The sequence below is a fragment of the Rutidosis leptorrhynchoides genome, chromosome 3 (assembly GCF_046630445.1).
Source record: "Rutidosis leptorrhynchoides isolate AG116_Rl617_1_P2 chromosome 3, CSIRO_AGI_Rlap_v1, whole genome shotgun sequence".
NCBI lineage: Eukaryota > Viridiplantae > Streptophyta > Magnoliopsida > Asterales > Asteraceae > Rutidosis > Rutidosis leptorrhynchoides.
This window is the reverse complement of record NC_092335.1, coordinates 189,398,334-189,470,422: the sequence shown is the minus strand read 5'-3', so window position 1 is coordinate 189,470,422 and position 72,089 is coordinate 189,398,334.

Below are 72,089 nucleotides of genomic sequence, written 5' to 3'. Positions count from 1 at the left end.
TTAACATGGTGGAATACCTATCTAGAGCAAGTGGGACAAGACGACGCGTACGCACTACCATGGTCAGTATTCAAGCACTTGATGAACGAGAAGTACCATCCCAGAACCGAGGTCAATAAGCTCAAGACAGAACTTAGAGGGTTACGAAACCAAGGATTTGATATTACCACGTACGAAAGACGATTCACAGAATTGTGCCTATTGTGTCCGGGAGCATTCGAAGATGAGGAAGAGAAGATCGACGCGTTTGTGAAAGGATTATCGGAAAGAATCCAAGAAGATATAAGTTCACACGAGCCCGCCTCCATACAACAGGCATGTAGAATGGCTCACAAACTAGTGAACCAGATTGAAGAAAGAATTAAAGAACAGACTGCTGAAGAGGCCAATGTGAAGCAAGTCAAAAGAAAGTGGGAGAAAAACGGTGGTAAGAATCACCAATACAACAACAACAGCAATTACAACAATAATCGCAACAATTATCCCAACAATCGCAACATCAATCGCAACTACAACAAACGGCCCAACAACAACAACAACAACAACAACAACAACAACAACAACAACAACAACAACAACAACAACAGCAGCAACTACAACAATCATCCCAACAACAATAATAACCGCAACAAAAACAACAATCAGAAGCAGCTATGCCAAAGGTGTGAAAAGTATCACTCGGGGTTCTGCACCAAATTTTGCAACAAGTGTAAAAGAAATGGTCATAGCGCGGCGAAATATGAGGTCTACGGACCAGGGGTTAATAGAACGAAAGGAACAAATGGTGTCGGAACGAGTAATGGCGGAGGAAGTAGTGTCGGAGCAAGTTATGCCAATGTAGTTTGTTATAAATGTGGAAAACTGGGCCACATTATTAGAAATTGCCCGAACCAGGAGAACACGAATGGACAATGTCACACCCCCAGTTAGGGCCTGGGTGAAATGTGACTTAATATCAAATCAACCAACATATTATAATATACGAGAACAATACTAAATGATAAAACAAACTTTATTGAGCACGCAGCGGAAAATGAAACGTAGTTACAATGATAGGAGTAACAATAATGGAAATGTTCACATGCAGAAGTAATAAATGCGATATCTCTTGATCCTATGTCCAAGTAGCATCACATAAACAGTAAGTATAAGAGCTTGAATCAAACAGCACCTGAGACAAAACATGCTAAAGTGTCAACCAAAAGGTTGAGTGAAGTTCATAGGTTTAACAAATAACTTTGACCGTTTGTTTTAGACCACAAGATTTAATTTGTAAGGTTGATCTCCCGCAGGATCAAAAAGTTATGCCAGTGCGTGATATTTAGACTAAACGTTCAAGTTTGCCCCATGACAAGTTGTGTCTGTCCTTGTCGGTTTAAATTTCATTATCAAGCAATACAAAGATAACATCAAATGTATCGGGGACGTTACTCCCGATAGGCCTACCCCCAATAAATAAGCATGCCGCAGCACTTAAAAATATCACTGTAGGGACTTAGTTGGACATAGCCGGGTATAGCATAGTTTTAGCAGTTGGTACTTGTGTCTAAATTGTAAATAGTAAAAGCAGCATGTGTCTCACCCCAAAAAGTTAAATAAGTTTGCTAGCAATAAAGAGTGGGGCTATGAATTCACCTTAGTAAGTAGAGAGAGTTATTCCTCAGAATAGAGAGTTGAACGAGTGAGCAGGAAAGTCAACCTATTGACATTTAAGAGTAGTTAAGTGTTTTGCCCATGTTTAAGTTTAAGTATGTGTTTAAGTATAGTTTGTTTTACTAAGTTTCTATTCCTAGTAAGTTACTATTTTTATAAAGTTTCTATTTTTAGAAAGTTTCTTATTTTACTAAGTTTCTATGACTAGAGAGTTTCTACTTTTATGAGTGTTTCCATTTTAGGATACTTGCCGTATTAGATAAGCTTCCAATCACCCCTTTCCCTTCGAATGGCTAATTTAGATCTAGGGGCTTGAGCCATAGGACCCTTTAAATCGGAAGTCCAAACCCTCTGCCTAGAATCTCGTAGAAACCATTCGTCAAGAAAGTTCGAAGATCTATACATCTCTAATACATATCCCAAAATGTTTGTGTGCTACAATATAAGTAGTAGGTTATAGGTGCTAGTAATAGTAATAGTATATACATGTTAAGTACTAGTATAAGTAGTATTAGGGTTTAAGGTTTTAATATGTATATGTATATATAAAAATATATATATATATATTTTTTTTTACATGTATATATGTATATATAAATCTAGGTGTGTTTATGGATAACAAGTTTATAATATGAATATGAATTAACAAAGATTAAAGTTTATGTAAATAGTTTAGGGTTTATGTTATACCTTTGAAGATTCAAGATAATTAACAAAGAAAAGATGAACACGATGAAGATGGAAGATCAAAGCCTTAAAAATCTTGAAGAACTCCTTGAAGATTCTTGAAGAACACGAAGAACAAGCTTGAAGATCCGAATACCACAAGAGAGGGAGAGGGAGAGATTGTTTTTGAGAGAGGATTTTGGTGTGATTTGTGAATGAGAAACTAGGAGTTTATATAGTGCAAGTATTAGAGTGTTAGTCAACATAAGGATGTTCTAATTAATGATTTTATTTTATTTTATAATTTTTAGTCAACAATAGGTGGTACTAGTTTATATATATATTATTTTAATTTTTAGTCAACATAAGGATGTAATTGTTTAAGATTCTTTAGTCTCATTATTATTACTATTATTACTATTATTATTTTTACATTTACTACATGATAAGTATTATTTCTTTTTACTAATTCATGACTTGTATATATTTAGTTCTCAATTGTTTTATTATTTATATAAATGTCAATTTTTATTTATTACTTATAGGTTATCAGTTATAATATTACATAAATGCATAAATTTTAATTAGCAGTGAGTGTCGACTAATAGTTTATTATTTTCATCTTTTATTAACTTGTCAATTATTGCACAAAGTTAATTAATATGTTTTCTAACTCTTAATACTTAACAATTGTTGATTAAAGTTTAATCATTAAGTTTTGATTATATTGTTTGGGCATTTAATATTGGAAAAATATAGAATGGAAAAATGAGGGTCGTTATAGTACCTCCCCGTTATTGAAAACTTCGTCCCGAAGTTTTTAGGTAGTTTTCTCGTTTGCATCAGCAGTTGAGAAGAGATGGGGATATTTCCGTTTCATATGGTCTTTGCGTTCCCAGGTATATTCGGGGCCTCTACGCGAATTCCACCGGACTTTAACGATAGGTATATTGCTTTTACGCGTTTGTTTGACCTCTCCTTCCATGATTTCTATAGGTTCTTCAACGAAGTGCATTTGCTCATCAATGCGGACATCATCCAGAGGAATAACGAGTGTGTCATCGGCAAGACACCGTTTAAGATTTGAGACATGAAACACATCATGTACTTGACTAAGTTCGGTTGGCAGTTCTAATCGGTATGCCACGGGACCGACTCTTTCAGTGATTGTGAATGGTCCAACATATCGTGGACTGAGTTTACTTCGCTTACCGAAGCGGACAACACCTTTCCAAGGGGATACTTTCAACATGACTTTATCTCCAACTTGGTATTCGATGTCTTTTCGTTTCTTATTGGCATAGCTTTTCTGTCGGCTACGGGCAGTTTCTAAACGTTGCTTGATTTGAACGATCTTTTCGGTAGTTTCGTGAATAATTTCAGGACCAGTTAAATGTCTGTCCTCAAGTTCATCCCAACACAAAGGAGATCTACACTTCCGTCCATATAAAGCTTCAAAAGGTGCAGCCTTAATGCTGGAGTGATAACTGTTATTATAAGAAAATTCAACCAAAGGTAGATGTCTATCCCATCCTTTGCCGAAATCGATTGCACAAGCACGTAGCATATCCTCCATAGTTTGAATGGTTCGTTCACTTTGACCATCGGTTTGCGGATGATAAGCTGTACTCATGTCGAGTTGAGTTCCAAGAGCAGATTGTAAAGTTTTCCAAAATCTAGAAACAAATCGACTATCGCGATCAGAAATGATCGAGATAGGAACACCATGACGTGAGACGATTTCTTTAATATAAAGCTGTGCTAATCTCTCCATCTTGTCGGTTTCCTTGATTGGTATGAAATGTGCAGATTTAGTAAGACGATCAACTACGACCCAAATAGTATCGTTACCGTTCGAAGTCTTAGGTAACTTAGTAACGAAGTCCATAGTGATACCTTCCCACTTCCACTGCGGAATGTCGGGTTGTGTCAACAGACCAGAAGGCTTTTGATGTTCGGCCTTGACTTTCAAACAAGTGAGACACTTACTAACATAAGTAGCAATATCGGCTTTCATGTTAGGCCACCAGTAGAATTCCTTCACATCGTGATACATCTTACTGGAACCGGGATGGATAGAATATCTAGTCTTATGTGCTTCATCCAAGACTAGTTCGCGAAGATTACCAAAACGAGGAACCCAGATTCTATTGCCAAAGTACCGTGTACCATTAGCTTTCACTTGAAGTTGGTTCTCAAAACCAATAGGTCCTTCACCTTCGATAAGTGTCGGTCTAATAGCTTCCAATTGAGCTTCACAGATTCGTGAAATAAGATTCGATTTGATTTTTAGGTTTAAAGCACGAACACGTTTAATATCATCTTTTCGACTAAGGGCATCGGCAACTACATTCGCCTTGCCAGGATGATATTTCAGCTCACAATAATAATCGTTCAATGTCTCGAGCCATCGACTTTGCCTCATATTCAGCTGTTTTTGATCAAAGATGTGTCGAAGACTTTTATGGTCAGTGTACACCGTAAAGTGATTACCATAGAGATAATGTCTCCATATCTTTAATGCAAATACCACGGCACCTAACTCTAGGTCATGTGTGGTATAGTTTACTTCATGTTTCTTCAACTGTCTAGATGCATAGGCGATAACCTTCTCTCGTTGCATTAAAACACAACCAAAGCCATGCTTTGAGGCATCGCAGTAAACAACAAAGTCGTCGGTACCTTCAGGTAAAGAAAGAATCGGGGCTGTGGTCAACTTCTCCTTCAGAATCTTGAAAGCAGATTCCTGTTCTTCGGACCACTCAAATTTCTTCCCTTTTTGAGTCAGCTTTGTAAGAGGTTTGGCAATGAGAGAAAAATCTTTTATAAACCTTCGATAGTAACCGGCAAGTCCCAAAAATTGACGAATATGCTTTGCAGTCTTTGGTATCTCCCAGTTCTGAATAGCAGTAATCTTAGCTGGATCGACATGTATTCCGTTTCTATCAACAACATGTCCGAGAAATTGTACGGTTTTGAGCCAAAACTCGCACTTAGAAAATTTAGCATAAAGTTGTTCCTTTCGTAAGAGTTCAAGAATCATGCGCAAATGTTGCTCATGCTCTTTCTCATTCTTCGAATAGATCAAGATGTCGTCAATGAATACGATGACAAATTTGTCAAGATACGGTTTACAAACACGATTCATGAGGTCCATGAACACGGCAGGAGCATTAGTTAAACCAAAAGGCATGACACAGAATTCATAGTGCCCATAACGAGTGCGAAAAGCAGTCTTAGGAATATCGGATTCCTTGACCTTGAGTTGGTGATAACCGGATCTTAAATCAATCTTTGAATAAACACTTGACCCTTGAAGTTAGTCAAATAGATCATCAATACGTGGCAACGGATAACGGTTCTTGATAGTAAGTTTGTTAAGTTCGCGGTAATCAATGCACATCCTTAATGTACCATCCTTCTTTTTAACAAACAGAATAGGAGCTCCCCAAGGGGACGAGCTTGGACGAATGAAACCTTTATCCAATAGTTCTTGGAGTTGGTTAGATAATTCCTTCATTTCGGAAGGTGCTAAACGGTATGGTGCTTTAGCAACAGGAGCAGCACCAGGAGTTAAATCAATTTGGAATTCAACTTGTCGAGGAGGTGGAATACCCGGAAGATCTTCGGGAAACACATCGGGAAAGTCTTTAACTACTGGTACATCTTCAATTCGCTTCTCTTTCGATTCAATCAGATTAACGTGGGCTAGAATAGCTGGATAACCTTTCATAAGGTATTTGCGGGTTTTAATACAGGAGATAATATTGAGATTGGAACCACTCTTTTCACCTTGGATAATAAGAGTCTCTCCATTTCCTAATGGAACATGAACGGTTTTATCGTAACACATGATCGCAGCTCTTAATGGACGTAACCAATCCATTCCAACTACGACATCGAAACTTCCTAGCTCGACCGGCAAAAGGTCTATCTTAAATTCTTTGCTGGCTAAGATTAGGTTGCAGTTTTTATAAATTTTATCAACTTTCATGATCTTTCCATTGGCTACTTCTACTAATCGTTTAGTTTCTAAGGGTTGAGGCTTTTCAGTAAATAGGGTACAAAATTCATTAGATACGTAACTTCGGTCGGCACCAGTATCGAATAAAATAGTTGCGTAGCAATTATTGACGAGATACGTACCCGTGATGACCTCATCTTCATCTCGGGCTTCAGCAGCAGTAATAACAAATGCACGACCCTTTGCAGCAGTAGTATTGGCTCCAGTAGCAGGATTATCTCTCTTCTTAGGGCAATTTGGACTAATGTGTCCCTTTTCCCCACAAGTATAACAAGTAGGAGGAGCTTTGGCAGGAACAATAGATTTATTCTTTGGAGGAGTCCTACACGTCTTAGCTACATGTCCCACTTTCTTACACAACGAACAAGTGGCAGTGCACTGCCCCGGGTGATGCCTTTCACAACGAACACAAAAAGGATAAGTGCCCTTATAATTCGTACTTGTACTATCCATAAGCTTTTTACTAACATTCTGATTAGAACCTTGAGACGGCTCAAACTTCCTCTTACCATCATTACCCTTGGTTTCAACTTGCTTATTGGCCGACGCCCTTCTTCTCTTGGCCAACATGAGATTTTGTGCCATGAGAATCACAGCATCCAAAGTAACCTTCTCAGCAGCAATAACATTCCCTTGAACATCCTCGGGAAGACCTTCAATATACCGCTCAATTCTTCTAGCTTCAGTAGGAAACATTTCAGGACATAGAGTAGAAAGCTCCAGATAACGATTGGTATAATTCTCAATGTCAGTACCCTTGACCCTGAGTTCCCAGAACTCAGCTTCAAGCTTCTGAACTTGACTCCTTGGGCAGAATTTGTTGACCATCATACTTTTGAGTTCGTCCCATGGAATTGCATTAGCATTATTAATTCCTACGGACTTGGCATAAGCAGTCCACCAAGTTAAAGCATTACCACCCAACGAGCTAGTGGCATACTTTACTCGATCATCATCACCACAGTTGCAAATACGGAAAATAGATTCCATCTTTTCGAACCAACGAACTAGTTCGACAGCTTCTTCGTTTCCCTTAAAAGCGGGAGGGTGACAGTTTGTAAAGTCCTTGTAGGAACAAGGTTTTGGTTGAGTATTAGCATGATTAGCTTGGGCGTTGCCTTGGGCAGCAGCGAGTAACTGTTGGAATTGCTCAGTAGTTAACACAACGTTGTTAACGGTAGGTGCAGCTGGACGAACCATGATGTCACTACATAAAAGTGAACATATGTTTGATAAGTTTAACAAGTTATAAGTTTGAGTAATCACAAGTATGAATAAACTAAAGTATTGATATCGCATGATATTAATAAAACACTTTATATTATTAGAACGAGGCATTAAATAAGCCTTTATTACACGATTCGGAAATAGAAATTGTTTAAGGCACAGCCTTTACATAGATGGAAAATAGGAAAAATAACTAGGAAATATTAAGATTGAAGTAGTCTTCATATTTCGTCTCCAACCTTCTTCATAAACTCCTCAACTTTCTCATTTTTCGTCTTTTGTTTCTCATAGAGATACTCGAAGTTGTCATAAAGGTTGGTAACACGACTGTTTACGGCATTAGTGTTGTACTCTCTTATGGCAAGTTGTTCGTCGACTCGACCTTTCTCCATTTTCATTCGGACATCAACATCCTCCTTGAGGTAAGCAAGTGATTGCTTTCCCCAGCGAGTGTTGCGTTCTTCCTCGCACTTTAGCATCAGCAACTCCTTTCTTAGCTCGACGTTTTCTTTCATAAGTTTCTTCATTCGACGATCCACTCTTTCCATGTGGCGAAGTAGACCTCCAATGTTTCTCTCGGTATCATTTCGTAATCTCATGATTTCATACTTAGGACCATCATAAAAAGGAGATCGGGCTCTCTTCCTTGATGGACCAACTTCTTCATGCCGTTTTCCCTTATCTTGGGTTCTCGGAGTTGGGTAGTATTGAGGAGACCCATGTGAATCTAAAATAGTATTCGGGCTATAATTCAGCGGTGGTGAAGCAGGACTATAAAGAGGACTTCGAACTGGTCTCGAAGTTGAAGAGTGTCCAACACCTACTTCGGTGGTAGGGTTGTGAGTTGCTTTGTTGGGCTTGTTAACGTTTGAGCTTGACATCCTATCATTAGGAAAGAGACCTTGATTAGAATCTTTGAGTCAAGTTTATTAAAGCATAATTGTTAAGATTATACGACAATCCTAAGTGCTTTAAGTCTAAGGCAGGAAAGGTTATAGTTTCCTAGATTGCTAAGGCACCCTAGCTAACAAGTAAGGCACACATAAAAATGCAATCCTGGTTCTCTATAACAGCCTGGTTTGCTCTGATACCAATCTGTCACACCCCCAGTTAGGGCCTGGGTGAAATGTGACTTAATATCAAATCAACCAACATATTATAATATACGAGAACAATACTAAATGATAAAACAAACTTTATTGAGCACGCAGCGGAAAATGAAACGTAGTTACAATGATAGGAGTAACAATAATGGAAATGTTCACATGCAGAAGTAATAAATGCGATATCTCTTGATCCTATGTCCAAGTAGCATCACATAAACAGTAAGTATAAGAGCTTGAATCAAACAGCACCTGAGACAAAACATGCTAAAGTGTCAACCAAAAGGTTGAGTGAAGTTCATAGGTTTAACAAATAACTTTGACCGTTTGTTTTAGACCACAAGATTTAATTTGTAAGGTTGATCTCCCGCAGGATCAAAAAGTTATGCCAGTGCGTGATATTTAGACTAAACGTTCAAGTTTGCCCCATGACAAGTTGTGTCTGTCCTTGTCGGTTTAAATTTCATTATCAAGCAATACAAAGATAACATCAAATGTATCGGGGACGTTACTCCCGATAGGCCTACCCCCAATAAATAAGCATGCCGCAGCACTTAAAAATATCACTGTAGGGACTTAGTCGGACATAGCCGGGTATAGCATAGTTTTAGCAGTTGGTACTTGTGTCTAAATTGTAAATAGTAAAAGCAGCATGTGTCTCACCCCAAAAAGTTAAATAAGTTTGCTAGCAATAAAGAGTGGGGCTATGAATTCACCTTAGTAAGTAGAGAGAGTTATTCCTCAGAATAGAGAGTTGAACGAGTGAGCAGGAAAGTCAACCTATTGACATTTAAGAGTAGTTAAGTGTTTTGCCCATGTTTAAGTTTAAGTATGTGTTTAAGTATAGTTTGTTTTACTAAGTTTCTATTCCTAGTAAGTTACTATTTTTATAAAGTTTCTATTTTTAGAAAGTTTCTTATTTTACTAAGTTTCTATGACTAGAGAGTTTCTACTTTTATGAGTGTTTCCATTTTAGGATACTTGCCGTATTAGATAAGCTTCCAATCACCCCTTTCCCTTCGAATGGCTAATTTAGATCTAGGGGCTTGAGCCATAGGACCCTTTAAATCGGAAGTCCAAACCCTCTGCCTAGAATCTCGTAGAAACCATTCGTCAAGAAAGTTCGAAGATCTATACATCTCTAATACATATCCCAAAATGTTTGTGTGCTACAATATAAGTAGTAGGTTATAGGTGCTAGTAATAGTAATAGTATATACATGTTAAGTACTAGTATAAGTAGTATTAGGGTTTAAGGTTTTAATATGTATATGTATATATAAAAATATATATATATATATTTTTTTTTACATGTATATATGTATATATAAATCTAGGTGTGTTTATGGATAACAAGTTTATAATATGAATATGAATTAACAAAGATTAAAGTTTATGTAAATAGTTTAGGGTTTATGTTATACCTTTGAAGATTCAAGATAATTAACAAAGAAAAGATGAACACGATGAAGATGGAAGATCAAAGCCTTAAAAATCTTGAAGAACTCCTTGAAGATTCTTGAAGAACACGAAGAACAAGCTTGAAGATCCGAATACCACAAGAGAGGGAGAGGGAGAGATTGTTTTTGAGAGAGGATTTTGGTGTGATTTGTGAATGAGAAACTAGGAGTTTATATAGTGCAAGTATTAGAGTGTTAGTCAACATAAGGATGTTCTAATTAATGATTTTATTTTATTTTATAATTTTTAGTCAACAATAGGTGGTACTAGTTTATATATATATTATTTTAATTTTTAGTCAACATAAGGATGTAATTGTTTAAGATTCTTTAGTCTCATTATTATTACTATTATTACTATTATTATTTTTACATTTACTACATGATAAGTATTATTTCTTTTTACTAATTCATGACTTGTATATATTTAGTTCTCAATTGTTTTATTATTTATATAAATGTCAATTTTTATTTATTACTTATAGGTTATCAGTTATAATATTACATAAATGCATAAATTTTAATTAGCAGTGAGTGTCGACTAACAGTTTATTATTTTCATCTTTTATTAACTTGTCAATTATTGCACAAAGTTAATTAATATGTTTTCTAACTCTTAATACTTAACAATTGTTGATTAAAGTTTAATCATTAAGTTTTGATTATATTGTTTGGGCATTTAATATTGGAAAAATATAGAATGGAAAAATGAGGGTCGTTATAGACAAGGCCGCGGAAGAGTTTTCAATATTAATGCGGCAGAGGCACAGGAAGACCCGGAGCTTGTTACGGGTACGTTTCTTATTGACAATAAATCTGCTTACGTTTTATTTGATTCGGGTGCGGATAGAAGTTATATGAGTAGAGATTTTTGTGCTAAATTAAGTTGTCCATTGACGCCTTTGGATAGTAAATTTTTACTCGAATTAGCAAATGGTAAATTAATTTCAGCAGATAATATATGTCGGAATCGAGAAATTAAACTGGTTAGCGAAACATTTAAGATTGATTTGATACCTGTAGAGTTAGGGAGTTTTGATGTGATAATCGGTATGGACTGGTTGAAAGAAGTGAAAGCAGAGATCGTTTGTTACAAAAATGCAATTCGCATTATACGAGAAAAAGGAAAACCCTTAATGGTGTACGGAGAAAAGGGCAACACGAAGCTACATCTTATTAGTAATTTGAAGGCACAAAAACTAATAAGAAAAGGTTGCTATGCTGTTCTAGCACACGTCGAAAAAGTACAAACTGAAGAAAAGAGCATCAATGATGTTCCCATTGCAAAAGAATTTCCCGATGTATTTTCGAAAGAATTACCGGGATTACCCCCACATCGATCCGTTGAATTTCAAATAGATCTTGTACCAGGAGCTGCACCAATAGCTCGTGCTCCTTACAGACTCGCACCCAACGAGATGAAAGAACTGCAAAGCCAATTACAAGAACTTTTAGAGCGTGGTTTCATTCGACCAAGCATATCACAGTGGGGAGCTCCTGTTTTGTTTGTCAAGAAGAAAGATGGTACATTCAGGTTGTGTATCGACTACCGAGAGTTGAACAAACTTACCATCAAGAACCGCTACCCACTACCGAGAATCGACAACTTATTTGATCAACTACAAGGCTCGTCTGTTTATTCAAAGATTGACTTACGTTCCAGGTATCATCAAATGCGGGTGAAAGAAGATGATATTCCAAAGACTGCTTTCAGAACACGTTACGGTCATTACGAGTTTATGGTCATGCCGTTGGGTTTAACTAATGCACCAGCTGTGTTCATGGACCTTATGAACCGAGTGTGTGGACCATACCTTGACAAGTTTGTTATTGTTTTCATTGATGACATACTTATTTACTCAAAGAATGACCAAGAACACGGTGAACATTTGAGAAAGGTGTTAGAAGTATTGAGGAAGGAAGAATTGTACGCTAAATTTTCAAAGTGTGCATTTTGGTTGGAAGAAGTTCAATTCCTCGGTCACATAGTGAACAAAGAAGGTATTAAGGTGGATCCGGCAAAGATAGAAACTGTTGAAAAGTGGGAAACCCCGAAAACTCCGAAACACATACGCCAGTTTTTAGGACTAGCTAGTTACTACAGAAGGTTCATCCAAGACTTTTCCAGAATAGCAAAACCCTTGACTGCATTAACGCATAAAGGGAAGAAAATTTGAATGGAATGATGAACAAGAGAAAGCGTTTCAGTTATTGAATAAAAAGCTAACTACGGCACCTATATTGTCATTGCCTGAAGGGAATGATGATTTTGTGATTTATTGTGATGCATCAAAGTAAGGTCTCGGTTGTGTATTAATGCAACGAACGAAGGTGATTGCTTATGCGTCTAGACAATTGAAGATTCACGAACAAAATTATACGACGCATGATTTGGAATTAGGCGCGGTTGTTTTTGCATTAAAGACTTGGAGGCACTACTTATATGGGGTCAAAAGTATTATATATACCGACCACAAAAGTCTTCAACACATATTTAATCAGAAACAACTGAATATGAGGCAGCGTAGGTGGATTGAATTATTGAATGATTATGACTTTGAGATTCGTTACCACTCGGGGAAGGCAAATGTGGTAGCCGATGCCTTGAGCAGGAAGGACAGAGAACCCATTCGAGTAAAATCTATGAATATAATGATTCATAATAACATTACTACTCAAATAAAGGAGGCACAACAAGGAGTTTTAAAAGAGGGAAATTTAAAGGATGAAATACCCAAAGGATCGGAGAAGCATCTTAATATTCGAGAAGACGGAACCCGGTATAGGGCTGAAAGGATTTGGGTACCAAAATTTGGAGATATGAGAGAAATGGTACTTAGAGAAGCTCATAAAACCAGATACTCAATACATCCTGGAACGGGGAAGATGTACAAGGATCTCAAGAAACATTTTTGGTGGCCGAGTATGAAAGCCGATGTTGCTAAATACGTAGGAGAATGTTTGACGTGTTCTAAGGTCAAAGCTGAGCATCAGAAACCATCAGGTCTACTTCAACAACCCGAAATCCCGGAATGGAAATGGGGAAACATTACCATGGATTTCATCACTAAATTGCCAAGGACTGAAGTGGTTTTGATACTATTTGGGTAATAGTTGATCGTCTCACCAAATCAGCACACTTCCTACCAATAAGAGAAGATGACAAGATGGAGAAGTTAGCACGACTGTATTTGAAGGAAGTCGTCTCCAGACATGGAATACCAATCTCTATTATCTCTGATAGGGATGGCAGATTTATTTCAAGATTCTGGCAGACATTACAGCAAGCATTAGGAACTCGTCTAGACATGAGTACTGCCTATCATCCACAAACTGATGGGCAGAGCGAAAGGACGATACAAACGCTTGAAGACATGCTACGAGCATGTGTTATTGATTTCGGAAACAGTTGGGATCGACATCTACCGTTAGCAGAATTTTCCTACAACAACAGCTACCATTCAAGCATTGAGATGGCGCCGTTTGAAGCACTTTATGGTAGAAAGTGCAGGTCTCTGATTTGTTGGAGTGAAGTAGGGGATAGACAGATTACGGGTCCGGAGATTATACAAGAAACTACCGAGAAGATCATCCAAATTCAACAACGGTTGAAAACCGCCCAAAGTCGACAAAAGAGCTACGCTGACATTAAAAAAAAAGATATAGAATTTGAAATTGGAGAGATGGTCATGCTTAAAGTTGCACCTTGGAAAGGCGTTGTTCGATTTGGTAAACGAGGGAAATTAAATCCAAGGTATATTGGACCATTCAAGATTATTGATCGTGTCGGACCAGTAGCTTACCGACTTGAGTTACCTCAATAACTCGCGGCTGTACATAACACTTTCCACGTCTCGAATTTGAAGAAATGTTTTGCTAAAGAAGATCTCACTATTCCGTTAGATGAAATCCAAATCAATGAAAAACTTCAATTCATCGAAGAATCCGTCGAAATAATGGATCGTGAGGTTAAAAGACTTAAGCAAAACATGATACCAATTGTTAAGGTTCGATGGAATGCTCGTAGAGGACTCGAGTTCACCTGGGAGCATGAAGATCAGATGAAGAAGAAATACCCGCATCTATTTCCAGAAGATTCGTCAACACCTTCAACAGCTTAAAATTTCGGGACGAAATTTATTTAACGGGTAGGTACTGTAGTGACCCGAACTTTTCCATGTTTATATATATTAATTGAGATTGATATTTACATGATTAAATGTTTCCAACATGTTAAGCAATCAAACTTGTTAAGACTTGATTAATTGAAATATGTTTCATATAGACAATTGACCACCCAAGTTGACCAGCGATTCACGAACGTTAAAACTTGTAAAAACGACATGACGATATATATATGGATATACATATGGTTAACATGAGATTATGATAAGTAAGTATCTCCATAAGTATATTAACAATGAGTTATATACATATAAACAAGACTACTAACTTAAGGATTTCGAAACGAGACATATATGTAACGATTATCGTTGTAACGACATTTAAATGTATATATATCATATTAAGATATATTAATATATCATAATATCATGATAATATAATAATTTAACATCTCATTAGATATAATAAACAATGGGTTAACAACATTAATTGAGATCGTTAACTTAAAGGTTTCAAAACAACACTTACATGTAACGACTAACGATGACTTAACGACTCAGTTAAAATGTATATACATGTAGTGTATTTAGATGTATTAAAATACTTTTGGAAGACTTCAAGACATATATCAAAACACTCATACTTAACGAAAATGGTTACAGTTACTTTCCCATTCTTTTCTTTCATCAAGAATTCTAGTCGTATTCTTACCCGTATTATACACAGCTTCAAAATGTACTTACTATGGGTATATACCAATAGGAACTAGCATGGGATTCTACTCTTGATTATGTCATGTATGACTAATCAATTTTAACTTCTACCATGAGCTAGTCAACTAACTAGAACTCCTTTTAACCCCACTCACCACTCACGAATTACCACTCATCATTCACTCCATTTCACTTTCAATTCTCTTTCTAATTCTCTCTCAACACATACACACTATTATGAACGTATTTTTCCAGTAGTTAATCATCATCTTCATCAAAAATCACTTCAAGAATCAAGCTATAATCATCATAGGAAGAACACTTCAAGAACACTTCAAAAATCCCTTCAAGTTTACTAATTTACTTCCAAGCTTTCTAATCCATTCCAAGTAATCATCTAAGATCAAGAAACCTTTGTTATATACAGTAGGTTATCTTTCTTATTCAAGGTAATATTCATATTCAAACTTCGATTCAATTTCTATAACTATAAACTATCTTAATTCGAGTAAAAATCTTACTTGAACTTGTTTTTGTGTCATGATCCTACTTCAAGAACTTTCAAGCCATCCAAGATCCTTTGAAGCTAGATCATTTCTTGTCACTTCCAGTAGGTTTACCTACTAAACTTGAGGTAGTAATGATGTTAATAACATCATTCGATTCATATATATAAAACTATCTTATTCGAAGGTTTAAACTCGTAATCACTAGAACATAGTTTAGTTAATTCTAAACTAGTTGGCAAACAAAAGTTAATCCTTCTAACTTGACTTTTAAAATTAACTAAACACATGTTCTATATCTATATGATATGCTAACTTAATGATTTAAAACATGGAAACACGAAAAACACCGTAAAACCGGATTTACGCCGTCGTAGTAACACCGCGGGCTGTTTTGGGTTAGTTAATTAAAAACTATGATAAAATTTGATTTAAAAGTTGTTATTCTGAGAAAATGATTTTTATTCTGAAAAATTGTGGTTAAACTCAAAGTGGAAGTATGTTTTCTAAAATGGTCATCTAGACGTCGTTCTTTCAACTGAAATGACTACCTTTACAAAAACAACTTGTAACTTATTTTTCCGACTATAAACCTATACTTTTCCTGTTTAGATTCATAAAATAGAGTTCAATATGAAACAATAGCAATTTGATTCACTCAAAACGAATTTAAAATGAAGAAGTTATGGGTAAAACAAGATTGGATAATTTTTCTCATTTTAGCTACGTGAAAATTGGTAACAAATCTATTCCAACCATAACTTAATCAACTTGTATTGTATATTATGTAATCTTGAGATACCATAGACATGTATACAATGTTTCGACCTATCATGTCGACACATCTATATATATTTCGGAACAACCATAGACACTCTATATGTGAATGTTAGAGTTAGCTATACAGGGTTGAGGTTGATTCCAAAATATGTATAGCTTGAGTTGTGATCAATACTGAGATACGTATACACTGGATCGTGGATTGATTCAAGATAATATTTATCGATTTATTTCTGTATATCTAACTGTGGACAACTAGTTGTAGGTTACTAACGAGGACAGCTGACTTAATAAACTTAAAACATCAAAATATATTAAAAGTGTTGTAAATATATTTTGAACATACTTTGATATATATGTATATATTGTTATAGGTTCGTGAATCAACCAGTGGCCAAGTCTTACTTCCCGACGAAGTAAAAATCTGTGAAAGTGAGTTTCATTTGCCCTTTTTCTCTCTTTACATTTTTGGGCTGAGAATACATGCAAATGCTTTATTAACTGTTTTACCATATTTACATGCGTGAGTTTCATTATTCCCTTTTTAAATACTTTTGCAATATATATTTTTGGGACTGAGAATACATGCGCTGCTTTTATAAATGCTTTACGAAATAGACACAAGTGATCGAAACTACATTCTATGGTTGGATTATCAAATCGAATATCACCCTATATAGTCTGGTAATCTAAGAATTAGGGAACAGAAACCCTAATTGACGCGAACTCTAAAGATAGATCTATTGGGCCTAACAAACCCCATTCAAAGTACCTGATGCTTTAGTACTTCAAAATTTATATCATATCCGAAGGGTGTCCCGGAATGATGGGGATATTCTTATATATGCATCTTGTTAATGTCGGTTATCAGGTGTTCACCATATGAATGATTTTTATCTCTATGTATGGGATGTGTATTGAAATATGAAATCTTGTGGTCTATTGTTATGATTTGATATATATAGGTTAAACCTATAACTCACCAACATTTTTGTTGACGTTTTAAGCATGTTTATTCTCAGGTGATTATTAAGAGCTTCCGCTGTCGCATACTTAAATAAGGACGAGATTTGGAGTCCATGCTTGTATGATATTATGTAAAAACTGCATTCAAGAAACTTATTTTGTTGTAACATATTTGTATTGTAAACCATTATGTAATGGTCGTGTGTAAACAGGATATTTTAGATTATCATTATTTGATAATCTACGTAAAGCTTTTTAAACCTTTATTGATGAAATAAAGGTTATGGTTTGTTTTAAAATGAATGCAGTCTTTGAAAAACGTCTCATATAGAGGTCAAAACCTCGCAACGAAATCAATTAATATGGAACGTTTTTAATCAATAAGAACGGGACATTTCATTGTCCATTCGTGTTCTCCTGGTTCGGGCAATTTCTAATAATGTGGCCCGGTTTTCCACATTTATAACAAAGTACATTGGCATAACTTGCTCCGACACTACTTGCTCCGCCATTACTCGTTCTGACACCATTTGTTCCTTTTGTTCTGTTAACCCCTGGTCCGTAGACCTCACACTTCGCCGCGCTATGACCATTTCTTTTACACTTGTTGCAAAATTTGGTGCAGAACCCCGAGTGATACTTTTCACACCTTTGGCATAGCTGCTTCTGATTGTTGTTGTTGTTGCGGTTGTTATTGTTGTTGGGATGATTTTTGTAGTTGTTGTTGTTGTTGTTGTTGGGCCGTTTGTTGTAGTTGCGATTGATGTTGCGATTGTTGGGATAATTGTTGCGATTATTATTGTAATTGCTGTTGTTGTTGTATTGGTGATTCTTATCACCGTTTTCCTCCCACTTTCTTTTGACTTGCTTCACATTGGCCTCTTCAGCCGTCTGTTCTTTAATTCTTTCCTCAATCTGGTTCACTAGTTTGTGAGCCATTCTACATGCCTGTTGTATGGAGGCGGGCTCGTGTGAACTTATATCTTCTTGGATTCTTTCCGGTAATCCTTTCACAAACGCGTCGATCTTCTCTTCCTCATCTTCGAACGCTCCCGGACACAATAGGCACAATTCTGTGAATCATCTTTCATACGTGGTAATATCAAATCCTTGGGTTCGTAACCCTCTAAGTTCTGTCTTGAGCTTATTGACTTCGGTTCTGGGACGGTACTTCTCGTTCATCAAGTGCTTAAATGCTGACCACGGTAGTGCGTATGCATCGTCTTATCCCGTTTGCTCTAGATAGGTATTCCACCATGTTAACGCAGAACCTGTGAAGGTATGCGTAGCGTACTTCACTTTGTCCTCTTCAGTACACTTACTTATGGCAAACACCGATTTGACCTTCTCGGTCCACCGTTTCAATCCGATCGGTCCTTCGGTCCCATCAAATTCCAAAGGTTTGCAGGCAGTGAATTCTTTGTAGGTGCATCCTACACGATTTTCGGTACTGCTAGATCCAAGGTTATTGTTGGTATGTAGCGCAGCCTGTACTGCGGCTATGTTTGAAGCTAGAAAAGTACAGAATTCCTCTTCATTCATATTCACGGTGTGTCGAGTAGTCGGTGCAATTTCCTTCAAAATAGTCAAATGGAACAAGTTAATCATACAGAATATTAAGAGTAGTTAATAGTATTTCGTAGCATAATATGAACTCATTTATAAAAGCTTTTTCTTCATATTAGCATTTTATAAGTTTAAATTCGGGTAGTACCTACCCGTTAAGTTCATACTTAGTAGCTAATATACAATTCAACTACTACAATTCTATATGAAAAACTGATTATAATAATATTTCGCGTTCAAACTTTTATACAATATTTTACAAACTTACAATACCGCTTATTTTACATAAAGCATGAAATATAGCACACAATAACTTTGATACAAGATAGTTGTGAAGATAATTCTAGCTAGTACACAAGTCGTTCAGCAAAGGTAATAAAGACACGTAATTCATACGTCCAGAAACAAGTCATGCATTTTGGTTTTACTAGGACTACTTCCCATCCTTGGTCTTGTGGAACATAACCGTTATGGCAGTTGATAAGACAGCGTGTTGTAACGTCGTCAAAGGGACGAGGGTTACGTAATGTCCAATAGTCTCGTAACAATCTAAAAACCTCATTTCTTACCCCAATTACCGACTCCGTCACTTGTGGGAACGTTTTGTTTAATAGTTGTAGCCCGATGTTCTTGTTCTCACTTTGGTGAGAAGCGAGATTACTAATCCGTAAGCATAACATGCTTCTTTATGTTGCATGTTAGCCACTTTTTCTAAATCACGAAGTCCAATATTCGGATATATTGAGTCAAAATAATTTCTTAACCCATTGCGTAAAATAGCATTTGGGTTCCCCGCAATATATGCGTCAAAGTAAACACATCGTAACTTATGGATTTCCCAATGTGATATCCCCCATCTTTCGAACGAAAGCCTTTTATAAACCAAGGCATTCTTGGAACGTTCTTCGAATGTCTTACAAACTGATCTCGCCTTAAATAGTTGTGCCGAAGAATTCTGACCGACTCTAGACAAGATTTCATCAATCATGTCTCCGGGTAGGTCTCTTAAAATATTGGGTTGTCTATCCATTTTGTGTTTTTATACTGTAAAATAGACAAGAGTTAGATTCATAAAAAAAAATACTTATTAATACAAGCAATTTTTATATATATCATAAAGCATAAGCACACTATATTACATATATTACACCACACGAATACAACTATCTTATTCCGACTCGCTTATTTCTTCTTCTTCGGTTTTGGTTCGTTTTGCCAAGTTTCTAGGGATATATGATGTTCCCCTAATACGAGCCGTCGTTTTCCACATTGGTTTAGAAAAACCTGGTGGTTTAGAGGTTCCCGGGTCATTGTTACAACTTAAGGACTTCGGGGGTTGACGATACATATAAAGTTCATCGGGGTTGGAATTAGATTTCTCTATTTTTATGCCCTTTCCCTTATTATTTTCTTTTGACTTTTTAAATTCAGTTGGGGTAATTTCTATAACATCATCGGAATTCTCGTCGGAATCCGATTCATCGGAGAATTGGTAATCCTCCCAATATTTTGCTTCCTTGGCAGAAACACCATTGACCATAATTAACCTTGGTCGGTTGGTTGAAGATTTTCTTTTACTTAACCGTTTTATTATTTCCCCCACCGGTTCTATTTCCTCCTCCGGTTCTTCCTCTTCCGGTTCTGATTCTTCTTCCGGTTTCGACTCTTCTTCCGGTTCCTCTTCGGGAACTTGTGAATCAGTCCACGAATCATTCTAATTTACATTTGACTCTTCATTATTATTAGGTGAGTCAATGGGACTTGTTCTAGAGGTAGACATCTATCACATAATATTCACATGTTAAAAATATATAGTTTCCAACAAAATTTGTTAAGCAATCATTTTTCAAGTAAACACGGTCGAAGTCCAGACTCACTAATGCATCCTAACAAACTCGATAAGACACACTAATGCAAAATTCTGGTTCTCTAAGACCAACGCTCGGATACCAACTGAAATGTCCCGTTCTTATTGATTAAAAACGTTCCATATTAATTGATTTTGTTGCGAGCTTTTGACCTCTATATGAGACGTTTTTCAAAGGCTGCATTCATTTTTAAAACAAACCATAACCTTTATTTCATAAATAAAGGTTTAAAAAGCTTTACGTAGATTATCAAATAATGGTAATCTAAAATATCCTGTTTATACACGACCATTACATAATGGTTTATAATACAAATATGTTACATCGAAATCAGTTTCTTGAATGCAGTTTTTACACAATATCATACAAACATGGACTCCAAATCTTGTCCTTATTTTAGTTTGCAACAGCGGAAGCTCTTAGTATTCACCTGAGAATAAACATGCTTTAAACGTCAACAAAAATGTTGGTGAGTTATAGGTTTAACCTATATATATCAAATCGTAACAATAGACCACAAGATTTCATATTTCAATACACATCCCATACATAGAGATAAAAATCATTCATATGGTGAAAACCTGGTAATCGACATTAACAAGATGCATATATAAGAATATCCCCATCATTCCGGGACACCCTTCGGATATGATATAAATTTCGAAGTACTAAAGCATCCGGTACTTTGGATGGGGTTTGTTAGGCCAAATAGATCTATCTTTAGGATTCGCGTCAATTAGGGTGTCTGTTCCCTAATTCTTAGATTACCAGACTTAATAAAAAGGGGCATATTCGATTTCGATAATTCAACCATAGAATGTAGTTTCACGTACTATAACAATATATACACATATATCAAAGTATGTTCACAGATTTTTACTTCGTCAGGAAGTAAGACTTGGCCACTGGTTGATTCACGAACCTATAACAATATATACACATATATCAAAGTATGTTCAAAATATATTTACAACACTTTTAATATATTTCGATGTTTTAAGTTTATTAAGTCAGCTGTCCTCGTTAGTAACCTACAACTAGTTGTCCACGGTTAGATATACAGAAATAAATCGATAAATATTATCTTGAATAAATCCATGACCCAGTGTATACGTATCTCAGTATTGATCACAACTCAAACTATATATATTTTGGAATCAACCTCAACCCTGTATAGCTAACTCCAACATTCACATATAGAGTGTTTATGGTTGTTCCGAAATATATATAGATGTGTCGACATGATAGGTTAAAACATTGTATACGTGTCTATGGTATCTCAAGATTACATAATATACAATACAAGTTGATTAAGTTATGGTTGGAATAGATTTGTTACCAATTTTCACGTAGCTAAAATGAGAAAAATTATCCAATCTTGTTTTACCCATAACTTCTTCATTTTAAATCCGTTTTGAGTGAATCAAATTGCTATGGTTTCATATTGAACTCTATTTTATGAATCTAAACAGAAAAAGTATAGGTTTATAGTCATAAAAATAAGTTACAAGTCATTTTTGTAAACGTAGTCATTTCAGTCGAAAGAACGACGTCTAGATGACCATTTTAGAAAACATACTTCCACTTTGAGTTTAACCATAATTTTTGGATATAGTTTCATGTTCATAATAAAAATCATTTTCCCAGAATAAAAACTTTTAAATCAAAGTTTATCATAGTTTTTAATTAACTAACCCAAAACAGCCCGCGGTGTTAATACGACGGCGTAAATCCGGTTTTACGGTGTTTTTTGTGTTTTTAGGTTTTAAATCATTAAGTTAGCATATCATATAGATATAGAACATGTCTTTAGTTGATTTTAAAAGTCAAGTTAGAAGGATTAACTTTTATTTGCGAACAAGTTTAGAATTAACTAAACTATGTTCTAGTGATTACAAGTTTAAACCTTCGAATAAGATAGCTTTATATGTATGAATCGAATGATGTTATGAACATCATTACTACCTCAAGTTCCTTGAATAAACCTACTGGAAATGAAAAAAATAGATCTAGCTTCAAAGGATCCTTGGATGGCTTGAAAGTTCTTGAAGCAGAATCATGACACGAAAACAATTTCAAGTAAGATTTCCACTCGAAATAAGATTGTTATAGTTATAGAAATTGAATTAAAGTTTGAATATGATTATTACCTTGTATTAGAAAGATAACCTACTGTAAGTAACAAAGGTTTCTTGATCTTGGATGATTACTTGGAATGGATTTAGAAAACTTGGAAGTAAACTTGCAATCTTGGAAGTATTCTTGATTTTATGAAACTAGAACTTTTGGAATTTATGTAGAACACTTAGAACTTGAAGATAGAACTTGAGAGAGATTAATTAGATAAAGAAAATTGAAGAATGAAAGTGTTTGTAGGTGTTTTTGGTCGTTGGTGTATGGATTAGATATAAAGGATATGTAATTTTGTTTTCATGTAAATAAGTCATGAATGATTACTCATATTTTTGTAATTTTATGAGATATTTCATGCTAGTTGCCAAATGATGGTTCCCACATGTGTTAGATGACTCACATGGGCTGCTAAGAGCTGATCATTGGAGTGTATATACCAATAGTACATACATCTAAAAGCTGTGTATTGTACGAGTACGAATACGGGTGCATACGAGTAGAATTGTTGATGAAACTGAACGAGGATGTAATTGTAAGCATTTTTGTTAAGTAGAAGTATTTTGATAAGTGTATTGAAGTCTTTCAAAAGTGTATAAATACATATTAAAACACTACATGTATATACATTTTAACTGAGTCGTTAAGTCATCGTTAGTCGTTACATGTAAGTGTTGTTTTGAAACCTTTAGGTTAACGATCTTGTTAAATGTTGTTAACCCAATGTTTATAATATCAAATGAGATTTTAAATTATTATATTATCATGATATTATCATGTATGAATATCTCTTAATATGATATATATATATATATACATTAAATGTCTTTACAACGATAATCGTTACATATATGTCTCGTTTAAAAATCATTAAGTTAGTAGTCTTGTTTTTACATATGTAGTTCATTGTTAATATACTTAATGATATGTTTACTTATAATAGTATCATGTTAACTATATATATATATATATATATATATATATATATATATATATATCCATATATATGTCATCATATAGTTTTTACAAGTTTTAACGTTCGTGAATCACCGGTCAACTTGGGTGGTCAATTGTCTATATGAAACATATTTCAATTAATCAAGTCTTAACAAGTTTGATTGCTTAACATGTTGGAAACATTTAATCATGTAAATATCAATCTCAATTAATATATATAAACATGGAAAAGTTCGGGTCACTACAGTTTCTGCCGCAACTTCTCTAAGCATACAATCGGCAAGATTTAGAATAATCATGTCGTGTGCCTTTTCCAGAAGTTCATCCTTCTCTTCATCTGTCAAATTTTTGGGTAGATGTTCTCTCCCTTTCAAAGCTAACAAATAACCTTGTTGGCTCAGTAGAGCCCGCATCTTCATTCGCCAAAGGCCAAAATCGTTCTGGCCATTAAATTTCTGTACGTCGGACCTTATTATTGTCATCTTGAATATTTAATCACAGCTACGCTCTGATACCAGTTTGTTGTGATTTAGCGCACTTTTAAGACCCAAGAAATTAATAGAACAATTAAGCAATAAATAAAGACACAAGATTTTACGTGGTTCGGCGTGAGGCCTAGTCCACGAGCGGAAGCAGAGATGGATTTTACTAGCAAATATGGCAACCCGAGGTCACAATGTATCACTCTAATCTAGGCTCCGAAAATACTAACAAAGTATTTGGACCACTCACTAGATTATTACACTTCCCTCGTAACTCACTCGTATAGAATTTTGACTAACAATTCTATACCACTATTTTCTCTATATTTTCTTACAAGTACAAGAGTTATTATTGAACTCTTTCACTTTTCATGAGATTTTAGATGTGAAGAATGGGATGATTAAATGAGGCAAATCTCATTTCCTTTTATAGGTAAAAAATGGTTGGTGAAGATTGTATGAACACTAGACTTTGCATGGTCTCCTTTGTACAATTACCATGTGCTGAATGCATATTTAAACAAATATTGTAGGCTACTTTAGACTTCCATGCATGCCTTTGTTGAATGTAATTTGAGCCAACAAAACATGTGGATATTAATCCACCGTCCAACACAAATATTATAATCATAATAAGAACGAAAAGATAGAACGATCTAACCGGATTAAAGGTTGAACCGGACTTGTGTTTTACACAATTCCCTTAAACAGATTCTTCGTCTGTTCCCAGAGTACACCGGTCTGAAGCAGCGTACTGTCGGACTTGAACATATGCCTGAAAAGGTTGTGAACAAGCCTAGTAAACGACTAGCTTACAAATGAACTCGTGTGTGTGTTTTCACTAGAGCTTTTCTATTTTTCTCTCATATTCTAGTTTTTTTTTTTTCAATCATTAGATAACTTAAAGAGAATTATCTCATATTTATATAGATGGATGAGGGATGATCAAAGGACTTCTTTAATGACCATACACCATAACTTTGATGTTAATAAAATAGAAGTTAAAAACTTATAAGTTGCATCTAATAAATGGTCATATTTAGTTATAACATATGGTATTAAATTAGTACATTTACTTGCAAGAAAAGACAATCAATTTTTAATTCAAAACTTATAATTTTTCAACAGTTATTTCGTTTGATGTGACTAATGAAGAGTTTGGAGTAATATCTCTCCCTAATAGTGTTATACGTTACAGTGTTATGGATTTGTCTAAGCACATGGAGTCTCTTGTGTTGCTTACGCACGATTACAACGTTGCCAAATATGATTATGATGTTTGGATTATGGAGAGTGGGCTACAAAATTGTTTAAAAAACTATTCACCATAAACTCAACCTATGATTGTGTGAAGACGATGGCAATTAGTTACAATGGTGAAGCAATCTTGGAAAGGATAGAAAATTTTGCATTGAAAAATGTAGCATCAATTGATACTTACGAACCCTCCTCTAAACGCTTCAAGTATACTTCGATTACTGGAATTCGTGGATTCACCTCTGTAACCTCTTACATGGAAACGATGCTTTTGCAAGATTACTCGGAGTTTAATGCGACGATTGTTTGATTAGTTGAATTGCAAAGTAGAACCAGTAGCCAAGCTTTTGGGTTAGGAAAATCACTCATTACTGTTAACTATTTTTCACTTCATATTTTTGAGATGTTCGTTTGATTACGTAATCTTATGTATTTCTTTAAATTCATTTAATATATGGTTTTGCTCTTATCCATAGTGTTTTGTGTATGATGCATTTTCAGATTGAGAACCATCTATCTATGTTTAAATTTTTTTGACCTTTGATATGTTGATGTGTTAATTGCTATATAATAACTGATAAAAAGCACATAAATACACTCCTTTTTTGTTAGACTGATAACAGACAATTGATGATGGTATCGATTTTAATCCACTAACAACTTACCATAAATATATCAATCTATATCTTGTCGGGTATACTTTTTAACTTTTTTATTAATTTTTATTAAAACTTGACTATTCTTAACTTACAAGCCCACAAAGTAGGCTTGAGCATTATTTTTGACATTTTCTTACCAAAATAGTAAAATGGTTCCGTTGAATACCCAACTTTCAATCTGGTTTACTTGGGCTTACAAAATTCATGTCACAAGTTAAAACGACATTTTGGATGTTTTGGTTACTTTCGTTTCTCAAAATCATGCATATGGGTCAAATTAGGCCCTTATGACCCATATGGTGATGGGAAAATAAATCACAACAGGCAATCTACAAAGCGGAAACTAACCCGTTTGACAAACATTTTCCGACCCGTATGAACTCGTGAGGATACTAACAAATAAGGAATACCAAAACCAACCCAAATCAGTCCCAATTCAGTACCAAATCAGCTAATAACGAATAATCAAGCACACACAATACACACGAGACTTTTTACGTGGAAAACCTCTAAAAACGAGAGTAAAAACCACGGGACTCGTAAGCCACTTAAATTTCACTATCATCAACAAGAGAGCAATACAACAATCCTTCTCTAGATCAACTAGAGGTATACAACATCATCATACTCTTGAACTACAACAATCAACAAGTATATGAAACAATTAAAGACAAAAGAGGAATGATTCACCCAATAAACTTCCCTCTGTTCCAGCAGTGAGAACACGAGTTACAGGCCTCTTTAGACGAATTCAACGGTTGAAAACCTTGGCACTGATGTCAGGAAGACACATCCCAAATTTGATGAAGATCCAACGGTTAGATCTCCGGGGATCGTCGATTTACTGACCATCTGTCTTTGTAGACGAAAATTGGGAAAACACACTTTTTCTTTGAAGACTTTTTTTGCTCTCTTCTCTCTTGATGATTGAATACAGCTGCACACAACTAATCTAAATAATGCCTAAGACACTTGACCAAGTCAACAAACATCTTGGGCCTAAATTTGTTGGGCTTGGGCTAGAGATAAGTTTCCTCATATTTGGAAACATATAAAGAACCCAACAAATCTCTCCCTTTCCAATTATGAGGAAGGAATCGCCATCCCGGCGATCGAGCAACTTACCTTGAGCTTCTCACTTGCTAAAGCCTTTGTGAACATGTCAGAACCATTATCATCGGTGTGAACTTTATCAAGTTCAAACGAACCATCTTCAAGACGTTCTCTAATCCAATGATACCGCACATCTATATGTTTTGTCCACTTATGATACATAGAATTTCTAGCCAAATGAATCGCACTCGCATTATCACAAAGAACCACATATCGTGATTGCTTAAACCCAAGGTCTTGTAGAAACCTTTTCATCCACAATAGTTCTTTACACGCTTCTGTTGCTGCCATATACTCAGCCTCGGTTGTAGACAATGCAACACACTTTTGTAACCTTGATTGCCATGAAACTGCTCCCCCTGCGAAGGTCATCAAATATCCAGAAGTGGATTTCATGTTATCTTTGTTTCCTGCCATATCTGAGTCTGTATAACCAACAAGCATCGGCTCTCCATTTCCAAATGTGATACCCAACTTTGAAGTACCTCGTAAGTATCTCATAATCCATTTAACTGCTTCCCAATGCTTCTTACCCGAATTTGACATAAACCGACTAACAACACCTACTGCATGAGCTATATCAGGCCTAGTACATACCATAGCATACATCAAGCTCCCAACTGCTGAAGCATATGGAACTTTATCCATCTCTTCAGCATCCTCTTTTGAAGTAGGGCAATCTCTATCTGTTAGCTTAAAGTTGTTAGTAAGAGGGGAACTAACCACTTTAGCATTCTCTATGTTGAATCTACTAAGCACCTTTTCAATGTATTGCTCTTGTGATATATGTAACGTCTTAGCACCTCTATCTCTAGAAATCCGAATGCCAAGAATCTGTTTTGTTGGTCTCAAGTCTTTCATAGCAAAAGACTTGCTCAATTCTCGCTTCAACTGCGCAATTCTTTTAATATTTTTACCAACAATCAATTTCAAGACCCGTCCTAATCCATCCGGACGAAGTCCATATTGATTATAAATGATTCACAACAGTTGATTACATCACGAGGTACTTGACCAATATATGATACATTTACAAACATTGCATTCGTTTTTGAAAAGACAATCTTTCATTACATCGAAAGTTGACGGCATGCATACCATTTCATAATACATCTAACTATAATTGACTTAATAATAATCTTTGATGAACTCAATGACTCGAATGCAACGTCTTTTGAAATATGCCATGAATGACTCCAAGTAATGTCTCTAATATGAGCTAATGCACAGCGGAAGATTTCTTTCATACCTGAGAATAAACATGCTTTAAAGTATCAACCAAAAGGTTGGTGAGTTCATTAGTTTAACATAAATAATCATTTCATAATTTTAATAGACCACAAGATTTCATATTTCCTTTTCTCATAAACATACGTCCCATGCATAGAGACAAAAATATCATTCATATGGATTGAACACCTGGTAACCGATATTAACAAGATGCATATAAGAATATCCCCATCATTCCGGGATCCTCCATCGGACATGATATAAATTTCGAAGTACTAAAGCATCCGGTACTTTGGATGGGGCTTGTTGGGCCCGATAGATCTATCTTTAGAGTTCGCCTCAATTAGGGTGTCTGTTCCCTAATTCTTAGATTACCAGACTTAATAAAAGGGGCATATTCGATTTCGATAATTCAACCATAGAATGTAATTTTAAGTACTTGTGTCTATTTCGTAAAACAGTTATAAAAGCAGCGCATGTATTCTCAGTCCCAAAAATATATATTGCAAAAGCATTTAAAAAGAGAGCAAATGAAACTCACCATACTGTATTTTGTAGTAAAAATACATATGACTAAATTGAACAATGCAGGGTTGACCTCGAATTCACGAACCTATATCATTCGTATATGTATTAAAACATATAATCGTAGAATCACATAATTTTATTTATATAATATTTATATATTAGTAGTTTTATAGAATTTTATAATAAATTCCATTTAAAAAATGTATGTTTATATTATATAATATATATATATATATATATATATATATATATATATATATATATATATATATATATATATATATATATATATATATATATATATATATATATATATAATGATAAATGCCTATACATTTAGTTATATTAATATATCTATATATATTCATGTATATTTGATTAGTATTATATAAAAAAAAACATTAGTTTGTTACATGTAAATATTTATATAAGTATTGTTAATAATTTTTGTTATATATTTGTATGAAATATTAATATAATCCGAGTATATATGTGATAAGTGTACTAAATATCTATTTGTTAAAATGATAGTTTTGATAATAATGATTTATTAACAATAATAATAATAACTTCATTATTAATGATTTTTACTAATATCAAAAATGATAATAATAATTTTTAATAACAATGATACTAATAATGTTATTAATATTACTAATAATAATAACAATCATAATAATACTAAAATGATAAGATTACAACTAATAATAATATTATTAATATTTTTAATGATTATAATACTTATGGTAATAATGATAATTATAACATTAATAATAACAATAACAATAATAATAATAATCACAATAATAACAATAATAATAATAATAATAATAATAATAATAATAATAATAATAATAATAATAATAATAATAATAATAATAATAATAATAATAATAATAATAATAATAATAATAATAATAATAATAATAATAATAATAATAATAATAATAATAATAATAATAATAATAATAATAATAGAATTCTACCTTAAAACAAGCTCCTAAAAAGAAAATGCCCTCGCCCAGGCTCGAACCCGCGACCTCCTGCTTACCATCTAATACACGTTCAACCAGCTCGGCTAGCCTATCTATCTGATTATATTAGTAATCTGATTATATAAACTTTTCCTGCTGCTGGGCTACTATAAATCCAATTAAGGTTCGGCCCAACATACAAGCCAGGCCCAGGTGAAGCCCAACCGCTCCTATTGCTGTTTTTTTAAAAAAATAAAGCCATGAGTTGGTTTCGAACTAGTGACCTCTCGATAACACACCTCCCCCCTTTACCACTCTACCGTCCATGCTCTTTCTGTTTTATATCAACTTTATAAAAATATAACCCGTTGTAACTTGTATTCATCATCTCCTCATCATCATATTATATCTCGGCCATCATCGTAACATCATCATAATCATAATGATAATCGTCATTGTTGTAACCTTTTAACCGTATCATCATCGTATCGTCTTAAACTATTATCATACTTCATTCCTTCTAAACCTCATCATCATTTGTTTACTTAATCTATCTATCATCATAAACCATTTATCCCCTAATCATCATACCATCCTGACCATAATCGTCTTAATCATTATTAAGCAATCATTTCCTACTTCATTCGATTATCATCGTGAATTTCCAACTCCATCAGTCTTCAGTTCATTTATAAAAATCATTATCATTATCAATACTCCAAGAAAAAAAATTACATATGCAAATAAACGTCCCCCTCATAGTTATGTGAACTGTCCCACAAGGATAACTTTAACTATTAAATAATGATCCTTTTTATGATAAATGGTTACCTCCTTTTTAATCTTGCACGCCACCTGTATGGGATTTTATGTCAAGTTGTAACATTTTCTTTGAGTAATTTAAATATCTCCATCTACTGTCCATTTGCTCCTTACCTTTATCACTTTGTCGACTAGTTTAAAGGAAAAGGAGGGAATAACGCATGCAATTACGCAAGTGGGTTACATGTTGGTTTTAAAATATGTCGGACATGAGTTGGATTCGTCCCATCATATTAACTAAACCGCATTAAAATAAACAATTGAATGAGGTGGGTTTCAAGTTGGTTAGTAATCTAGACGAGGGGTGATCATGACAGGAACAAGAGAAGTCGCTGGTTGGTGTTACGAATAAGAGAAATAGATATATGTACGTGTGGTTTATGGCTTGTCTTGCTTGACAGAAAACATAGAAACACTCGTAGCAGTAGTAGCAGTCTGTAGAGGGGTTGTAGGTTGATCAAAGTAGAAGTGGTATGATGATCGAATACAAAATAGGAAATAAGCCTTCAGTTGATATTGGTTTTGGTTCTCAGTCAGTAGTAGAAAGGAATAGTAGTAACCTGTAAACGTGTAGCATTAAGTTGGTTGTTTGGGTTAATTGAACAGCTGCAAATTAGCAGGCACACAGTAGCAGTTCGCGTTAATGAGGTTGTTCGAGGGTGGTTTGGTGATCGGATTCTTTGATGGTTTTGAGGTGGTGATTGGTTGAAAGGTGGTCGTTTGGTGTCAACGGTAATGAACAAAAGGGTGTTCATGGTGATGAGATGGTGCTTGTCGAAGAACATAGAATAGATAATGGGTCGGTTTTGGTTGATTGAGCAAATGTGCAAGTGTATGATATATCTATCTATGTTTACCTATATATTGATATATAAGCTTTAGATAAAGAAAAATCAAACACTGTGGCCAGTGGCCACTTAATAATAATATGTACAGTAATTCCAATTATAATCATATACAGTTGATAGATATAGGTAACAAACTTATATTCACGGGTATCTCAATCATTTATCAATCAATCTATTTATAATTATAATTATAAATCTAATAGTAAGAGTACTGTATGTTAAAGTGAAAGAATCCATAATTTAGCCATGTACAGTATAGCTATCGATATTTATCTGTCGACAGTTTTCCCTCGGAGTGCTATATCGCTCCGTGATAAATTCAGTAACAGATAAAAGTATTCATAAAAATCTCATATTTTTATGTTAAACATCTTTATTTATTTTGGTCATTATGGTATAAAATTGGTTATTAATTTATTAAATAAAAATTACATCAACTGTCACTCTCATTTATGGGTGAAATATAAAAAGTGTTAAAATTAAATAATTAGATCCTAAATATACTTTTAATAAGCCTATAACTTATATAACTCATTTTTGGATCACCTTTTATTTTAAAATAATATAAGTTTGAATTTAACTTGCTTAATTAACTATCGAATGATGAACGAGTGCTACTATCATTTACAGAATGATTTCGAAACCAAATATATATTTTCAATATACTTTATATATATTTATTTTAATAATAAATTTTATTATTACTTATATCATTTTATTTTACAATCTTAATTCTAATAACTACATAATATAATATTTTAAATTATATTAAAATATACATATATACATTTTTAAATATATATGTATCTATTTACAAATAGTTATTCGTAAATCGTTGGAACTAGTCGAAGGTCAAATGAATATATTAAACACAGTTCAAAGTTTTTAAGATGTCAACATTACAGACTTTGCTTATCGTGTCGGAAACATATAAAGATTGAGTTTAAATTTGGTCGGAAATTTCCAGGTCGTCACAGTACCTACCCGTTAAAGAAATTTCGTCCCGAAATTTGATCGAGGTCGTCATGGCTAACCATAAAAATGTTTTCATGATGCATGTGAGCTGATGAATAGAGTTTCATTACCATTGGGTAATAAGGAATAAATAATTCGATTATTCGAAAAGTATAAGTGAAGCTGTCGCAAAAGATTGAAATACAGAAATAGAGATTCGTCTTAACTTTTGACGTTGTCTTGATTGAATTCCTGAATTCAAGGGATTTAAAGAAAATCTTCGAAATCTAAAAGATTTGATTCTTCGGCGAGTAAGGAAATTAAGACCTCTATAATTAAATACGGTGATCTGCCTTGATTACTCTGTCTGATATTTCCCTTATAAATTAAACTCTTCCGTTCCATTATTTTCACCATTCCAATACTTTCTTTCTTAGTTCGTACATCCAAAGGATTGTGAAAATGCTTAATTCAGTTCTAATCCTTGATATTTTCCTAATTATCATTTCTGTCATCCTTCTTTTAAATCTTTCCACCAGAAAAATCTGTTTACTTCTACTATTACCTTGGGGTGATACTATTCTTAATTCTACCGTGTCCTTATATTGCTATTCATATTGATATCCATGGTTTGTAACCTCCGTGTTGTTATTGGGCTTTATATTTTCTCTTATATTTTGGAGCTCTTTACCTTTTTATTATCTTCTCAACCTCTAGTAAAGCGAGTAACGGTCCAGAATTCGTAAGTATGGAATTTCGAATGAACTTAATGTTCTAAACAAGAAAGAACGTAATAGCATGATTTGATTTGTCAAATTACCAGAATCACTGAGAATAGAACTATCAAGAATATATTTTCTTGATATGTTCAGAAATTAAGCAGAATGAAAGAGTTATGTAACATGGCACATGATGACGTTATGATCTGTGAATCATCACGTTCCATTAGAAACTCAGCATGACTTACTGTAATATAATCATGTTGATCAAGTGTCATTATATTATACTAACTCATGCTTCAATTCCTAACACTTCTCCAGAATTCATTCATAATTTATACTTAGATGTTACAGAATATTGAAAACTAAAACAGGTTTCAATATGATGTAATACAGATAGCACGAAGAGGTATATAATTTCGGACGAGAATATTTATGAAAATATCTTCAGAAGTATCGAAGATATTTATGATGATATTTTGGAATTTCTAAGTTCGAAAGTTGATCAGAAAAAGATTTTCCGCAAGATTTTAACATGACTTCGGAGCAGGATATTCTCTAAAGATTTCATTGGATCCAGAATTACCTGGATTCTTTGAATATAGAGTTTGGTCCTTGTATTTGTCCTTGGTCTCCTTCGTGGTTAGCTCAATCCGTTTTCCATTTCCAAATTTTCTGAGCTTTTCCAACATACTATTCTTTATCATCAAACTTTCGATGATTATGGTCGTTTACGGTTGTGACTGAGTGCTTTTCAGAATTCCAGAAGGATAGATCATAATTCTAAGAGATAAATGTCATACATATAACTATTGATGTAGATATGCTGTGAGGTTTCAAAGTACTGATTGCTGATTCCCGGTAATTGGTATGGCAGTTCTCGTTACAAGATGCGGATGAGTATATGATAGGGTTTCAATGAATAAATATAATGATTTGTCAGAGAGACTTAAGTCAAGAAGTAACGAGGTTGCTGGTAATATGGTGGAATATAAAAGAATTCTTCAGTAACAATAAAAGAGCACACATATATATCAAGGTTATAATAAGGTTGTTTCGAATGAAAAGTCGAAGTTGGCTTGCTGGAGCTGTGACAAAATTTGCTACTTGAAAGGAATTACCAAGTTATTTTTGGTAATAATAATACTAAAAGAATTAACACAGCTATGTGTTAAACGTTTACTCAGTTTTCGAGAGTTTTCAGGTGCATAACTATAAGTATCAATCTTTCCTTCTGTAGATGAGATGAAGTTGGTTCATCCTCTCGATTGAGGTGTTTTCAAGAATCATGAAAGGTTTGAACGCAGATTGTAATCGTCAAGATACAAATGAGGTTTAAGATGAAATCAAGTGGCAAACTTGAAGAATTATTTAGTTTCATATGTTATAGTCAATATTTTAATTCATTTTAATTGTCCAATGTTGATAGTCCTCAGTTGATAGTCCACAGTTAGCAGTGTACAAATAATAATTCATATATAGTTTACTATATAATATTCGAATTAATTAATACGTATCGTGACCCGTGTACATGTCTCAGACTCGATCACAACTCAAATTATATATATTATTGTAGAATTAACCTCAACCCTGTATAGAGAACTCGATCATTACTGCATATAGAGTGTCTATGGTGATTCCAAATAATATATATAGATGTGTCGATATGATATGTCAAAACTTTGTATACGTGTCCCGATATTTAAAGTGCATAAAATAAATACAGAAATTAGATGACGATAAATAAAAATTGTGATAATTAAATTGCGATAAATAAAATGCGATAAATAAATTGCGATAAATAAAAGGTAATACGGAATTAACAGTTAGTTAGGAACAGTTAGCTAGGAATAGTTAGCGTGGATTCTTAACAAAATTTCTCATAATTAATTTGTTTGTTTCTAACAAATTTTATTTTGTTCGATGTTTTCTTCATTATGCCACTTGTTGGATTCTGGTAAATTAAAATTCAAATATGAAATTGGATGAAAATGGTTATTTTGCGGCGAACGGATACGTATATCTTGTGGATGTAAGTTGGATAGTAAATGACTATTGAATCAGATTCGAAGAATGTACAGTGTAACTTATTAACGTGAAATCTAAATATTCTTTGGATATTACCTACCCGTTAAAATATTTTCATCATTAACAGTTTGTACGAAAGAATTTTTAATTACAATCTTTATGAAAATATATATAGATATATATTTTCTTCAGACGTAATCATGGATTTAATGAGTTAATATGATATTAAACTCATTTGATTTACCATTAGAACAAGAATATATAATTTCTAAAACATTAAAGATTACATAATCGTCATGTCGAATGAAGATAGATGATGTAGAACGTCATGTTGAACGATGGTTATGCTCGAGGAACAGATTGAGATGTTGAGGCATGGATTATTGATGGTACTGGTGCTGTTACTGATGGTACTGTTAGTGCCGGTGATGTTGCTGAAGCTGGTACATTTTGCACCATATTTTCCAAGGCTACAACTCAGGTGCGAAGCTCGTTGACTTATTACTCCGGGATGATTGTCGGTAAGAACGAGCAAATGAATAAGGTTTAGAATTTTAAACATAATATAATCATAGCGAGATATTCGGGAAATGAGAGAGAAAATGGTGTCTCGAACAGATTCGACGGTAACGCTTCAGGTTCATTGTCAAGAGGTGAATTCGGTTGGTGAAAAGAATCGTCTTCTTCGCGTCTCCATTGATTAAGTTGACTACGAACTCATCAGATGAATTGGGGATAAATGATTGGTTGATTCATTCTAGTGACGCATGCTTTCGTAGCTCAGGTGGATATCCATATCGGACTAGCTGTTGGAATCCGAGGAATTCGGAATGGTTGAGGGATTCATCTCGTACGATCAGATGAAGGATTTTCGATAAGAAATAGATTATAGGATATAGTTTAGTACCCTGCAATACATAACTTACATATGCATATATAATACTAAAATCCCATAAGTTACGGAGGAATCTACGGAAGCTGTCAGGCAAAAGTAACAATAATAGATACGCTAAGATATGAATTTATCTATACACTGTCTATGCAATAGAGGCAGTAAGACATGTCCAGACTAAGAATGATAAGCAGATAATTTCCTAAGGATGATAAGCAAATGATTTCCGACACGAAATGATAAGCAAAACTTTTGACATGCAGACACGGTCGAAGTCCAGACTCACTAATGCCTCCTAACGATTTATCAGTTAGACACACTAATGCAGACCTGGTTCGCTAAGACCTCTGCTCTGATACCAACTATCAAGACCCGTCCTAATCCATCCAGACGAAGTCCATATTGATTATAAACGATTCACAACAATTGATTACATCGCGAGGTACTTGACCTCTATATGATACATTTACAAACATTGCTTTCGTTTTTGAAAAAACAGTCTTTCATTACATCGAAAGTTGACGGCATGCATACCATTTCATAATACATCTAACTATAATTGACTTAATAATAATCTTTGATGGACTCAACGACTCGAATGCAACGTCTTTTGAAATATGCCATGAATGACTCCAAGTAATGTCTCTAATATGAGCTAATGCACACCGGAAGATTTCTTTCATACCTGAGAATAAACATGCTTTAAAGTGTCAACCAAAAGGTTGGTGAGTTCATTAGTTTAACATAAATAATCATTTCATAATTTTAATAGACCACAAGATTTCATATTTCCTTTTCTCATAAACATACGTCCCATGCATAGAGACAAAAATATCATTCATATGGATTGAACACCTGGTAACCGACATTAACAAGATGCATATAAGAATATCCCCATCATTCCGGGATCCTCCATCAGACATGATATAAATTTCGAAGTACTAAAGCATCCGGTACTTTGGATGGGGCTTGTTGGGCCCGATAGATCTATCTTTAGAGTTCGCGTCAATTAGGGTGTCTGTTCCCTAATTCTTAGATTACCAGACTTAATAAAAGGGGCATATTCGATTTCCACAATTAAACCATAGAATGTAATTTTAAGTACTTGTGTCTATTCCGTAAAACAGTTATAAAATCAGCGCATGTATTCTCAGTCCCAAAAATATATATTGCAAAAGCATTTAAAAAGAGAGCAAATGAAACTCACCATACTGTATTTTGTAGTAAAAATACATATGACTAAATTGAACAATGCAGGGTTGACCTCGGATTCACGAACCTATATCATTCGTATATGTATTAAAACATATAATCGTAGAATCACATAATTTCATTTATATAATATTTATATATTAGTAGTTTTATAGAATTTTATAATAAATTCCATTTAAAAAATGTATGTTTATATATATATATATATATATATATATATATATATATATATATATATATATATATATATATATATATATATATATATATATATATATATATATATATATATATATATATAGAATGATAAATGCCTATACATTTAGTTATATTAATATATCTATATATATTCATGTATATTTGATTAGTATTATATAAAAAAAAACATTAGTTTGTTACATGTAAATATTTATATAAGTATTGTTAATAATTTTTGTTATATATTTGTATGAAATATTAATATAATCCGAGTATATATGTGATAAGTGTACTAAATATCTATTTGTTAAAATGATAGTTTTGATAATAATGATTTATTAACAATAATAATAATAACTTCATTATTAATGATTTTTACTAATATCAAAAATGATAATAATAATTTTTAATAACAATGATACTAATAATGTTATTAATATTACTAATAATAATAACAATCATAATAGTACTAAAATGATAAGATTACAACTAATAATAATATTCTTAATATTTTTAATGATTATAATACTTATGGTAATAATGATAATTATAACATTAATAATAACAATAACAATAATAATAATAATCACAATAATAACAATAATAATAATAATAATAATAATAATAATAATAATAATAATAATAATAATAATAATAATAATAATAATAATAATAATAATAATAATAATAATAATAATAATAATAGAATTCTACCTTAAAACAAGCTCCTAAAAAGAAAATGCCCTCGCCCAGGCTCGAACCCGCGACCTCCTGCTTACCATCTAATACACGTTTAACCAGCTCGGCTAGCCTATCTATCTGATTATATTAGTAATCTGATTATATAAACGTTTCCTGCTGCTGGGCTGCTACAAATCCAATTAAGGTTCGGCCCAACATACAAGCCAGGCCCAGGTGAAGCACAACCGCTCCTGTTGCTGTTTTTAAAAAAAAAAAATAAAGCCATGAGTTGGTTTCGAACTAGTGACCTCTCGATAACACACCTCCCCCCTTTACCACTCTACCGTCCATGCTCTTTCTGTTTTATATCAACTTTATAAAAATATAACCCGTTGTAACTTGTATTCATCATCTCCTCATCATCATATTATATCTCGGCCATCATCGTAACATCATCATAATCATAATGATAATCGTCATTGTTGTAACCTTTTAACCTTATCATCATCGTATCGTCTTAAACTATTATCATACTTCATTCCTTCTAAACCTCATCATCATTTGTTTACTTAATCTATCTATCATCATAAACTATTTATCCCCTAATCATCATACCATCCTGACCATAATCGTCTTAATCATTATTAATCAATCGTTTCCTACTTCATTCGATTATCATCGTGAATTTCCAACTCCATCAGTCTTCAGTTCATTTATAAAAATCATTATCATTATCAATACTCCAAGAAAAAAAAATTACATATGCAAATAAACGTCCCCCTCATAGTTATGTGAACTGTCCCACAAGGATAACTTTAACTATTAAATAATGATCCTTTTTATGATAAATGGTTACCTCCTTTTTAATCTTGCACGCCACCTGTATGGGATTTTATGTCAAGTTGTAACATTTTCTTTGAGTAATTTAAATATCTCCACCTACTGTCCATTTGCTCCTTACCTTTATCACTTTGTCGACTAGTTTAAAGGAAAAGGAGGGAATAACGCATGCAATTACGCAAGTGGGTTACATGTTGGTTTTAAAATATGTCGGACATGAGTTGGATTCGTCCCATCATATTAACTAAACCGCATTAAAATAAACAATTGAATGAGGTGGGTTTCAAGTTGGTTAGTAATCTAGACGAGGGGTGATCATGACAGGAACAAGAGAAGTCGCTGGTTGGTGTTACGAATAAGAGAAATAGATATATGTACGTGTGGTTTATGGCTTGTCTTGCTTGACAGAAAACATAGAAACACTCGTAGCAGTAGTAGCAGTCTGTAGAGGGGTTGTAGGTTGATCAAAGTAGAAGTGGTATGATGATCGAATACAAAATAGGAAATAAGCCTTCAGTTGATATTGGTTTTGGTTCTCGGTCAGTAGTAGAAAGGAATAGTAGTAACCTGTAAATGTGTAGCATTGAGTTGGTTGTTTGGGTTAATCGAACAGCTGCAAATTAGCAGGCACACAGTAGCAGTTCGCGTTAATGAGGTTGTTCGAGGGTGGTTTGGTGATCGGATTCTTTGATGGTTTTTGTAGTGACCCGAACTTTTCCATGTTTATATATATATTAAATGAAATTTTTATTTACATGATTAAGTGTTTCCAACATGTTAAGCAATCAAACTTGTTAAGACTTGATTAATTGAAATAGGTTTCATATAGACAATTGACCACCAAAGTTGACCGGTGATTCACGAACGTTAAAACTTGTAAAAACTATACGATGACATATATATGGTTATATATATAGTTAACATGATTTTATTATAAGTATGTATCTCATTAGGTATTTTAACAATGAGTTATATACATAAAAATGAGACTATTAATTTAAGAAACTCGAAAACGATATATATAACGATTATCGTTATAACAACGTCTTACTAGGTACATATGAATCATATTAAGATATTGATACACTTGGTTAATTATGTTAAATGATAAGTAAATATATTATTAAGTGTATTAACAATGAAATACATATGTAAAAATAAGACTACTAACTTAATGATTTCGAAACGAGACATATATGTAACGATTATCGTTGTAACGACATTTAACTGTATATATATCATACTAAGATATATTATATATCATAATATCATGATAATATAACAATTTAACATCTCATTTGTTATAATAAATAATGGGTTAACAACATTCAACAAGATCGTTAACCTAAAGGTTTCAAAACAACATTTACATGTAACGACTAACGATGACATAACGACTCAGTTAAAATGTATATACATGTAGTGTTTTAATATGTATTCATACACTTTTGAAAGACTTCAAGACACTTATCAAAATACTTCTACTTAACAAAAATGCTTACAATTACATTCTCGTTCAGTTTCATCAACAATTCTACTCGTATGCACCCGTATTCGTACTCGTACAATACACAGCTTTTAGATGTATGTACTATTGGTATATACACTCCAATGATCAGCTCTTAGCAGCCCATGTGAGTCACCTAACACATGTGGGAACCATCATTTGGAAACTATCATAAAATATCTCATAAAATTACAAAAATATGAGTAATCATTCATGACTTATTTACATGAAAACAAAATTACATATCCTTTATATCTAATCCATACACCAACGACCAAAAACACCTACAAACATTTTCATTCTTCAATTTTATTCATCTAATTGATCTCTCTCAATTTCTATCTTCAAGTTCTAAGCGTTCTTCATAAATTCCAAAAGTTCTAGTTTCATAAAATCAAGAATACTTCCAAGATTGCAAGTTTACTTCCAAGTTTTCTAAATCCATTCCAAGTAATCATCCAAGATCAAGAAACTTTTGTTACTTACAGTAGGTTATCTTTCTAATACAAGGTAATAATCATATTCAAACTTTAATTCAATTTCTATAACTATAACAATCTTATTTCGAGTGGAAATCTTACTTGAAATTGTTTTCGTGTCATGATTCTGCTTCAAGAACTTTCAAGCCATCCAAGGATCCTTTGAAGCTAGATCTATTTTTTTCATTTCCAGTAGGTTTATCCAAGGAACTTGAGGTAGTAATGATGTTCATAACATCATTCTATTCATACATATAAAGCTATCTTATTCGAAGGTTTAAACTTGTAATCACTAGAACATAGTTTAGTTAATTCTAAACTTGTTCGCAAATAAAAGTTAATCCTTCTAACTTGACTTTTAAAATCAAATAAACACATGTTATATATCTATATGATATGCTAACTTAATGATTTAAAACCTGGAAATACGAAAAACACCGTAAAACCGGATGTACGCCGTCGTAGTAACACCGCGGGCTGTTTTGGGTTAGTTAATTAAAAACTATGATAAACTTTGATTTAAAAGTTGTTATTCTGGGAAAATGATTTTTATTATGAACATGAAACTATATCCAAAAATTATGGTTAAACTCAAAGTGGAAGTATGTTTTCTAAAATGGTCATCTAGACGTCGTTCTTTCGACTGAAATGACTACCTTTACAAAAACGACTTGTAACTTATTTTTCCGACTATAAACCTATACTTTTTCTGTTTAGATTCATAAAATAGATTTCAATATGAAACCATAGCAATTTGATTCACTCAAAACGGATTTAAAATGAAGAAGTTATGGGTAAAACAAGATTGGATAATTTTTCTCATTTTAGCTACGTGAAAATTGGTAACAAATCTATTCCAACCATAACTTAATCAACTTGTATTGTATATTATGTAATCTTGAGATACCATAGACACGTATACAATGTTTCGACCTATCATGTCGACACATCTATATATATTTCGGAACAACCATAGACACTCTATATGTGAATGTTGGAGTTAGCTATACAGGGTTGAGGTTGATTCCAAAATATATATAGTTTGAGTTGTGATCAATACTGAGATACGTATACACTGGATCGTGGATTGATTCAAGATAATATTTATCGATTTATTTCTGTACATCTAACTGTGGACAACTAGTTGTAGGTTACTAACGAGGACAGCTGACTTAATAAACTTAAAACATCAAAATATATTAAAAGTGTTGTAAATATATTTTGAACATACTTTGATATATATGTATATATTGTTATAGGTTCGTGAATCAACCAGTGGCCAAATCTTACTTCCCGACGAAGTAAAAATCTGTGAAAGTGAGTTATAGTCCCACTTTTAAAATCTAATATTTTTGGGATGAGAATACATGCAGGTTTTATAAATGATTTACAAAATAAACACAAGTACGTGAAACTACATTCTATGGTTGAATTATCGAAATCGAATATGCCCCTTTTTATAAAGTCTGGTAATCTAAGAATTAGGGAACAGACACCCTAATTGACGCGAATCCTAAAGATAGATCTATTGGGCCTAACAAACCCCATCCAAAGTACCGGATGCTTTAGTACTTCGAAATTTATATCATATCCGAAGGGTGTCCCGGAATGATGGGGATATTCTTATATATATGCATCTTGTTAATGTCGGTTACCAGGTGTTCACCATATGAATGATATTTATCTCTATGTATGGGATGTGTATTGAAATATGAAATCTTGTGGTCTATTGTTACGATTTGATATATATAGGTTAAACCTATAACTCACCAACATTTTTGTTGACGTTTAAAGCATGTTTATTCTCAGGTGAATACTAAGAGCTTCCGCTGTTGCATACTAAAATAAGGACAAGATTTGGAGTCCATGTTTGTATGATATTGTGTAAAAACTGCATTCAAGAAACTGATTTCGATGTAACATATTTGTATTGTAAACCATTATGTAATGGTCGTGTGTAAACAGGATATTTTAGATTATCATTATTTTATAATCTACGTAAAGCTTTTTAAACCTTTATTTATGAAATAAAGGTTATGGTTTGTTTTAAAATTGAATGCAATCTTTGAAAAACGTCTCATATAGAGGTCAAAACCTCGCAACGAAATCAATTAATATGGAACGTTTTTAATCAATAAGAACGGGACATTTCAGTTGGTATCCGAGCGTTGGTCTTAGAGAACCAGAATTTTGCATTAGTGTGTCTTATCGAGTTTGTTAGGATGCATTAGTGAGTCTGGACTTCGACCGTGTTTACTTGAAAAATGATTGCTTAACAAATTTTGTTGAAAACTATATATTTTTAACATGTGAATATTATGTGATATATTAATCTCTTAACGCGTTTGATATTATGTGATAAATGTCTACCTCTAGAACAAGTCCCATTGACTCACCTAATAATAATGAAGAGTCAAATGTAAATTGGAATGATTCGTGGACTGATTCACAAATTCCCGAAGAGGAACCGGAAGAAGAGTCGGAACCGGAAGAAGAATCAGAACCGGAAGAGGAGGAACCGGAGGAGGAAATAGAACCGGTGGGGGAAATAATAAAACGGTTAAGTAAAAGAAAATCCTCAACCAACCGACCAAGGTTAATTATGGTCAATGGTGTTTCCGCCAAGGAAGCAAAATATTGGGAGGATTACCAATTCTCTGATGAATCGGATTCCGACAAGAATTCCGATGATGTTATAGAAATTACCTAAACTGAATTTAAAAAAGCAAAAGAAAATAATAAGGGAAAGGGCATAAAAATAGAGAAATCTAATTCCAACCCAGATGAACTTTATATGTATCGTCAACCCCCGAAGCCCTTAAGTTGTAACAATGACCCGGGAACCTCTAAACCACCAGGTTTTTCTAAACTAATGTGGAAAACGACGGCTCGTATTAGGGGAACATCATATATCCCTAGAAACTTGGCAAAATGAACCAAAACCGAAGAAGAAGAAACGAGCGAGTCGGAATAAGATAGTTGTATTCGTGTGGTGTAATATATGTAATATAGTGTGCTTATGCTTTATGATATATGTAAAAATTGCTTGTATTAATAAGTAATTTTTTTTATGAATCTAACTCTTGTCTATTTTAAAGTTTAAAAACACAAAATGGATAGACAACCCAATATTTTAAGAGACCTACCCGGAGACATGATTGATGAAATCTTGTCTAGAGTCGGTCAGAATTCCTCGGCACAACTATTTAAGGCGAAATCAGTTTGTAAGACATTCGAAGAACGTTCCAAGAAAGTCTTGGTTTATAAGAGACTATCGTTTGAAAGATGGGGGATATCACATTGGGAAACCCATAAGTTACGATGTGTTTACTTTGACGCATATATTGCGGGGAATCCAAATGCTATTTTACGCAACGGGTTAAGAAATTATTTTGACTCAATGTATCCGAATATAGGACTTCATGATTTAGAAAAAGCGGCTAACATGCAACATAAAGAAGCATGCTATGCTTACGGGTTAGTAATGTTCGCTTCTCACCTAAGTGAGAAAAAGAACATCGGGCTACAACTGTTAAACAAAACGTTCCCACAAGTGATGGAGTCGGTAATTGGGGTAAGAAATGAGGTTTTTAGGTTATTACGAGACTGTTAGGTCATTACTAGCTAGAATTATCTTCACAACTATCTTGTATCAAAGTTATTGTGTGCTATATTTCATGCTTTATGTAAAATAAGCGGTATTGTAAGTTTGTAAAATATTGTGTAAAAGTTTGAACACGAAATATTATTATAATCATTTTTTTCATATAGAATTGTAGTAGTTGAATTGTATATTAGCTACTAAGTATGAACTTAACGGGTAGGTACTACCCGAATTTAAACTTATAAAACGCTAATATGAAGAAAAAGCTTTTATAAATGAGTTCATATTATGCTACGAAATACTATTAACTACTCTTAATATTCTATATGATTAACTTGTTCCATTTGACTATTTTGAAGGAAATGGCACCGACTACTCGACACACCGTGAATATGAATGAAGAGGAATTCCGTACTTTTCTAGCTTCAAACATAGCCGCAGTACAGGCTGCGCTACATACCAACAATAACCTTGGATCTAGCAGTACTGGAAATCGTGTAGGATGCACCTACAAAGAATTTACTGCCTGCAAACCTTTTGAATTTGATGGAACCGAAGGACCGATCGGATTGAAACGGTGGACCGAGAAGGTCGAATCGGTGTTTGCCATAAGTAAGTGTACTGAAGAGGACAAAGTGAAGTACACTACGCATACCTTCACAGGTTCTGCGTTAACATGGTGGAATACCTATCTAGAGCAAGTGGGACAAGACGATGCGTACGCACTACCGTGGTCAGCATTCAAGGACTTAATGAACGAGAAGTACCGTCCCAGAACCGAGGTCAATAAGCTCAAGACAGAACTTAGAGGGTTACGAACCCAAGGATTTGATATTACCACGTACGAAAGACGATTCACAGAATTGTGCCTATTGTGTCCGGGAGCGTTCGAAGATGAGGAAGAGAAGATCGACGCGTTTGTGAAAGGATTACCAGAAAGAATCCAAGAAGATATAAGTTTACATGAGCCCGCCTCCATACAACAGGCATGTAGAATGGCTCACAAACTAGTGAACCAGATTGAGGAAAGAATTAAAGAACAGACGGCTGAAGAGGCCAATTGTGATGACCCGGGAATTTCTGACTAAATTTAAACTTGATCTTTATCTGCTTCCGACATGATAAGCAAAGTCTATAATATTGAGTCTCGAAAATTTTGGAACTATGTTTATGTATTCAATTACCTTCGACTGATCCCGACGATTCACGAACAACTATTTGTAAATAGATACATATATATATTTAAGTATGTATATATATATATATGTACATGAATATTAATTGTAAATATATAAGATTAAATATTATATTAAATTATTTGAAAATATATATTTAATATATTATATAATAAAACCTGAATCAATATTTAAACTTGACTATCTCGGTAAATATAAGTTTTAGATTCCGTACTCTTGAATTCACTCACCATTGATATCACTTCCTTGTTTTGATCTATCTCGAACTCATCATATAAATTCAACAAACTTGTCCTCATTTTCTATCTCTAGAATTGAAACTTTAGATGATAAGATTACAACTAATAATGTTAAACCATTTTACATCAACTTGATCTTTATAATTGAAAATCTTTACATAAATCAAATTATATGATATGAGTGTCGGTAGAATAATCAAATAACTGTAATTTTAAAAGAATTTTTATATGTAATTGATAGTATCCATTATTGGAAGGCAAATATTCAGAAACCATATGAGACGGCGTATATTTTTATTACTAATCATAGACTTTATTTATTTTATTTGGAGCACAATATCTTGTGGACCTTTTGCCACCCGTGATTCTTATGCAATTCCAATTATAACCAATAATTGAGCCGATTTAAACAAGTGAATTAGAATATTGATTGATTTTGGTTTACTCGTCCCACCAACCTAAATTATTGCAGACTATATTAATATATGTATAAGGTGTACCATATAATTCATAAAGAAAACCATAACATTTGAACTCCCCTTCTTCTATCTCACCCACTCATAATTCTTTCCTTCAGGTGATTTCTTCAACAGCTCAATCACCACCATAGCGTGATCATCATTCTCCATCACCATGTCGACCTTCACCGGAGCCACCACTATCCTCCATCTCTCTCCATATCTCTCTATAATTCTTGATCACAAATCACCCTACAACCATCAAACTACCTGTTACTACTCATGATCAGCGAAAACGATTGATGAATTGTTGTTACTATTATGTTTTCTGTTTGATAGACCAAGAACCAATTTACCATTTCATAATCACAACTACAAACCAGAAAAATTGCTAATACTTACTCGCAAATTGAAGAAGTTACTGCTGCTGTGTTCCCTATTTTTCCACCACCAAAACCACCTACAAGTTGTTCCAACTTCTGTCTTGTTATCCATCATGTACCCAAATCGAACCATACCATCAACACGTTACTGCTGCTGCTACAACTTGTATTACAACCCTGGTAAGACCCACAACAACATTTTGATTAAAGCACATAATAAAATAGATATATATAAATATGAATGAGAAAAAGTATGCTTAATTGATATATAAGACTTCATCTAAAATTCATAAAATAAATTTATATACGTACCTGTTATGATACCTTCATTCAAAATCCAAAGGTGTCTACAAAAGAGATCGTTCCCGAGTCGTGTGATTGTTGCAATGACAATTAAAGACAAAAATTTTGAAAACTAACTTTCTGAAACCTAACAAATGTTGAGAGGTACCATGATACTCGAAAACACCTGCTATTACTTTCAAAGCATCATTAAATTACCACTATGAAACTCCTACTGCTATTGTGCTCAGTTAGCACCCAAGAACCAAACCAAACACCTCTGTTGATACTGTCCGAACATCAAATTATATAACCTACTGTTTCTGCTATTAAATAGCTAATTCTAAACCACCATGAACACCTCTATCAAAACCTAATTAACCGATCACATACGATTGCCATTTAATTGCTATTCAAACAAATAACATATACCGCTGTTTATTCTATATTAAACCAAAACTACCAGCAAATCATTAACTGTAATCGATATTAAGAACAACATTCAATAATGTTTATGTTAGATCCAAAATAATTAAGTAAATAAATAATTGCTTAAATAAATAAAAACACAGAATATATAATTATATGTAGAGAGATGAAGAATTAAGGGAATAAAATAAACCAATTACCTATTTCATAATCTATTAAATCGATTACTGGATCAATTGAAGAAGGGTGATGATCGACGATGATGAAGAAGATTAATGGTGATATTGAACGAAGATGATTATGAATCGGAGAACTGCTAGTCATCGAGGATTGCTGTTTGACGGATCTGTTGATGTTAGAGATGACGATTGATAGATTATTCGAAGATGGTATCCCCCTCTGCGTTTACTCTGTTAAGCTCGATCTGATTTTGGGAAACCCTAATATAAAAATGCGTGTTCTTTATGTATTTAAGTAGTAGAATTATTATTATTATTATTATTATTATTATTATTATTATTATCATTAATATTATTATTATTATTATTATTATCATTATTATTAATATAAGACTTATTATTATTATTATCATTAAGTATTAAAATTATTATTATTGTTATCATGACCCTAGTTACAAATATAATTATTATTTTTTTTATATTTTTATTACTAATATTATTATCAATATAAGTATTATTATTAAGTAATCGGACTATTAATATTATCGTTATTAATATCAAAAACTACCTTTTAAACAGATAGATATTTTGTACATAAAATATACTTGTTACATATACAATAGTTATATTAAAATATCACAAAACAAAAAAAATATATATATATAAAATCTATTAATATTACTTACATAAATACATACAAATAACGAACTATCTATTTTTAAATATAACATTGAACAATTATGTATATAAATATGATATATTAATATAACTATATAAATATTAACCATTATGAATATATATATACAAATTAAACATACAAAATATATGAATTAATGATATAATAAATAAATTTGTTCAGTTACAATTATATGTTTTAATATATATACGATTGTTATAGGTTCGTGAATCTGATGCCAACCCTGCATTGTTCAATATCATCATATGTATTTTACTACAAAATACATGATTGTGAGTTTCATTTGCTCCCTTTTACTCATTACATTTTTGGGCTGAGAATACATGCAATGTTTTAATAACTGTTTTGCAATATTTATATGCGTGAGTTCCTTTGATCCCCTTTTACTCTTTACATTTTTGGGACTGAGAATACATGCGCAACTTTTATAACTGTTTTACAAAATAGACACAAGTAATTAAAATGACATTATATGGTTGAATGATCGAAATCGAATATGCCCCTTTTTATATAGTCTGGTAATCTAAGAATTAGGGAACAGACACCCTAATTGACGCGAACTCTAAAAATAGATCTATCGGGCCCAACAAGCCCCATCCAAAGTACCAGATGCTTTAGTACTTCGAAATTAATATCATGTCCGAAGGAGGATCCCGGAATGATGGGGATATTCTTATATGCATATTGTAAATGTCGGTTACCAGGTGTTCAATCCATATGAGTGATATTTTTGTCTCTATGCATGGGACGTATGTTTATTTATGAGAAATGAAAATCTTGTGGTCTATTAAAATGATGGAAATGATTATTTATGTTAAACTAATGAACTCACCAACCTTTTGGTTGACACTTGAAAGCATGTTTATTCTCAGGTATGAAAGAAATCTTCCGCTGTGCAATTACTCATTTTAAAGATATTACTTGGAGTCATTCATGACATATTTCAAAAGACGTTGCATTCGAGTCGTTGAGTTCATCAAGATTATTATTAAGTCAGTTATATTGGGATATATTATGAAATGGTATGCATGTCTGTCAACTGTCGATGTAAATGAAAGTTTGTCTTTTAAAAACGAATGCAATGTTTGTAAAATGTATCATATAGAGGCCAAATACCTTGCGATGTAATCAACTGTTGGGAATTGTTTATAACCGATATGGACTTCGTCCGGATGGATTAGGACGGGTCCTTTCAGTTGGTATCAGAGCAGAGGTCTTAGCGAACCAGGTCTGCATTAGTGTGTCTAACTGATAAGTCGTTAGGATGCATCAGTGAGTCTGGACTTCGACCGTGTCTGCATGTCAAAAGTTTTGCTTATCATTTCTAGTTGAAAATCATCTGCTTATCATCCTTAGAAAATTACCTGCTTATTATTCTTAGTCTAGACACATCTTACTGCAATGATTGCATGAATAGTGTATAGACAAAAATTCATATCTTAGCGTATCTGCTACTTCATATTTTAGCGTATCTGTTACTGTAACTTTGCCTGACAACTTCCGTAGTTTCCTCCGTAACTTATGGGATTTTAGTATTATATATGCATATGTAAATTATGTATTGCAGGGTACTAATCTACATCCTATAATCCATTTCTAATCGAAAAATCCTTCATCTGATCATACGAGATGAATCCTGCAACCAATTCGAGTCCCTTAGATTTCGATAGCTATTCCGATAGTTATTCCGACAGCTATTCCGACATAGATGTTCACCTAAGCTCTGAAAACAGCGTCATCGGCATGAATCAACCAATCAGCCATTATCAATTCATCTGATGGGTTTGTAGTTGACTTAATTAATGGAAACGCGCAGAAGGCAATCCCTTCCACCAACCGAATTCACCTCTTGACAATGAACCTGAAGCGTTTACCGGCGAACCTGTTCGAGATAACATTTTCAGTCTCATTTCCAGGGTAACTCGACAAGATTATATTCTATCCACAATTCTGAAACCTATTCATTCGCTCGTTCCGACCGACAATCATCCTGGAGTAATAAGTCAACGAGCTTCGCGCTCAAGTAATCAATATCGAAAATGTAGTGCAAAATGGACCAGCTTCAGTAACATCATCGGCACCAACAGTACCATCAGTAACAGCATCAGTACCATCAACAATCCATGCCTCAACATCTCATTCTGTACCTCGAGTATAATCATCGTTCTACGTATCGTTCTACATCGATTATCTTCGTTCTTCATGACGATTAAGTGATCTCTAAATGTTTTAGAGATTATGTATTCTAGTTCTAACGGTAAACCAAATGAGTTGAATATCATATTAACTCAATGAATCCATGATTACATCTGAAGAAAATGTATATGTATATACGTTTTCATAAAGATTATAATTAAAAATTCTTTCGTACAAAGTGTTAATTGTGAAAATATTTTAACGGGTAGGTAATACCCGAGGAATATTTAGATTTCACATTAATAAGTTAAACTGTACACTCTTCGAATCTGATTCAACAGTTATTTACTATCCTACTTACAACTACCGTTATACGTATCCGTTCACCGCAGAATAACCATTTTCATTCAATTTCATATTTGGATTTTGACCTATCAGAATCCCACAAGTGGCATAATGAAGAAATAATGGACACAATAAAAATTGATTAGAAACAGACTAATTAACAATATGAAAAATTTTGTTAAGAATCCACGCTAACTGTTTCCAGCTAACTGTTCCTAGCTAACTGTTAATTCCGTATTACATTTTATTTATCGCAATTTAATTATCGCAATTTACATTCTCACAATTTTATTTATCGTCATTTAATTTCTGTTATTTACTTTACGCACTTTATTTATCGTCATTTATTTTCTGTTATTTATTTTACGCACTTTAAATATCGGGACACGTATACAAGGTTTTGACATATCATATCGACGCATCTATATATATTATTTGGAATCACCATAAACACTCTATATGCAGTAATGATCGAGTTCTCTATACATGGTTGAGGTTGATTCTACAATAATATATATACTTTGAGTTGTGATCGAGTCTGAGACGTATACGGGTCACGACACGTATTAATTAATTCGAATACTATATATTAAACTATATATGAATTATTGGACTGTCAACTGTGGACTATCAACTGATGACTACCAACCTTGGACAATTAAAATGAATTAAAATATTGATTATAATATATGAAATTAAACAATTCTTCAAGTTGCCACTTGATTTCATCTTAAACCTTAATTGTACCTTGACGATTCCAATCTGCATTCAAACTTTCATAATTCTTGAAAATACCTCAATCGATAGGATGAATCAACCGCACTTCATCTACGGAAGGAAAGATTTGTGCATATAGTTATGCACCTGAGAAACTCTCGGCAACTGAGTAAAAGTTTAACACGTAGTTGCGTCAGATCCTTTGACATTTATTAGCAAAAATAACTTTGCGATCCCTTTTCAAGGTAGCGAATTTTGTCACAGCTTCAGCAAATCAACTTTGACTTTTCATTCAAAACAACCTTATTATAACCTTGATTTATATGTGTACTCTTTTATTATTATCGGAGAACCTGTTATATTCCACCATATTACCGTCAGCGTTTAATCATCTAAAAACACAATTATCTTGAAATCATCTCAGAACGATAACCAATGATTCAGATATGGTAGCAGTAAATGTAGAGGAGAGGCAATCAGTACTTTGAAAACTCACAGCATATCTACATCAACAATTATATATATAATAATTATCTCCTAGAATTACGACCTTCAATTCAAAAATTTTGAAAACGTACCCAGTTTACGAATCGATACTCTGTATGTTGAAAAAGCTGAATGAAGCAGCAGAAACTGTAGGCAATCGTAAACGATCTTAGTTGTCAGAAATTTGATGATAAAGAATAGTATGTTGGAAAAGCTCAGAAACGTTGGAACTGGAAAACGGATTGAGCTAATCATAAAGGAAAAAAAGGAGAAATACAAGTAACATACCCTAAATTCATAGAACCCAGATAAATCTAGATCCGTTGAAATCTTTAGAGAATATCTTGCTCCGAAGTCATGTTAAAATCTTGCGGAAAATCTTTCTCCATCAACCATCGAACTTAGAAATTCCAAAATATCATCATCAATATCTTCGATATTTCTGAGGATATTTTCATAAATATTCTCGTCCGAAATTATATACCTCTTCGTGCTTCCTGTGTAACATTATATTGGAAACATTCAATACAAAGTTTAGTACCGAAAAGCGGATCATGCCAAACTATGAAGGAAGCCGTGGACAAATCACAAGGAATAAGTTTGACTTCAAAGAATCCAAATGATTCTATTTCTGATGAAATCTTTAGCGAATACCTTGCTTCCGAATCTAAACCCTTACGGATAAATCTCCTTCATCATCCATCGATATTAGAAATTCCAAGATATCATCGTATATCCATTTATAAATATCCTCCATATTTCTGAAGATATCTTCATAACTATTCTTATCTGAAATCATTTATCTTTTTGTGCTATCAGTGTTACATCATATAGAAACTGTTAGTTTCTATATTCTATAAACTTTCGAACTTAAAATATGAATGTTTTTGAAGTAATGTTGGGAACTGATGCATGAGTTAGTATAATATAATGACACTTGATCAACGTGATTATATTACAGTAAGTCATGCTGAGTTTCTAAATGGAACATGATGATTCACAGATTATAACGTCATCATGTGCCATGTTACATAACTCTTTCATTCAAATTAACGTCTGAACATATCTAGAAAATATATTCTTGATAGTTCTATTCTCAGTGAGTCTGGTAATTCGACAAATCAAATCGTGCCATTACAATTTCCTTCTTAAAACATTAACAATGTTCATTCTGAAGTTTATATCTGCGAATTCTGAACCATTACAAGCGGTGTTTAATCGCAAGAAGAAGAAATGAAGGGACAAAGCTCCAAAATATAAGAGAAAATATAAAGCCCAATAACAACACGGAGGTTACAAACCGTGAATATTAATATGAATAACAATATAAAGACATGGAATAATTAAGAATAGTATTACCCGAAGGTAATGGTAGGAGTAAACAGATTCTTCTGGTGGAAGATTAGAAAGAAGGATGACAGAAATGATGATTTAGAAAACATCAAGGATTAGAACGGGATTAAGCATTTCACAATCTTTTGGATGTATGGACTAAGAAAGAAAGTATAGGAATGGTGAGAATAATGAAACGGAAGAGTTTGATTTATAATGGAAAAATCAGACAGAGTAATCGAGGAAGATCACTGTATTTAATTATAGAGATCTTATTTTCCTTATTCACCGCAGAATTAAATCTTTTAGATTTCGAAGATTTTCTTTAAATTCCTTAAATTCCGGAATTCAACCCTGACTCTGTCAAAAGTTAAGATGAATCTTTACTTTCCTATTTCACTCTTTGGTGATAGCTTCATTCGTACTCTTCGAATAATCGAGTTATTTTTATCTATATTACTCAATAATGATAAAACTCTAATTTATCAACGCATATTCGTCATGAAAACATTTTTATTGTTAGCCATGACCACCTCACTCAAATTTTGGGACGAAATTTCTTTAACGGGTAGGTACTGTGATGACCCGGGAATTTCTGACTAAATTTAAACTTGATCTTTATATGCTTCCGACATGATAAGCAAAGTCTATAATATTGAGTCTCGAAAATTTTGGAACTATGTTTATGTATTCAATTACCTTCGACTGATCCCGACGATTCACGAACAACTATTTGTAAATAGATACATATATATATATTTAAGTATGTATATATATATATGTACATGAATATTAATTGTAAATATATAAGATTAAATATTATATTAAATTATTTGAAAATATATATTTAATATATTATATAATAAAACCTGAATCAATATTTAAACTTGACTATCTCGGTAAATATAAGTTTTAGATTCCGTACTCTTGAATTCACTCACCATTGATATCACTTCCTTGTTTTGATCTATCTCGAACTCATCATATAAATTCAACAAACTTGTCCTCATTTTCTATCTCTAGAATTGAAACTTTAGATGATAAGATTACAACTAATAATGTTAAACCATTTTACATCAACTTGATCTTTATAATTGAAAATCTTTACATAAATCAAATTATATGATATGAGTGTCGGTAGAATAATCAAATAACTGTAATTTTAAAAGAATTTTTATATGTAATTGATAGTATCCATTATTGGAAGACAAATATTCAGAAACCATATGAGACGGCGTATATTTTTATTACTAATCATAGACTTTATTTATTTTATTTGGAGCACAATATCTTGTGGACCTTTTGCCACCAGTGATTCTTATGCAATTCCAATTATAACCAATAATTGAACCAGTTTAAACAAGTGAATTAGAATATTGATTGATTTTGGTTTACTCGTCCCACCAACCTAAATTATTGCAGACTATATTAATATATGTATAAGGTGTACCATATAATTCATAAAGAAAACCATAACATTTGAACTCCCCTTCTTCTATCTCACCCACTCATAATTCTTTCCTTCAGGTGATTTCTTCAACAGCTCAATCACCACCATAGCGTGATCATCATTCGCCATCACCATGTCGACCTTCATCGGAGCCACCACTATCCTCCATCTCTCTCCATATCTCTCTATAATTCTTGATCACAAATCACCCTACAACCATCAAACTACCTGTTACTACTCATGATCAGCGAAAACGATTGATGAATTGTTGTTACTATTATGTTTTCTGTTGGATAGCCCAAGAACCAATTTACCATCTCACAATCACAACTACAAACCAGAAAAATTGCTAATACTTACTCGCAAATTGAAGAAGTTACTGCTGCTATGTTCCCTGTTTTTCCACCACCAAAACCACCTACAAGTTGTTCCAACTTCTGTCTTGTTATCCATCATGTACCCAAATCGAACCATACCATCAACACGTTACTGCTGCTGCTACAACTTGTATTACAACCCTGGTAAGACCCACAACAACATTTTGATTAAAGCACATAATAAAATAGATATATATAAATATGAATGAGAAAAAGTATGCTTAATTGATATATAAGACTTCATCTAAAATTCATAAAATAAATTGATATACGTACCTGTTATGATACCTTCATTCAAAATCCAAAGGTGTCTACAAAAGAGATCGTTCCCGAGTCGTGTGATTGTTGCAATGACAATTAAAGACAAAAATTTTAAAAACTAACTTTCTGAAACCTAACAAATGTTGAGAGGTACCATGATACTCGAAAACACCTGCTATTACTTTCAAAGCATCATTCAATTACCACTATGAAACTCCTACTGCTATTGTGCTCAGTTAGCACCCAAGAACCAAACCAAACACCTCTGTTGATACTGTCCGAACATCAAATTATATAACCTACTGTTTCTGCTATTAAATAGCTAATTCTAAACCACCATGAACACCTCTATCAAATCCTAATTAACCGATCACATACGATTGCCATTTAATTGCTATTCAAACAAATAACATATACTGCTGTTTATTCTATATTAAACCAAAACTACCAGCAAATCATTAACTGTAATCGATATTAAGAACACCATTCAATAATGTTTATGTTCGATCCAAAATAATTAAGTAAATAAATAATTGCTTAAATAAATAAAAACACAGAATATATAATTATATGTAGAGAGATGAAGAATTAAGGGAATAAAATAAACCAATTACCTATTTCATAATCTATTAAATCGATTACTGGATCAATTGAAGAAGGGTGATGATCGATGATGATGAAGAAGATTAATGGTGATATTGAACGAAGATGATTACGAATCGGAGAACTGCTAGTCATCGAGGATTGCTGTTTGACGGATCTGTTGATGTTAGAGATGACGATTGATAGATTATTCGAAGATGGTATCCCTCTCTGCGTTTACTCTGTTAAGCTCGATCTGATTTTGGGAAACCCTAATATAAAAACGCGTGTTCTTTATGTATTTAAGTAGTAGAATTATTATTATTATTATTATTATTATTATTATTATTATTATTATTATTATTATTATTATTATTATTATTATTATTATGATTATTATTATTATTATTATTATTATTATTATTATCATTAATATTATTATTATTATTATTATTATCATTATTATTAATATAAGACTTATTATTATTATTATCATTAAGTATTAAAATTATTATTATTGTTATCATGACCCTAGTTACAAATATAATTATTATTTTTTTATATTGTTATTACTAATATTATTATCAATATAAGTATTATTATTAAGTAATCGGACTATTAATATTATCGTTATTAATATCAAAAACTACCTTTTAAACAGATAGATATTTTGTACATAAAATATACTTGTTACATATACAATAGTTATATTAAAATATCACAAAACAAAAAAAATATATATATATATATATATATATATATATATATATATATATATATATATATATATATATATATATATATATATATATATATATATATATATATATATATATATATATATATATATATATAAAATCTATTAATATTACTTACATAAATACATACAAATAACGAACTATCTATTTTTAAATATTACATTGAACAATTATGTATATAAATATGATATATTAATATAACTATATAAATATTAACCATTATGAATATATATACAAATTAAACATACAAAATATATGAATTAATGATATAATAAATAAATTTGTTCAGTTACAATTATATGTTTTAATATATATACGATTGTTATAGGTTCGTGAATCCGAGGCCAACCTTGCATTGTTCAATATCATCATATGTATTTTACTACAAAATACATGATTGTGAGTTTCATTTGCTCCCTTTTACTCATTACATTTTTGGGCTGAGAATACATGCAATGTTTTAATAACTGTTTTGCAATATTTATATGCGTGAGTTCCTTTGATCCCCTTTTACTCTTTACATTTTTGGGACTGAGAATACATGCGCAACTTTTATAACTGTTTTACAAAATAGACACAAGTAATTAAAATGACATTATATGGTTGAATGATCGAAATCGAATATGCCCCTTTTTATATAGTATGGTAATCTAAGAATTAGGGAACAGACACCCTAATTGACGCAAACTCTAAAGATAGATCTATCGGGCCCAACAAGCCCCATCCAAAGTACCGGATGCTTTAGTACTTCGAAATTAATATCATGTCCGAAGGAGGATCCCGGAATGATGGGGATATTCTTATATGCATATTGTAAATGTCGGTTACCAGGTGTTCAATCCATATGAATGATATTCTTGTCTCTATGCATGGGACGTATATTTATTTATGAGAAATGAAAATCTTGTGGTCTATTAAAATGATGGAAATGATTATTTATGTTAAACTAATGAACTCACCAACCTTTTGGTTGACACTTGAAAGCATGTTTATTCTCAGGTATGAAAGAAATCTTCCGCTGTACAATTACTCATTTTAAAGATATTACTTGGAGTCATTCATGACATATTTCAAAAGACGTTGCATTCGAGTCGTTGAGTTCATCAAGATTATTATTAAGTCAATTATTTTGGGATATATTATGAAATGGTATGCATGTCTGTCAACTGTCGATGTAAATGAAAGTTTGTCTTTTAAAAACGAATGCAATGTTTGTAAAATGTATCATATAGAGGTCAAATACCTCGCGATGTAATCAACTGTTGGGAATTGTTTATAATCGATATGGACTTCGTCCGGATGGATTAGGACGGGTCCTTTCACCAATGTGAAGCAAGTCAAAAGAAAGTGGGAGGAAAACAGTGATAAGAATCACCAATACAACAACAACAGCAATTACAATAATAATCGCAACAATTATCCCAACAATCGCAACATCAATCGCAACTATAACAAACGGCCCAACAACAACAACAACAACAACAACAACAACAACAACAACAACAACAACAACAACAACAACAACAACAACAACAACAGCAGCAACAACAGCAACAATCATCCCAACAACAATAACAACCGCAACAACAACAACAACAACAATCAGAAGCAGCTATGCCAAAGGTGTGAAAAGTATCACTTGGGGTTCTGCACCAAATTTTGCAACAAGTGTAAAAGAAATTGTCATAGCGCGGTGAAGTGTGCGGTCTACGGACCAGGGGTTAACAGAACGAAAGGAACAAATGATGTCGGAACGAGTAATGGCGGAGCAAGTAGTGTCGGAGCAAGTTATGCCAATGTAGTTTGTTATAAATGTGGAAAACCGGGCCACATTATTAGAAATTTCCCGAACCAGGAGAACACGAATGGACAAGGCCGCGGAAGAGTTTTCAATATTAATGCGGCAGAGGCACAGGAAGACCCGGAGCTTGTTACGGGTACGTTTCTTATTGACAATAAATCTGCTTACGTTTTATTTGATTCGGGTGCAGATAGAAGCTATATGAGTAGAGATTTTGTTCTAAATTAAGTTGTCCATTGACGCCGTTGGATAGTAAATTTTTACTCGAATTAGCAAACGGTAAATTAATTTCAGCAGATAATATATGCCGGAATCGAGAAATTAAACTGGGTAGCGAAATATTTAAGATTGATTTGATACCAGTAGAGTTAGGGAGTTTTGATGTAATAGTTGGCATGGACTGGCTGAAGAAGGTGAAAGCAGAGATCGTATGTTATAAAAATGCAATTCTCATTGTACGAGAAGAAGGAGAACCCTTAATGGTGTACGGAGAAAAGGGCAACATGAAGCTACATCTTATTAGTAATTTGAAGGCACAAAAACTAATAAGAAAAGGTTGCTATGCTATTCTAGCACACGTCGAGAAAGTACAAACTGAAGAAAAGAGCATCAATGATGATCCCGTCGCAAAAGAATTTCTCGATGTATTTCCGAAAGAATTACCGGGACTACCTCCACATCGATCTGTTGAATTTCAAATAGATCTTGTACCAGGAGCTGCACCAATAGCTCGTGCTCCTTATAGACTCGCACCCATCGAGATGAAAGAACTGCAAAGCCAACTGCAAGAACTATTAGAACGTGGTTTCATTCGACCAAGCACATCACCATGGGGAGCTCCTATTTTGTTTGTCAAGAAGAAGGATGGTACATTTAGGTTATGTATTGACTACAGAGAGTTGAACAAACTTACCATCAAAAACCGTTATCCACTGCCGAGAATTGACGACATATTTGATCAACTACAAGGCTCGTCGGTTTATTCGAAGATCGATTTACGTTCTGGATATCATCAAATGCAAGTAAAGGAGGATGATATTCCAAAAACTGCTTTTAGGACACGTTATGGTCATTGCGAGTTTATGGTTATGCCGTTTGGATTGACTAACGCACCAGCTGTGTTCATGGACCTTATGAACCGAGTGTGTGGGCCATATCTTGACAAGTTTGTCATTGTTTTCATCGATGACATACTTATTTACTCAAAGAATGATCAAGAGCACGAAGAACATTTGAGAAAAGTGCTAGATGTATTGAGGAAAGAAAAACTGTACGCTAAGTTTTCAAAGTGTGCATTTTGGTTGGAAGAAGTTCAATTCCTCGGTCACATAGTGAACAAAGAAGGTATCCAGGTGGACCCGGCAAAGATCGAAACTGTTGAAAAGTGGGAAACCCCAAAAACTCTGAAGCATATACGTCAATTTTTAGGATTGGCTGGTTACTATAGAAGATTCATCCAAGATTTCTCCAAAATAGCAAAACCCTTGACTGCATTAACGCATAAAGGGAAGAAATTTGAATAGAATGATGAACAAGAGAAGGCGTTTCAATTATTGAAGAAAAAGATAACTACGGTACCTATATTGTCATTGCCTGAAGGGAATGATGATTTCGTGATTCATTGTGACGCATCAAAGCAAGGTCTCGGTTATGTATTAATGCAACGGACGAAGGTGATTGCTTATGCGTCTAGACAATTGAAGATTCACGAGCAAAATTATACGATGCATGATTTGGAATTAGGCGCGGTTGTTTTTGCATTAAAGACTTGGAGGCACTACTTATATGGGGTCAAAAGTATTATATATACCGACCACAAAAGTCATCAACACATATTTAATCCGAAACAACTGAATATGAGGCAGCGTAGGTGGATTGAATTGTTGAATGATTACGACTTTGAGATTCATTACCACCCGGGGAAGGCAAATGTGGTAGCCGACGCCTTGAGCAGAAAGGACAGAGAACCCATTCGAGTAAAATCTATGAATATAATGATTCACACTAACCTTACTACTCAAATAAAGGAGGCGCAACAAGGAGTTTTAAAAGAGGGAAATTTAAAGGATGAAATACCCAAAGGATCGGAGAAGCATCTTAATATTCGGGAAGACGAAACCCGGTATAGGGCTGAAAGAATTTGGGTACCAAAATTTGGAGATATGAGAGAAATGGTACTTAGAGAAGCTCATAAAACCAGATACTCAATACATCCTGGAACGAGGAAGATGTACAAGGATCTCAAGAAACATTTTTGGTGGCCGGGTATGAAAGCCGATGTTGCTAAATACGTAGGAGAATGTTTGACGTGTTCTAAGGTCAAAGCTGAGCATCAGAAACCATCAGGTCTACTTCAACAACCCGAAATCCCGGAATGGAAATGGGAAAATATTACCATGGATTTCATCACTAAATTGCCAAGGACTGCAAGTAGTTTTGATACTATTTGGGTAATAGTTGATCGTCTCACCAAATCAGCACACTTCCTGCCAATAAGAGAAGATGACAAGATGGAGAAGTTAGCACGACTGTATTTGAAGGAAGTCGTCTCCAGACATGGAATACCAATCTCTATTATCTCTGATAGAGATGACAGATTTATTTCAAGATTCTGGCAGACATTACAGCAAGCATTAGGAACTCGTCTAGACATGAGTACTGCCTATCATCCACAAACTGATGGGTAGAGCGAAAGGACGATACAAACGCTTAAAGACATGCTACGAGCTTGTGTTATTGATTTCGGAAACAGTTGGGATCGACATCTACCGTTAGCAGAATTTTCCTACAACAACAGCTACCATTCAAGCATTGAGATGGCGCCGTTTGAAGCACTTTATGGTAGAAAGTGCAGGTCTCCGATTTGTTGGAGTGAAGTGGGGGATAGACAGATTACGGGGTCGGAGATAATACAAGAAACTACCGAGAAAATCATCTAAATTCAACAAAGATTGAAAACCGCCCAGAGTCGACAAAAGAGCTACGCGGACAGTAAAAGAAAAGATATAGAGTTTGAAATTGGAGAAATGGTCATGCTTAAGGTTTCACCTTGGAAAGGCGTTGTTCGATTTGGTAAACGGGGGAAACTAAATCCAAGGTACATTGGACCATTCAAGATTATAGATCGTGTCGGACTAGTAGCTTACCAACTGAAGCTACCTCAACAACTCGTGGCTGTACATAACACTTTCCACGTCTCAAATTTGAAGAATTGTTTTGTTAAAGAAGATCTCACTATTCCGTTGAACGAAATTCAAATCAATGAAAAACTTCAATTCATTGAAGAACCCATCGAAATAATGGATCGTGAGGTTAAGAGACTTAAACAAAATAAGATACCGATTGTTAAGGTTCGATGGAATGCTCGTAGAGGACCCGAGTTCACCTGGGAGCATGAAGATCAGATGAATAAGAAATACCCGCATTTATTTCCAGAGGATACGTCAACACCTCCAACTGCTTAAAATTTCGGGACGAAATTTATTTAACGGGTAGGTACTGTAGTGACCCGAACTTTTCCATGTTTATATATATATTAAATGAAATTGTTATTTACATGATTAAGTGTTTCCAACATGTTAAGCAATCAAACTTGTTAAGACTTGATTAATTGAAATAGGTTTCATATAGACAATTGACCACCCAAGTTGATCGGTGATTCACGAACGTTAAAACTTGTAAAAACTATACGATGACATATATATGGTTATATATAGTTAACATGATTTTATTATAAGTATGTATCTCATTAGGTATTTTAATAATGAGTTATATACATAAAAATGAGACTATTAACTTAAGAAACTCGAAAACGATATATATAATGATTATCGTTATAACAACGTCTTACTAGGTACATATGAATCATATTAAGATATTGATACACTTGGTTAATTATGTTAAATGATAAGTAAATATATTATTAAGTGTATTAACAATGAAATACATATGTAAAAATAAGACTACTAACTTAATGATTTCGAAACGAGACATATATGTAACGATTATCGTTGTAACGACATTTAACTGTATATATATCATACTAAGTTATATTATATATCATAATATCATGATAATATAACAATTTAACATCTCATTTGTTATAATAAATAATGGGTTAACAACATTCAACAAGATCGTTAACCTAAAGGTTTCAAAACAACATTTACATGTAACGACTAACGATGACTTAACGACTCAGTTAAAATGTATATACATGTAGTGTTTTAATATGTATTCATACACTTTTGAAAGACTTCAAGACACTTATCAAAATACTTCTACTTAACAAAAATGCTTACAATTACATCCTCGTTCAGTTTCATCAACAATCTACTCGTATGCACCCGTATTCGTACTCGTACAATACACAGCTTTTAGATGTATGTACTATTGGTATATACACTCCAATGATCAGATCTTAGCAGCCCATATGAGTCGCCTAACACATGTGGGAACTATCATTTGGCAACTAGCATAAAATATCTCATAAAATTACAAAAATATGAGTAATCATTCATGACTTATTTACATGAAAACAAAATTACATATCCTTTATATCTAATCCATACACCAACGACCAAAAACACCTACAAACATTTTCATTCTTCAATTTTCTTCATCTAATTGATCTCTCTCAAGTTCTATCTTCAAGTTCTAAGTGTTCTTCATAAATTCCAAAAGTTCTAGTTTCATAAAATCAAGAATACTTCCAAGATTGCAAGTTTACTTCCAAGTTTTCTAAATCCATTCCAAGTAATCATCAAAGATCAAGAAACCTTTGTTACTTACAGTAGGTTATATTTCTAATACAAGGTAATAATCATATTCAAACTTTAATTCAATTTCTATAACTATAACAATCTTATTTCGAGTGGAAATCTTACTTGAAATTGTTTTCGTGTCATGATTCTGCTTCAAGAACTTTCAAGCCATCCAAGGATCCTTTGAAGCTAGATCTATTTTTCTCATTTCCAGTAGGTTTATCCAAGGAACTTGAGGTAGTAATGATGTTCATAACATCATTCTATTCATACATATAAAGCTATCTTATTCGAAGGTTTAAACTTGTAATCACTAGAACATAGTTTAGTTAATTCTAAACTTGTTCGCAAATAAAAGTTAATCCTTCTAACTTGACTTTTAAAATCAACTAAACACATGTTCTATATCTATATGATATGCTAACTTAATGATTTAAAACCTGGAAACACGAAAAACACCGTAAAACCGGATGTACGCCGTTGTAGTAACACCGCGGGCTGTTTTGGGTTAGTTAATTAAAAACTATGATAAACTTTGATTTAAAAGTTGTTATTTTGGGAAAATGATTTTTATTATGAACATGAAACTATATCCAAAAATTATGGTTAAACTCAAAGTGGAAGTATGTTTTCTAAAATGGTCATCTAGACGTCGTTCTTTCGACTGAAATGACTACCTTTACAAAAACGACTTGTAACTTATTTTTCCAACTATAAACCTATACTTTTTATGTTTAGATTCATAAAATAGAGTTCAATATGAAACCATAGCAATTTGATTCACTCAAAACGGATTTAAAATGAAGAAGTTATGGGTAAAACAAGATTGGATAATTTTTCTCATTTTAGCTACGTGAAAATTGGTAACAAATCTATTCCAACCATAACTTAATCAACTTGTATTGTATATTACGTAATCTTGAGATACCATAGACACGTATACAATGTTTTGACCTATCATGTTGACACATCTATATATATTTCGGAACAACCATAGACAGTCTATATGTGAATGTTGGAGTTAGCTATACAGGGTTGAGGTTGATTCCAAAATATATATAGTTTGAGTTGTGATCAATACTGAGATACGTATACACTGGGTCGTGGATTGATTCAAGATAATATTTATCGATTTATTTCTGTACATCTAACTGTGGACAACTAGTTGTAGGTTACTAACGAGGACAGCTGACTTAATAAACTTAAAACATCAAAATATATTAAAAGTGTTGTAAATATATTTTGAACATACTTTGATATATATGTATATATTGTTATAGGTTCGTGAATCAACCAGTGGCCAAGTCTTACTTCCCGACGAAGTAAAAATCTGTGAAAGTGAGTTAGAGTCCCACTTTTAAAATCTAATATTTTTGGGATGAGAATACATGCAGGTTTTATAAATGATTTACAAAATAGACATAAGTACGTGAAACTACATTCTATGGTTGAATTATCGAAATCGAATATGCCCCTTTTTATAAAGTCTGGTAATCTAAGAATTAGGGAACAGACACCCTAATTGACGCGAATCCTAAAGATAGATCTATTGGGCCTAACAAACCCCATCCAAAGTACCAGATGCTTTAGTACTTCGAAATTTATATCATATCCGAAGGGTGTCCCGGAATGATGGGGATATTCTTATATATATGCATCTTGTTAATGTCGGTTACTAGGTGTTCACCATATGAATGATATTTATCTCTATGTATGGGATGTGTATTGAAATATGAAATCTTGTGGTCTATTGCTACGATTTGATATATATAGGTTAAACCTATAACTCACCAACATTTTTGTTGACGTTTAAAGCATGTTTATTCTCAGGTGAATACTAAGAGCTTCCGCTGTTGCATACTAAAATAAGGACAAGATTTGGAGTCCATGTTTGTATGATATTGTGTAAAAACTGCATTCAAGAAACTGATTTCGATGTAACATATTTGTATTGTAAACCATTATGTAATGGTCGTGTGTAAACAGGATATTTTAGATTATCATTATTTGATAATCTACGTAAAGCTTTTTAAACCTTTATTTATGAAATAAAGGTTATGGTTTGTTTTAAAAATGAATGCAGTCTTTGAAAAACGTCTCATATAGAGGTCAAAACCTCGCAACGAAATCAATTAATATGGAACGTTTTTAATCAATAAGAACGGGACATTTCAGTTTTGAGGTGGTGATTGGTTGAAAGGTGGTCTTTTGGTGTCGACGGTAATGAACAAAAGGGTGTTCATGGTGATGAGATGGTGCTTGTCGAAGAACATAGAATAGATAATGGGTCGGTTTTGGTTGATTGAGCAAATGTGCAAGTGTATGATATATCTATCTATGTTTACCTATATATTGATATATAAGCTTTAGATAAAGTAAAATCAAACACTGTGGCCAGTGGCCACTTAATAATAATATGTACAGTAATTCCAATTATAATCATATACAGTTGATAGATATAGGTAACAAACTTATATTCACGGGTATCTCAATCATTTATCAATCAATCTATTTATAATTATAATTATAAATCTAATAGTACTAGTACTGTATGTTAAAGTGAAAAAATCCATAATTTAGCCATGTACAGTATAGCTATAGATATTTATCTGTCGACAGTTTTCCCTCGGAGTGCTATATCGCTCCATGATAAATTCAGTAACAGATAAAAGTATTCAGAAAAATCTCATATTTTTATGTTAAACATCTTTATTTATTTTGGTCATTATGGTATAAAATTGGTTACTAATTTATTAAATAAAAATTACATCAACTGTCCCTCTCATTTATGGGTGAAATATAAAAAGTGTTCAAATTAAATAATTAGATCCTAAATATACTTTTAATAAGCCTATAACTTATATAACTCATTTTCGGATCACCTTTTATTTTAAAATAATATAAGTTTAAATTTAACTTGCTTAATTAATTATCGAATGATGAACGAGTGCTACTATCGTTTACAGAATGATTTCGAAACCAAATATATATTTTTCAATATACTTTATATATATTTATTTTAATAATAAAGTTTATTATTACTTATATCATTTTATTTTACAATCTTAATTCTAATAACTACATAATATAATATTTTAAATTATATTAAAATATACATATATACATTTTTAAATATATATGTATCTATTTACAAATAGTTATTCGTAAATCGTCGGAACTAGTCGAAGGTCAAATGAATATATTAAACCCAGTTCAAAGTTTTTAAGATGTCAACATTACAGACTTTGCTTATCGTGTCGGAAACATATAAAGATTGAGTTTAAATTTGGTCGGAAATTTCCGGGTCGTCACAATCAACATATCATCAACGTATAACAACAATATAATGAAATCATCATCACCAAACCTCCGAAAGAAAACACAATGATCTGAAGTTATCTTTCGGTAGCCTTACTTTCCTATAACCGACTCAAACTTCTTATACCACTGTCTCGGTGCTTGCTTCAACCCATATAGACTTTTCTGAAGTCTACAAACATAATCTTCTTTACCCTTAACCCGAAAACCTTCAGGTTGCATCATGTAGATTTCCTTATCCAAATCACCGTGAAGAAAAGCAGTCTTGACATCCATCTGTTCTACCTCAAGATCAAGACTAGCAGCTAACCCAAGAACCACTCGAATAGATCCCATCTTCACGACCGGAGAGAAAATTTCTTCAAAATCAATACCCTTTTTCTGGCTGAATCCTTTAACGACTAACCTAGCTTTGTACCTTGTTGTGAAGTAAGCTCATCTGTCTTCACTTTGAACACCCATTTGTTTCTCAAAGCTCTCTTACCTTTAGGTAACTTCACCAACTCATAAGTATTGTTCTCATGTAAGGAATTCATCTCATCTTGCATGGCTTCACCCCACTCTTTCTTATGCTCATCTTTCATAGCTTCTGCATAACACTCTGGTTCTCCCCCATCAGTGAGTAGTACATATCCATCAGCAAAATATCTAACAGAAGGATGACGGTCTCGGGTAGACTGCCTAAGTGGGACAAATGAGGGAATATCTGGTACTGGAATCTCTACCTGCTCCGGAACATCACCAACATCAGTACCATGTTCATCATTCTGAACATCATCTCCAACATTTGAATCAACATGTTGTGGAGGAACTAGATCCAAATCAACAAGATTGGCATTGTGTTGAGGAACTGACTCTGTCTTCTCAACATCTTTCAACATTTGATCTTCTAAAAAAATAATATCTCGGCTTCGTACAAGTTTCTTTTGAACTGGATCATATAACCTGTACCCAAAATCATCTTCACCATAGCCGAGAAATACACATGGCTTAGTCTTCATATCAAGCTTTGACCTTTCATCTTTGGGAACATGAACAAAAGCTTTACATCCAAAGACTCGTAAATGATGGTAAGAAGCATCTTTGCCGCTCCAAACCCTGTTAGGAACATCAAAATGCAAAGGTACACAAGGGGTTAGATTAATAATATGAACTATCGTATTTAAAGCCTCACTCCAAAAGGAATCAGATAACCCTGCATGTGAAAGCAAACATCTAACTCTCCCAACCAAAGTTCTGTTCATCCTCTCTGCTAAGCCATTCAACTGAGGTGTCTTTGGTGGAGTCTTTTGATGCCGAATACCATTCTCCTTACCAGTAAGCATCAAATCTGCCAATGTATTCACCGCCATTATTAGTCCGAATACACTTGAGTTTCTTCCCCGTTTGCCTTTCAATTAGTGCATGAAATTCCTTAAACTTCTCAAATACTTGATCCTTTGACTTTAAGGTATAAACTGAAATGTCCCGTTCTTATTGATTAAAAACGTTCCATATTAATTGATTTCGTTGCGAGGTTTTGACCTCTATATGAGACGTTTTTCAAAGACTGCATTCATTTTAAAACAAACCATAACCTTTATTTCATCAATAAAGGTTTAAAAAACTTTACGTAGATTATCAAATAATGATAATCTAAAATATCCTGTTTACACACGACTATTACATAATGGTTTACAATACAAATATGTTACAACGAAATAAGTTTCTTGAATGCAGTTTTTACACAATATCATACAAGCATGGACTCCAAATCTTGTTCTTATTTAAGTATGCGACAGCGGAAGCTCTTAATAATCACCTGAGAATAAACATGCTTAAAACGTCAACAAAATGTTGGTGAGTTATAGGTTTAACCTATATATATCAAATCGTAACAATAGACCACAAGATTTCATATTTCAATATACATCCCATACATAGAGATAAAAATCATTCATATGGTGAACACCTGGTAACCGACATTAACAAGATGCATATATAAGAATATCCCCATCATTCCGGGACACCCTTCGGATATGATATAAATTTCGAAGTACTAAAGCATCCGGTACTTTGGATGGGGTTTGTTAGGCCCGATAGATCTATCTTTAAGATTCGCGTTAATTAGGGTGTCTGTTCCCTAATTCTTAGATTACCAGACATAATAAAAAGGGGCATATTCGATTTCGATAATTCAACCATAGAATGTAGTTTCACGTACTTGTGTCTATTTTGTAAATCATTTATAAAACCTGCATGTATCCTCATCCCAAAAATATTAGATTTTAAAAGTGGGACTATAACTCACTTTCTTTTACTTCGTCGGGAAGTAAGACTTGGCCACTGGTCGATTCACGAACCTATAACAAATATATACATATATATCAAAGTATATTCAAAATATATTTACAACACTTTTAATACATTTTGATGTTTTAAGTTTATTAAGTCAGCTGTCCTCGTTAGTAACCTACAACTAGTTGTCCAACGTTAGATGTACAGAAAAAAATTGATACATATTATCTTGGGTCGATATGATATGTCAAAACATTTGTATACGTGTCTATGGTATCTCAAGATTACATAATATATTAGAATACATGTATAATACAATATAAGTTAGCTAGGATATGATTAATATAGATTTGTTACCAATTTTCACGTTGCTACAACAAGAAAAATTATCCAATCTTGTTTTACCCATAACTTCTTCATTTTAAATCCGTTTTGAGTGAATCAAATTGCTATGGTTTCATATTGAACTCTATTTTAAGAATCTAAACAGAAAATGTATAGGTTTATAGTCGGAAATATAAGTTACAATTCGTTTTTGTAAAGGTAGTCATTTCAGTCGAAAGAACGACGTCTAGATGACCATTTTAGAAAACATACTTCCACTTTGAGTTTAACCATGATTTTTGGATATAGTTTCATGTTCATAAGAAAAATCATTTTCCTAGAAGAAAAACTTTTAAATCAAAGTTTATCATAGTTTTTAATTAACTAACCCAAAACAGCCCGCAGTGTTACTACGACGGCGTATGTCCGGTTTTACAGTGTTTTTCGTGTTTCCAGGTTTTAAATCATTAAGTTAGCATATCGTATAGATATAGAACATGTGTTTAGTTGATTTTAAAAGTCAAGTTAGAAGGATTAACTTTTGTTTGCGAACAAGTTTAGAATTAACTAAACTATGTTCTAGTGATTAAAAGTTTTAACCTTCGAATAAGATAGATTTATATGTATGAATCGAATGATGTTATGAACATCATTACTACCTCAAGTTTTCTGGATAAAGCTACTGAAAATGAGAAAAATGGATCTAGCTTCAAAGGATCCTTGGATGGCTTGAAAGTTCTTGAAGCAGAATCATGACACGAAAACAAGTTCAAGTAAGATTTCCACTCAAAATAAGATTGTTATAGTTATAGAAATTGAATCAAAATTTGAATATGAGTATTACCTTGTATTAGAAAGATATATTACTGTAAATAATAAAGATTTTTTGAGGTTGGATGATCACTCTACAAGATTGGAAGTAAGCAAGCAAACTTGGAAGTATTCTTGATTTTATGAAACTAGAACTTGTAGAATTTATGAAGAACACTTAGAACTTGAAGATAGAACTTGAGAGAGATCAATTAGATGAAGAAAATTGATGAATGAAAGTGTTTGTAGGTGTTTTTGGTCGTTGGTTTATGGATTAGATATAAAGGATATGTAATTTTGTTTTCATGTAAATAAGTCATGAATGATTACTCATATTTTTGTAATTTTATGAGATATTTCACGCTGGTTGCCAAATGATGTTTCCCACATGTGTTAGGTGACTCACATGGGCTGCTAAGAACTGATCATTGGAGTGTATATACCAATAGTACATACATCTAAAAGCTGTGTATTGTACGAGTACGAATACGGGTGCATACGATTAGAATTATTGATGAAACTGAACGAGGATGTAATTGTAAGCATTTTTGTTAAGTAGAAGTATTTTGATAAGTGTCTTGAAGTCTTTCAAAAGTGTATGAATACATATTAAAACACTACATGTATATACATTTTAACTGAGTCGTTAAGTCATCGTTAGTCGTTACATGTAAGTGTTGTTTTGAAACCTTTAGGTTAACGATCTTGTTAAATGTTGTTAACCCAATGTTTATAATATCAAATGAGATTTTAAATTATTATATTATCATGATATTATGATGTACTAATATCTCTTAATATAATATATATACATTAAATGTTGTTACAACGATAATCGTTACATATATGTCTCGTTTCAAAATCATTAAGTTAGTAGTCTTGTTTTTACATATGTAGTTCATTGTTAATATACTTAATGATATGTTTACTTATCATAATATCATTTTAACTATATATATAACCATATATATGTCATCATATAGTTTTTATAAGTTTTAACGTTCGTGAATCACCGGTCAACTTGGGTGGTCAATTGTCTATATGAAACCTATTTCAATTAATCAAGTCTTAACAAGTTTGATTGCTTAACATGTTGGAAACACTTAATCATGTAAATAACAATCTCATTTAATATATATATAAACATGGAAAAGTTCGGGTCACTACAATACCTACCCGTTAAATAAATTTCGTCCCGAAATTTTAAGCAGTTGAAAGTGTTGACGAATCTTCTAGAAATAGATGCGGGTATTTCTTCTTCATCTGATCTTCACACTCCCAGGTGAACTCGGGTCCTCTACGATCATTCTATCGAACCTTAACAATTGGTATCTTGTTTTGCTTAAGTCTTTTAACCTCACGATCCATTATTTCGACTGGTTCTTCGATGAATTGAAGTTTTTCGTTGATTTGGATTTCATCTAACGGAATAGTGAGATCTTCTTTAGCAAAACATTTCTTAAAATTCGAGACATGTAAAGTGTTATGTACAGCCACGAGTTGTTGAGGTAACTCAAGTCGGTAAGTTACTGGTCCGACACGATCAATAATCTTGAATGGTCCAATATACCTTGGATTTAATTTCCCCCGTTTACCAAATCGAAAAACACCTTTCCAAGGAGCAACCTAAAGCATGACCATTTCTCCAATTTCAAATTCTATGTCTTTTCTTTTAATGTCGGCGTAGCTCTTTTGACGACTTTGGGCGGTTTTCAACC